At 42.6% G+C, this 72,089-nt stretch overlaps 2 protein-coding genes across 2 annotated transcripts; both read left to right on the top strand.

The window, feature by feature from the left end:
- Positions 1-1,692: 1,692 nt before the first annotated feature.
- Positions 1,693-19,379, top strand: LOC126359039 (tyrosine-protein phosphatase non-receptor type 23-like). The gene is made up of 4 exons (XM_050007599.1): positions 1,693-1,955; positions 14,668-14,879; positions 16,246-16,677; positions 18,327-19,379. Exons 2-4 carry the CDS (start codon positions 14,874-14,876, stop codon positions 18,618-18,620), a joined length of 732 nt encoding a protein of 243 aa, XP_049863556.1. The 5' UTR covers positions 1,693-1,955; positions 14,668-14,873; the 3' UTR covers positions 18,621-19,379.
- A 29,724-nt stretch (positions 19,380-49,103) lies between these two features.
- Positions 49,104-64,832, top strand: LOC126359023 (uncharacterized). Its single transcript, XM_050007598.1, has 3 exons — positions 49,104-49,139; positions 57,464-57,871; positions 63,899-64,832. The coding sequence occupies exons 1-3, from the start codon at positions 49,134-49,136 to the stop codon at positions 64,184-64,186; spliced, it is 702 nt and encodes a 233-aa protein (XP_049863555.1). The 5' UTR covers positions 49,104-49,133; the 3' UTR covers positions 64,187-64,832.
- The last annotated feature ends 7,257 nt before the right edge of the window (positions 64,833-72,089 follow it).

The raw sequence follows: 72,089 nt of genomic DNA, 5'->3' as shown, positions 1-72,089 counted from the left end.
CTGCGTTCGATGTCTCTATCTTTACTGCCTATGACGATTTCCAGTTTGTTGAGACTGGTGAAATATTTATCTAGTACATCCTCAACTGTATTGTCCAGAAGAGAGAAAATTAGTAAGAGTAACGGCTAACACCTAGTCGGTGGTGAGGTTGTTACAGATAAAGAATAAGCTGAAACAGAACGTAGATGAGACAGGAAATTGACCGAGAAGAGACGCGGAAGGGTAAGTTTTAATAAAAATGTTAGCGGCATCGATTTCTGTATTCTTTCATGAGTTTTTTCAACGTTTCGTATGTGTGCCCAATCATTAGAAGATGAACGACATGAGGTACGTGACCGTGTGCAATACGTGTAAGTAAATTAACTCCCAATACATTCTTATTGTATCAGGAGCTGTCGCATATAGCGTTCCCAGCGAAATAATAATAATAAAAGACTTAAAAGACTGTATTTATCAAGAAGAAACATTTAAAAATTGGGTAATACACATTTACTCATTTATCCGTATAGTAATAATTTCTCTGTGTAAGTTTCGAGGGCAAAGAAATATAACAAAATGATCCACAGAGACGGCAAGATACGCTCTTTTGTTAATTTTTTAGTCGTCTTCACTTCTTCTCTTGTCTTGGTTGTGTGTAGACTGACATCTTGCGAGTGTTGGGAAATATAAGCATATCTTGACTAATTAAGAAAATAATATATTGATTTAATATTATTGTTCACTTTTAATTTGTAAGAGGTGATCCCGACTTCATGTCCGCCTTCCTTTGAACTAACCTGCATTCGAGTTATTTACAGTTCAACAATCTCAGCGGCCGATGCAACCAACGACGCCATTACGTGGCGATATTAACTTATAAAATTTAGCGGAATCGAAAAACTCATCCGCTATTAACATAATATACATTTTTCCCCCACAGCTGCCCGACGTGGCAGAAAATACGTAGCTGTACGATTCTATTTTCAGTACAACAGCCGAGACCCAGAGGCAGGACTCCGACTGCAATACAATGGTTAACGGACGTAAGAAAAAATACTCTCGCTCGAGTGTGGGCTGCAATTGTAATTCAAGATTTTTTGCTTTAAAGTGAACTGACTAGCCCAGGAAATTAATATGAAAAGTTTATTCCAATGTTCAACTTATATGCTCACGTTTTAAGATTCAGCGAGTCTAACATTCATTAACGTAACAACTAATTTAAGATTAATATCGTTAAAAGGGAGAATTTCACAAAAGCATTTAATAGTAAATCAAAATTCAATGAAATATCATTTTTATTAAGGCCCACCACGTAAGTCGGTAACAAAACAATAATAATAATAATAATAATAATAATAGTAATATAATACATTACGACGGCCGACGGACGCGAGACGTATATTTATAGCGTGCACGTAATTGGGCGTTGTGGTTGGTATGCTTGTAACTTCACTCTTGAAAGCACGTACAAAGCGATGTCAGCATCCACGACCCACTTGTTAAGGCAATCGTGGTTTGTTATGGGCCCTTGCATACTCCGTTGTCAGTCTGGCCTGCAGAAGAGTCCAGAAATAGACGTCGACTGGTGCTGTGCTGAATCGTATGACCTGTTCGCATGACATAATGGCCGCTGTTTACAAACATATGGGCACCGTCTCGCCCCAAAGCTGTTATCTGAATCCGAATGCTGCTCCGTTACAGCACGGCGTCGCAGTGTGCCAAGGACAGCACGGAGTCACCGCTGCCACCGGCGGTATTCGCCACGAATAGGCAAGCGGCTACCCGCGTGCGTCCGTGTGTGAGGGGAGCAGTTGCGTGCCCGCCTGGCCCTCCGCCAGATTCCCGGTGACCGCTCACGCGTGCCCGCCCCTGGCACTGTCTGCGACTGCACGTGGCCCGCACGTGGTCCGACTACTCCATCGCACTGGCTGGCCACCTGTCAGGATGCAGACGGTATCGTTTGCTGCACGTGCCAGGTAAACCGAATTTAGCTTTGTTAGTGTACTGACTCGCAAGTGCCTCCTGAGTTCTGTTTCTGTGTGTGTGAGTTCTGTCGCATAGTTTTATATAGATTATCGAAGCAAAGTCGATCGTAGCATCAAACAATAAACTCATTTAACCTAAGCAATCATGCCGAATCCCATTTGTTACACTTAGCCCTCGCAATACGAAAGGGAGAGGAACCTTCTTTGTTCCTACCTTTTGAAAATATCTCAAGGTTTGGAAGCGTTCGACCCAAATGTATATTAATCACCAGTCATATTCAAAACTACTTAACAAGAATGAAATGCTATCTTCAGACGATATTTAAAACAATTTTAGTACTGATAACGATATTTCGATTAATACAGAACACAAGACTTTAGGTTTCGCTAGAGCTTTGAAATAAAAATTGTACAATTATTCTCAAGTGGGAAGGTAAATCATGGGGCAAAATGAATGCAATTTAACAGTTGTTACTACGCATTATTTAGACTTAACATGAATGATAATTAACTTTACTAATTAGAAACCCGAAAATGCTTCAAGAGCTGTTCCAAACTTAGAATATGATTTTACCAGCAATAGCAACTACATAATAACAGCGGTATCACAAATACTGCAAAATGAGAACAAATGAAAAACGTCATAGCCGCCCAGAACCGGCGCTGAATGGCAAAGCGAAACGCCGCACTGACGTTTTGGCTAAGCACGGGAGCAGAACACACAAATTACTTTCTTAGAAACCTCCGATCGCAAAATCGGGTGTAAGTTCCGCTTAAGACGGATCGATGAAACAAATTTTTCAGGTAAGCGAGCTAAGAACGCAATGAATAATTAGTTTTAAGATGTCATTGGCCTCTCCTTCCGCCAAAAGAGTATATGACTCACGAGAGGCTCCTGCAAGTGGTCAGGTTAGACTACTAACTAACGCTAAGACGGGAGAAGAGAGTGCACGAAAGTAGCTGAAAGTGTCAGAATATTTAAGCAGGCTCGGTCAAACTGCTTTTTAAACTGAACTAGCACATCCCAGGATGAATGCGTTACTATTCCACCTGCTAATTTACATTTTAAGGAAAAGGAAAGTAAGCGAAAAGGAAGTAAGTTATTCAACAGAGCGACCCCAAGCAAGTGGATCCACTTAGTTTCACAGTTTACAATGCACAAATACAACAGTAAAATCTATGTCCATAGCACCGAAAATAATCAGCAACGTTAATGCGGCTGGAACCCACAGATTCATGGCCAGGTAGCCACGGGAATTATTATATGACCTTCTTTTGCTACTGCCTGTGTCCCGCATCGTGTGCAAGGTCGACAGGGTTAAGTACGGATTTGGGATGGTTAATTTGAAGGGGTGGCCGTATGTCCTATCTGCCACCGTTCCATACTCCCCCACCCCCCTTCCCCGGTGACGGAATGAGTGTACCCGCCGGCCGAAGTGTCCGAGCGGTTCTAGGCGCTACAGTCCGCAACCACACGACCGCTAAGGCCGCAGGTTCGAATTCTGCCTCGGGCATGGATGTGTGTGATGTCCTTAGGTTTGTTAGGTTTAAGTAGTTCTAAGTTCTAGGGGACTGATGAGCTCAGAAGTTAAGTCCCATAGTGCTCAGAGCCTTTTTTTTTCTTTTTGAGTGTACCGCAGCTGTTTGCATCTAGTGTGAATTATGAAACAGAGTGAATGTTTTTCAAATGTCTGTAGTTGGGTAAGTGAGGCAGGAAGTGGGGACCAGCTCCATCTTCACATAGACGGATGTGGAAAACCACCGAAAAACCACATCCAGGCTGGCTGGCACACCGGGCGTATTAGATCCGGGGCCGGCGCGCCTACCGCAGTTCAGGAAGCAGCGCATTAGCGCTCTCGGCTAACCTGGCGGGTAAATATATGATCTATGATACATAAAATATCTCGGAGAGACACAACTAACGCTAAGACATGAAAACTTACAACACAGCGAGGCTGAGCAGAACGAAGATATAGAAGTTGGTCAAATATGAGCTACCGACAGTACAACTAGAGATAGTTTTGATTCTGGCAGGAACCGTTCTGCGAGTGCATAAATTAGCCGTTGAATTAACTTTCATTGGCCACCACTCAAACGCAGCGCAGAGACGGAACCGCAGTTCGAATAATTTCAAATCAAGTATGTGATCATCGGATTCCCAGTCGGCGTTGAAGACAGCTAATCTGTGTGGCGGCAGCAGGAAGGTCAACGGACGGTATTCCAACGGGTCTCAATTCCTACAGATGAACTTACTGCAGATAGACCTGACCTCTCTGACAGCCCTGCCGTGTTCCAATCAGACGTCCAAACCGGCGTTACAGTCACCCCATTCCGCGTCTCGTGTAACCACCAAGTTATCTGTTGGGCCTAGGAACGTTGGAAGCCAGAAGGCCACACGATAACATCGCACCACTTCAGTCAAGAACCAACAGTCAGCTCTCTCCGCCTCGCCTCGAAGAGTATCGTCGAATCTCCGTTTTACCGGCACACGTGCGCCGTCTTGCTAACGCTTTCCGAGCACCAAAATCTTAGCCTCGAAGGCGTGCTACGATTAATCGATAGGCCGTAGCACGGCTCACTTTTTATTAAGAAAAAAGATATTTATTGTTTTTAATGATTTCGTATATGAGATTCGGTAGCTATTTTAAATTTTTCAGCTAAAAATTAATTCTTAGTAGTGAATTGAACTCTTCGCAACAGATTTCATATTAATATTTAGGACCATTCTCACACATCTGCATAATTAAAAACATTATTTTGTGAATGATGGTCAACGGCATTTAACGAAGTTTACGTTTCTTTCATTTTTTTGTATTCATAAGGTGTCCCTCCGGTCAATGTAACATTACGGAAAATGCGTTTGTGTTGGTAAGAGTGTGCTAAAAGATATTTTCAGGTCCTGTACCCTACTTATACGTCACTACCTTCTTAAGAAAGTATGTTGATAATAAAACTTAAACACGTTTAACAAAATCTGTTTTTCTTTTTGTAGTTTTTTTGTTGTGGTCACAAAGAAGTACACGCCCCTCCCCCTCCTCAAGCCACCTCCGTATTACGCGTTATGGACAATGGCTTGGAATTGCTAGGGTTAAGGTATATTTCTGACAACAGCGCAGTACCTCTGTTTGCCTGACGAGTTTACCGGTCAAACAATCCTTACGAAATAATATATTAGTAATCCTGCAAGAAACCGAAATTTAGAATGTTTACCAGTTTAAGTAACTGCTCCATATGTTGCTACCATAAACTGCAAATCTATAGCAACTAAAGGCTGTAGCAGAATAATAATATTCGCTGGAGGCAAAAATCGTTTGGGCAATTCCTTAGTTGCATCACATACGAACAAAAGAAGCTGATGCTTAATATTTAGATTCAGTTAAATGACTGTTTTCAAAAGTGACATTTATTCAATAAACGGTGGAGTAAAAAGTTCATTATTTACATATAAAAACTGAATTCAAACGCAACAGGTAAATTATTATTACTAACATACGACGCAGAACATTAAATCATCCGTAACTTAGAAACTATTGCAGAGTCGCAAAATCTAAGAGCTATTTTGGAATCAGCAGAGAAATTACTTGAAGATGAAACTTTTTTACATCAGTGCCCAGTAGGCCTACTTTTGAATTTTCCAATTATTTCAAAAAAAAAATTTGAAATGGTTTAAATGGCTCTGAGCACTGTGGGACTTAACTTCTAAGGTCATCAGTCTCCTAGAACTTAGAACTAGCCGGCCGCGGTGGTCGTACGGTTCTAGGCACTGCAGTCCGGAACCACGGGACTGCTACGGTCGCAGGTTCGAATCCTGCCTAGGGCATGGATGTGTGTGATGTCCTTAGGTTAGTTAAATTTAAGTAGGTCTAAGTTCTAGGGGACTGATGACCTATGATGATAAGTCCCATAGTGCTCAGAGCAATTTGAACTTAGAACTACTTAAACCTAACTAACATAAGGACATCACCAACATCCATGCCCAGGGCAGGGTTCGAACCTGCGACCGTAGCGGTCGCGCGGTTCCAACCTGTAGCGCCTATATCCGCTCGACCAACCAGGCCCGCTCAAAAAATGGTTCAAATAGCTCTAAGCACTATGGGACTTAACATCTGAAATCATAAGTCCCCTAGACTTAGAACTACTTAAACCTAACTAACCTAAGGACATCACACACAGTCAAGCCCGAGGCAGGATTCGAACCTGCGACCATAGCAGCTGTGTGGTTCGGGAATGAAGCTCCTAGATCCGCTCGGCTTCAGCGGCCAACCCTAATCATTTAACTATGATAGTACGTAGGTCTGAGAGTACAATACTAGACTCAAGGATGGTCGCTAGCACATTAACAACCATTCAGGCAAATTTAGTATGAAACAGAAGTATCATTCAAATTAATACTGATAGAAATGAAAACAGAGCTGACATCTACGGAGCTTAATTAAAATTTTAAGAATACGTTTATACTTTGTTTTGTTATATTCCATCTCTTAAACCGGTGAAGAGGGGGATGTCTCTAAATAAATTTTAGGTAGGCGCGTAATCTCACCTAAAAGTGAGTTGATGCCTTGGTGGGTACAATACAAGTGCAAAACCTTAAACTTTTTTTAATGGCAAGAAAATGTTAGTCGATGGCAGTGTGTAAACACGCCCAATAGTAGTTAGCTTCCGGCTCTGTCAGTTGTTTGCGAAATAAATACTGAGCTCTGAAGACATGTTTTGTTTGGTAATATTTACTTTGTCAAAGATACAGAAACCAACTGTGACCAACATGCGGTGAATACGACAAGTTACGTTTGTACGCATACTGCAGGCAGTAAGGGATGGTGGCTCCGACCTTTCCTTTCCTGTTATTATGACAGTCGGTAGCTGGTGTTTACCTGGAAATATTATTACCACAGCTATATTCTTTCGTATTTTTTTTTATTTCCTTGCTTGTTACTCATCTCATTTCAGGGTGACAACTGCACTGAACTAGACCAGTCGGTTGAGAATGGGGCTGCGACCCCCAAAACTAGTAACTAATAAGGAGGGAAATAATTGTTAAAATTGAAACGTTTTTGCTGGACAATATACAGTTGGGAAGGAGCACCCTGTAAGGGTTTGTGCAGAATTTTGTGAACATTCCAGTACAAACACGTCTCTTCCGCAGCTCGTTTCATGTCTCATCTATAAAGACCTGCCTCCAAAGTTGGAGTCGTTGACTCCCGCCTGTGCTTCGCGAACATCTCGAAAGTAACCAGTTAAATCCAATTGGTGAGAGAAACTTTCACCATCATTATAAACTTAGACTTGTCAGAATCAATAAGTTTTTTTTGGGTTTGTAGTCGCATTGTCAATACGTAAGACTAACGACGTTTCGGTCACTGTTGGAAGTGACCTTCTTCAGGGTGTCACTGGCAATAGTGACCAAAACGTCGGTAGTTTTACATATTGACAACTCAGAAAAATTCTATTGATTTCTCCTCCATTGTTTGTGGGAGAAGGAGAGCATAGATGGTGGCGTAAAATACCTGACCTCCAGATATTGCAGGAACGTCTCCGCGGTGTCTGAAGGACTGGTGAAAGTGACATCTCGATGAAGATCTGTACGTCGTAAGGCGACATTAAGCTTGATCCTCGGTGCTATTAATAGTTAATATGCTGGCACCACGTTTCACCATCTGTACTTACTCATCATGCAGTTATACCATACATTACAATCGTCAACACTCAACAAGCCGGCCGCGGTGGTCTCGCGGTTCTAGGCGCGCAGTCCGGAACCCTGCCTCGGGCAGGGATATGTGTGATGTCCTTAGGTTAGTTAGGTTTAAGTACTTCTAAGTTCTAGGGGACTAATGACCACAGCAGTTGAGTCCTATAGTGCTCAGAGCCATTTGAACCATTTGAACACTCAACAAACACTTTTATCACACAAGTCTCGCAAAGCTCATGGGAAAGCGTCGTGCATGGACGAGAAAAGCCATTTCCGATTACATCGCTGGAAAAACATTCTCGTTTTCCAGGCCAACCATACTCGGTCTTTCTTTTTTGCACTAAAACATCTCAGGTCTTCCTACGTCTAAGCTTGTAGTAGTTTGGGGGCTTCAGTAGGACAATAGATGTAATTTATCCCCGATTGAGGCAAGAACAGTGCGACATCTACTGACGATACGTAGACCCACTATGTATCGTATCATGTGGGAAGAGGCTACGGTCGCAGTTTCGATCACTGCCTCGGGCATAGATGTGTGTGCTGTCCTTAGGTTAGTTAGGTTTAAGTAGTTCTAAGTTCTAGGGGACTGATGACCTCAGAAGTTAAGTCCTATAGTGCTCAGGGCAATTTTGTCTTGTGATACTTTCCGTCTAGTGCTCAGAGCCATTTTAACCATTTGATACTTTCCGTCAGCCGCTGTAACTCCATTTAAAACAAGACATTCTGAGTTACCTGTTTCTCTCTAGGACGCTTTCACTCCATCCTCAAGTTCATCGAATGCTGATTCGATGTTTCCACTGCTGTTATACGGAGATTGTTACATTTAATGCAGTTCACTCGCGACATCAGTGACAGAGTCACGGTAATTGCAGAGGTAGTACGAATCACTACACCGTCGTTCAAACTGCTACAAACTCTGTGTTGTGCATCACAGTCGAAGGAAGACTGACTTGCACGCTTTCGCTGATGTTCGCCATGATAAGACTCGTCCAACGGTAGTGAACCTCACAAACATATGCTAGTCGAACAACATACAATTCAGGTAGTGGGGAACTCAGGTTTCGAATTTATGGGTAGACTGAAAGTTTTCCTTCACCGTGAACGATATAACATCCCATTATCCAGTATTCAGGATTTGTAAGCGTTGATGATTAGGATTACTGACGCTGTTTTAGCTCTTAGCAGGGATATTCACACTATTTTCTTCAACCACTTTGACTCCGTTAAAAACTAGATGCTCTGGGTTTTCTGTTTGTCTACGTTTTCTGCGGTTAGAAACTCTACCACATCACGATCTTTCTCACGCACCGACGTAGTTACGTTACGCGTCGTCATGTCACAAGCTTCAGTTCGGTGCCCTCTACCGCAGAGGGTTGTACTTCGCGTCAGCGGCGCAGGAAGTCGACTGAGTCGTATGAATGACCTGTAACACCTCAACCGACGTTAAAATTAGAGTACGAGTTCGGAGGCATTACTTTTCAGCACATCCTCGCATTCTGATTGGCGTTCTTACCGCTCCAACTTTCGTGACGACTCTAGTTTTCATCACCTTTTCACCATCGTCATGTGGAAGTTGAAACATTTATCACTAACACGGATGGTGCCAGAGAATCGAAAAACCTTTATTCGTTTCTCTAAACAGTTACTGCAGGAATTTTTCGAGTCGACTCACGTAATATATACCACTGATATCTAAGGAGGTGACTTTAATTTATCCTCGATATATTGGCGAAAATACCGTCCGGAGGTACACATAAAACATCATTCAGATTTGTGCTCGTCCCATTCTCTGAAAATTATTCGAGCAGATAGTTCATGAGCCTACACGAATAGTAAATGGTTGCGGTAATAAACTTGACCTCTTAGCAACAAAGGCTAATACGGAACATCCAAACGGATACAGAAGTTAGTGAAGACATCGTTGTCGTAGCGAAACTGAATATTGTAACCCCCAAATCCTCCCAAAATTAACAAAAATTACTCCTATTCAGAAAAGCAGATAAAAATTCCCTTGAAGCCTTCCTGAAAGACAATCTCCACAATGCAAGTGTAGACCAGATGTGGTTTTAATTCAAGGAACTAGTACCGAAAGCAATTGAGAAATTCGTCCCAAATAAAGTAACAATCGGTGTAACTACTCCACCTTGTTACGCAAAACGGGCCAGACAGTTCTTCCAGAAGCAGCGAAAAATGCATGCCAAATTTAAACGAACGCAAAAGCTCCAAGATCAGCGATCTTTTACAGAAGCTAAAAATATAAGGTGGACTTTAATGCGACATGCTTTTAACAGTTTCCATAAGGAGACTTTATCTCGAAACGTGGCGAAAATACGAAGAGATTCTTGTTGTACGTAAAGTACTCCAGCGGCATGACACAGTCTATCCCTAATCTTCCCGATACCGATGGAAATATTGCAGACAACAGTGCTGCTAACACAGCCTGCCGTAATTCCTTCACTAAAGAAGACGAAGTAAATGTACCAGAATTCGAACAACAACAGCTGCGAAAATGTGTAACTTGCAAGTAGATATCCTTGAAGTACAGAAGCAAGTTAAATCACTTAATAAAAGCAAGTTTCCTGTTCTAGGATGTGAACCAACTAGGTTCCTTTCACAATATGCTGATGCAATAGCACCATACCTAACAATCATATACAACCTCTAGATCGACGAAAGATCCGTACCCAAAGACTGGAAAGTTGCACAAATGATATCAATATTCAAGAAAGGTACTAGGAGTAATCCACTAAATTACATGCCGATATCATTAACGTCGATACGAAGTAGGATTTCGGAACATAATTTGTGTTCCAACACTATGAATTACTTCGAAGAGAACCAACAGTCTATTGACACATGGTTAACACGGATTTGGAGAATATCGTTCTAGTAAAACACAACTAGCTCTTTACACACACGAAATGTTCAGTACTATTGATAAAGGATCTCAAACTGATTCCGTTTTTCTAGATTTCCAGAAGGCTTTTGTCACTCTATCACGCAAGCGACTTTTAGTGAAACTGCGAGATTATGGAATATCGTTTCATTTGCCTACTAGATTCGTGATCTCCTGACACAGAGGTCACAGTTCGTAGTAATTGGCGGAAAGTCAGCGAGTAAAACAGATGTGAGTTCTGCTGTTGTCCAAGGTAGTGTTCTAGGCCCTCTGCTGTTCCTTATCCATATAAACGAGAGACAATCTGAGCAGGCGTCTTGGTTTGTATGCAGATGATCTTGTCGTTTATCGACTTGTAATCAGAAGATCAAAACAAATTGGAAAACAATTTAGGGAAGGTATCTATATGGAGAGAAAATTGGCAATTGAACCTAAATAATGAAAAGTGGAGGTGTTGCGTATGAATGCTAAAAGAAATCTGTCAAACTTCGGTTATACGATAAATCAGTCAAATCCAAAGACCCTACATTCAACAAAATACCTAGGAATTACAATTACGAAGGACTTAAATTGGTAAGAACAGGCAGAAAACGTTGTGAGGAAGACATACAAATGACTGCGTTTTCTTGGGAGAACACACAGAAAATGCAACATATCTACTAAAGAGACTACCTATACACTGATGGTCCGTCCTCTTTTGGAGTGCTGCTGTGCGGTCTGGGATCCTTACTGAAGAGGATTAACAGAGTACATCGAGAAAGTCCAAGGAGGGCAGCACGTGTCGCATTATAGCGAAATAGAGAGTGTGGCTGACTTGATACACGATTTGGAGTGGCCATCACGAAAATAAAGGCACATTTCGTTGGGGCAGAATATTATCACTAAATTTCAATCTCCAACTTCGTCATCCGAATTAGAAAATATTTTGTTGACGCCGAACCACATAAGGATCAACGATCATCATAATAAAATAAGAGAAATCAGAGCTCGCATGGAGATACAAAGGTGCTCGTTTTTTCGGCGTGCTGTTCAAGATTGCAACAGTAGAGAATTATTGTGAAGGTGGTTCGATGAAACGTCTGCCAGGCACTTAATTGAGATCTGCAGAGTATCCGTGGAGATGTAAGAAAGAATATTTCATAGTATATTGTAGAACAGTCTTCGATGATTTCCTTTTCTCAAAATTAAATCTTCAGACATCATTGCGTTGTAGTGCCGATTGCACAAACCTGAGAACATCTAACGTTTTGTCAACTAGAAGTTGAGCTGTAAGAATTCTTTCTTACACTAATATTTTTCTAGAAAATACCAAATGAAAATAAGCGAAAAGAGAAGAAATAACTTCGCACAAAAAGCGGACCTAATCCATAGCGAGAAATGTGACATTCGTTTCATAATAATCTCAATGCATTGATTTATATTTCCCTTCCCCTCTGTCTTCTCTCCCTCCAGATTTTTGTCTACAGTTGTCCAACCACCTACCACGCTGCCACCTTTCTCCAGTCACAATCGCTCCCCCCCCCCCCCCCCCCCCCTCACCACCACCACCACCCCAAGAACTGACAAATATCTCTCCTTTAATTTCTCAGCGTACAAGTCACATTCGTAAATTACTATAGACTCACAAGGGAAATTAGTATTATATATTAAAACCTTCAGCTGCTAACGAGCGTTGATATCGACGGGGACAAGTAAAAATGTGTTCCCCGACGGTGGCTCGAACCCGGGATCTCCTGCTTTCACGGCAGACGCTCTAACCACCTGTGCCACCGAGCGCACAGAAGATAGTGTGACTGCAGAGACTATCTCGCATACGCCTCCAGTGAGACACACATTCTTATCTTATATGTCCACACACTACATTCGTAGTGTCCCTACCCAAAAGGGAAAAGTATTAGAATGCAACGTCGCGCTGGTGACGAGGTCATAAAAGTCTCGTCCTCTTTCCTACTATGTGTAATGAGCCTCATTAAACGATTTATTCCAGTTGTGCATTTAAAGGCTCTGTATGAAACAAATCTGGTAACGGAGAGTGTTTCGTGGTGTATTGAAAGCTAATTAATAAACGCGAAGTCTTGCAGCCCCGCCCAAACAACAACTGTTGCTCCGGTTTCTCTCATATTTTTTCGGAAGAATAAATTCCTCAGGCATCAAATTGTAGCCAGTACAGACCTCAAATAATGAAATTATTTTGCTCTTGATGCGTGTTCTGAAATACGTACTGTCGAGCTGCTGCCCCGTGGCAGACACGCAGCTACGCACCAGCCCCCCGGGATAACCGGGACAGCTGGAAGCTGACACAGCAATGACGTGACGCAGTTTCGGGCGAATTCCCTACTCGTATACTGCCGTGACAACAGGGGAAAATAACGAATCCTAAGCAAAGAGGAGGAAAATTATCGCAATTAAAAAATGTTACAATGAGGGGAGTGAAAAACAAAGGAGACAAATGAAACTTTCTGGCAGATTAAAACTGTGTGCCCGACCGAGACTCGAACTCGGGACAAATGATGGTGCCGATTAAGGTATTCGTTAGCTTTTTTATGTTACAATGTGACATGTCTGGAAGCACGCACGGGTTCGTCCTACATATTAAAATACATAAATTTATCTCAGACACGAGTATGTATTTTGGGACACACGCTGAGGAGCTAAATATCATCCCCAATTAATTAATGGGGTGCTGAAGTAATTTTGAGCGGAATACTTCTTTGTGGCGTGGATTCGGTAGGTCATTGGTATGTTTTCGGAGATATGTCGCACCGGACGTCTACACACCGAATATTTGATCAGTTGAAAATCCGTAACTGAGGAACATGTTTAAAGACTAAAAATCCACTTCGATTTCAAGTTATTTTCTTAATGTATTCCATGATCGGTATGGAAACTTAAAGCTTCATCTCCAGGTGCCATCAAATAATTAAGCGTCCACCTGTACAGTTGTGATCATGTGCGAACCGTAAGTAATACACTACTATCACCATCATACCGACTGAATTAACACAAAACACAACCCACAAACCTTCATGAACTTAGTATATCTCTGAGCTGACAAGAGGGACCGTCAAACATGTTAATCACTGATTTTCACGTCTCTCAGGTTCGTTGTAGAAAGTTATGTCCTGTCTAACTGGGTAGCGGCTTTTAATTCGACGGCCCCTAGATCCTGATATTTAATAGGTACGATCTATACCTTTAATGATCGTAATGTTGCGACCACGCTTGCGTAGCGAAGCGGTTAAAATTTGCGAATCCTCTGGTGTTTTCACTTAATCTATTCGGTAACAGAATACGCATTTGAAGAAAATTTGGTGTGATTTAACAATAGAGTAAAACGAAAGTGAGTATTATTGAATAGTTTTGCATGACATATACCATTTAATAATATTACGTATGATGAAATCGAGAAGGGAAAGAGAAGGTAAACACAGGGTTTGAACCTGTGCCATCAGGATTGTAGCCGTGTACCATACATGCTGCTCTAGCTCGCTTGCTTGGAACATTATTTGCGTTACACGTAGAGGAAGTACGCATAAAAATTCATTATTGATTTTTTTGGAAACTAGGGGCTGTCGCATGAAAAGCCGGTAGCCCAGGTACACAGGGCAGATTCCTACACTACACACCTGTCTCCTCAAAATCTAAGATTAACAGATCTGACGGTTCACTTGTGTCATGTGTTCTAATTTATTGCACGTATTTCGAATTTCGTTGATCTCTTAAAAGTTCAGAACAAACAGCTAGTCTCTACTCCCACACTTGTCCTAAGTAATGGAGTCATGGAATAGGAAGTAGATGTGTTTGTCAGCGGAACTGTTTTGGTAACGATTGAAAAGATGCTGGATGTTGACTAGTATGCGGCAAGAGTAGTAAACCTTGTTGTCACATCCTACATTACTGGCCTACCAATCTGCATACTCCAGCAGCTGACACCTCGGAAGACTTGAGAAATATTTGTTAGCTGACCTGTCTGCTCCTCTGATCTGTCAACCACTGTAAATGTCTGAAATGCTATAGAAAGACGTATAGTTTTATAGCAGTCTGAAGTTCAAAATTTGTTGAGAAGTGTTCAGAACGATACTTACAAATATACCTCTAAGTACTGGAACTGCCGCACACAGGACGAACGCTTTGCGTGTCGCTGAATGCGCCTTGACCCATGGTTGTCTCGCAACGCACGCGACACCTGCAGGACGCGTAATGTGCTGCTGTCTTGTGGCGTAACCTCAGCTTCGCCAGAGTTCAAAGCAGTATAAAAGGCACCCGATACAGCGGTCCGACATCACAGTCTTCCAGGCTTCCACGTACAGCAAGCCCAACGGCAGACATGAAGGTGAGTGCTTAGCTTTTCCTCCCATGCCTTTGTGTCAGCGACGCTATCCTGGTTTCATCGCATTTACATATTGGGCAGTCTATATACTGTTGTTCCATTCCGTGTACAAATTCCCACGTTACCCCTGAAGTTCTTTACAAGCGACGTTGAGCAGTAAGACAACTTCAAACTATTATTTTACGTTCTGAAATTATTGTTGAAATTATGTAGATAATTTCAGTTGTAAACCTGCCTCGTTACATGCCACCCTAAATATCAGCGAATTCAATGTTGCGTTTGGCGTCAGATTTTGCATTTCATGCGCATGATAGGATATACTTAACGAAAAAAACAACTGAAAGCGAGATGTAGGATGTACTAGGTGATGATGATGATCAATGGAAAAATTTTGCTTGGATAAGGAGTGAGCTAATGCCATATGTGTTGCTAGAAGTGGCCGATCGGGACCATCCGACTGCCGTGTCATCCTCAGATGAGGATGCGGATAGGGGGGAAGCGTGGTCAGCATACCGCTCTCCCAGTCGTTATGATGGTTTTCTGTGACCGGAGCCACTACTGTTCTGTCGAGTAGCTCCTCAATTGGCATCACGAGGCGAAATGCACCCCGAAAAATGACAACCGCGGATGACGGCCCAGATGGTCACCCATCCAAGTGCCGGCCATTTCCGACATTGCTTAACTTCAGTGATCTGACGGGAACCGGTTTATCCATTGCGGAAATGCCGTTGCCTACATAAATTATAATTGTACTTAAATGTAGAGGGTATGCTGTAATCACGTATCTGGCATAATAATGATGCACATGGAGACCGGAACCAAATCAGTCGAAATAATGAATAGAAATTAGATAAAACAAATATTCTTCCTAACAGTATTCACAGGAGCGAAAGGACAGAAAATGTCCTTCATAGGTGGAAAATGACGTATGATCTGATGACTGATATTTTACTGGCGCAAGAGTGTCGCAGATATTTATAACAATGGGAGACTCTACAGTCATGTGTTTGTGTGTTACGAAGAATCTTACTTTCTTAGGTCTAAGGTTGCAATGAGTATGAATTTCGAAAATTTTCTTCCAATGTTCTTATTTTATGAGCATGTAAAAATGGGAGATATATCGGCTTACACAAAGAGTACCTATGCTCTAGATTCGTGTATAGCATTCTTCAAAAAACAAACAAGGAGATGGGGAAATGGTCCAGTTCTGACCTGTAGTAGAGTAGTTTTTAGAATAAAAAGGAAGATCTATATATAGAAGTGGTGTCTGAAACATTATTCGGGGAGTATGAACGGGGTTTGAGGAATTAACCAAACCACCAAGAAACAGAAAGCTGGACATATGCTAATGCAGCTCCACCTGTTGCAGGTGCTCGCTTTCCTGGTGGCGGTGTCGTTGGCGGCGATGGCGGCAGGGGAGGCGCCCTCCAACAGCTACGGCGCTCCCTTCGGCCAGCCTCAACCTCAGGCCCAGTTCCAGCGCCAGCAGGCGCAGCCCAAACTCAAAGCTCAGCCTAAGGCTCAACCCAAACCTCAGCCACAGCCTCAACAGCAGCCTCAGGCGTTCGCCCAGTCGCAGGCGCAGCCTGCCTTCTCCGCACCCCTGTCTTTGTCGCCACTGTACGCAGCGGGCTCCCCCCAGTTCGGCAGACAGTTCTTCATCCCGGCACCAGAACCCTCTCGCCTGTCTGAGCTGTACCGCCTGCCCAACGAGTATGGTCCCCCACCAGCCACGTTCACCACCACCACTGAGGCCGCCACCACCACAACTGAGGTTCCCACCACTACGGAACAAGCTAACGTAAGTATCCTTTTCTTCTTTCACTTCTGTGCCTTGTAATATACACATAAAATGAAGGAGTGGTGAAGTACACTTTTAAGTCACAACATTCTAAAGGAGTCAGGTTTGACAGTGAAATACTAATGAAGATAGTAGACCAGTATTTTTATTTGGATTGCAGAATTTCAATAAAAAAGAAATATATTAACATCACAAAAGTACGAAGTATTACTGCAGCAAATAAGAGCAAGTGCAATGGCTACACAGAGTTGAAGATACTTCCACATGACAGACAAATGTGGAGAGCTGCATCTAATCAGTCTTTGGACCGAAAACCACAGCAACGAAACTACCTAGAAAACCACTCGCCTTTCTTTCCTTTGAACCTTTTAGATAATTTTTTCAGATGATGTTTGCCTTGTGGATTATTGTAAACTGTCAGACTAAAAGCTAATGGTTTCTTTTTATGGTTTGAAAATCTCTCTATTTATCAAAAATTTCTATGCTGAGCATCGACGGCAAGTCAGTGTTGATAAATTAGTCTCTCCGTAACTGACTGGGTAAGTCAGTTCGAAGTACTTCCAGTAGAATCTTGCCTAATAAAGAACCCTCGTTTCTGAAGCAACGTAAGTTACCTTTATCGTGTCTCAGTGTAAAAATATACTTTGTTTCGCAAACAGTACGTCAGATGATAAATTATGAGGCAGCTTCCCACGGATAGGCCTAAGCAGCCAGTTGGCGTGATCAAATTGTAAATTTTCACAATCAACATGTGTGGGCTGACGAGAATCCGCACGCAATTGTGCAATCACGTCATCAACACAGATTTTCTGTGAACATTTGGGCAGGCATTGTTGGTGATGTCTTGTTTCGGTCCCATGTTCTTCCACCACGCTAAAAGGAGCACGTTATCATGATTTCATACGGGATACTCTACCTGTGCTGCTAGAACATGTGCCTTTACAAGTTCGACACAAAATGTAGTTCATACACTATGGAGCTCCTGCACATCTCAGTCGATGTGTTTGACCGCTTCTCAACAACTGACTCGGTGACCGATGGATTGGTAGAGGCACACCAATTCCATGGCCTCCACGCTCTCCTGACCTCAATCCTCTAGACTTTCATTTATGGAGGCATTTGAAAGCGCTTGTCTACGCAACCCCAGTACCAAATGTAGAGACTCTTCGTGCTCGTATACGCCATTCTCCAGGGCTGTATCAGCGCATCAGGGATTCCATGCGACAGAGGGTGGATGTATGTATGTTCGCTAACGGAGGACATTTTGAACATTTCCTGTAACAAAAGTGTTTGAAGTCACGCTGGTACGTTCTGTTGCTCCGTGTTTCCATTCCATGATTAATGTGATTTGAAGAGAAGTAATAAAATGAGCTCTAACATGGAAAGGAAACGTTTCCGGACACATGTCCACATAACATATTTTCTTTCTTTGTGTGTGACAAGTGTTTCCTGAAAGTTTGGCCTCACCTTTTTGTAACACCCTGTATGTATCTGACCGCATACACGTTTTAACACATACATGAGGCACCTAGATTTCAAATGCTGCCAGGTTCTTTATGGTCACAGCTTGTCTTTCGATTCCATACCATACTGCACTGTTCGAGAAGGCTATCCTCGCTGCATACTAAAGACCACTGACCTACCCACAGTTCGGCTTCGCCGGCGGCCGCAACGCGCCGCTACGTGAGGCAGAGGAGAGCGGCGTGTACTACGTGCTGCAGCCGGACGGCCGCCTGCACCGCATAGCCTACAGCCACGGGCCCGCCCCTGCAGCAGCCGCCCCCACCTCCGAGAAGCAGCGCGCCGACTCCAGCGAGCTGTCTGCCCTGCAGCAGCCAGCGCTCGCTCCCGGCTACCTGGCGCGCTTCCAGTACCAGGAGGTGCAACCAGCTGGGGCACCAATCTACACCTACGGCCAACCCGAACTAGTACGTGTTAACTAAGCCCCCCGCGGATCCCTCCTACAGCTAATACTCAAAGCCATCAACAAGAGGCTATCTCCCAGTTCTTTTTATCTCAAACCGGTCTCCATGATAGATTTTTGTGCAGTGTCTATTCCAGGGAAGCGTTTCGGTGTCTGTTATCAGCACAGTTTGTATCCTAAATGTATAATAGGGCAATCCTAACCTATATATTCCACAAATTTATCCTTCCATTCAACACATATCCTTTCTGCATGGCTTCCAATATATTTTCCAATTGTCGTATTCAAGAAATGAATGCATAATGGTAAATCACTCATGTATGAAGACATATGTAACTAATCCTATCACCAAAAAGAGATATCACTTTTCTGTACCACATCGGTTGTGACAACTCTTACACATATAGAGAAACAGATTACCAACCATAAACTACACTTGTCGCATCTCAAATGAGACTAATGTGGCAAACTTTCTTGATATTTTTATCAGTTGACATGCTAGTGTCAAGTGAAGAGAACTGATCTTTTACAAGTCACTTTGCGTTTTTAATTTGTAACAGATGAGACTGAGTCCCAGCTTTTATGATATTACCACTGCTTTTATATTTTGCTCCTGTTCTTGTTGCTGAAGGTGTTTTGTGTTACAAATCTTGATAGACTGTGACAGTGTGTAGTACATGTAATTGAAACATTTGTTGTGAATATGTTGTACCTCCTTGTTAGTTACTGATGTTATGTTGTGTACATATCAATAAAAAATTTGATACAGTTGATGAAATGGTATCTCATTTATTCATCAGTCCCTCACGACCTCTAAGAGTTATGCCCCACTGTGAAAATTGGTTATTCGTGGACTCACAGCGAGACTGGAAAATATTCGAGGCGTTTGTTGTGTAATTCTTGAGCGTTGCTACAGCAGTGCTTAGCTCAGAATCACATAATAAAGAATGTATCGACAGCCTAATCACATTTTTAATCATTTAATAATCGATTACAAGTCAGTTGAGTGACTGTAAACATCTACGTTACTGTATCGAAAGACAAAAATATAAACCTTTCTCCTTGAAACATAGAATTGCACGAAGCTGTAGAAGTCACGTTCACATAAATGAATCCCAGCAAAAACATCTATGAAAAGAATATTATGAGAAATGTTTACATCAACGACATCTTCGACGACGGATAGGATGATCGAGAACAGACCCACAAACTGTACACCATGTCTGGAACTTTAAACAGAAAATGTATATTCTGACAAGAATGTGTATTATTATAGTCATGAGTCAAATAATATTGCTCTAACACAATTCTTTTCTTCTAAATAATAGAAAGGACTAATTGTATATAGAATATACCTCTTCACCAGGTTTTCGCGAAACATGAGGAAAACACTTAAGATATTAAACATTTACCAATGACAGAGCTTTGAATGGATGATTTACTTCTCTTTGCCTGATTTAGGGTTACTTGAAGATTGAGTCTGGCAATAAATATCTACGAAATAGTACATTGTCCATTCAACAAAACGGATGACTGGTTCAATTCTTCTTGTTGTCTTATCCTAAGTCATCTGTGGTGTTCGTTAGTAATCATGGCTTTATTGTTAAATGACCTACAGATCTCTAGGCATTCGAGGAAGCATTTTCTATTGCTTAACGGAATAACCTAATAAGGCAGCTCACAGGCTTCTTCTGGAGAAGCTGAAAGATTACTTTAACCGCGATCTTGCTGGTTTTCATCCGTAGAAGATACAGGCTGTTACATTAAGGAAAACTGGGAAAGTAGACAACGTGACATCTTTAGAACGGGGAGTATCATTTATGTGCACCACACGGTTCGATGTCGCGTTCACAATTGTTATAGATACCACTGAATGACGTGCTGTCTTATATGATAAACAAGAAAGATCTCTCGGCAAGGCATGAAAATATAATGGGGCAAATTCAGTATTTAAAAATATAAATAGCATTTTCTAAAACATTAATAAGATTTCCGTCTAAATGGACTGCCAGTGAAATCAGATAAAACACAATACACGCGATTCGTAAAACTCAAAGCGTTTCTTTAGTGTAGTCGATAGGGAAACTGTATATATGACATACTGGAATTATTACTGAATGCAGTTATAAACTGAGGTCTGTAGTAAGTTTCAGGATACACTGTAGCAAGTTGCCTCGTGCCCAGTGATAAGTACATGTAATGTTTTGATGCTGATTTGCGGTACCGAACTGGATTTGTCAGCTTAATACGTGACAAGCTTAGCTTGGAAAGTAAAAAACTTGATTCTAGAAAGACGCAGTCCAACACCACACCATCTGTCGAACACGCTTTCCTACCCAACCTCCTTCTACATAGCCCATTTTCTGAAAGCCACTGACATGAAATTAAACATGACAAATTTTCAAAAGTTAAATTTATATTATTTCAATAAATGTTGCTTTCATGTCCACGTTGCAAAAATAGACCGCTTATGAAAGAAACATATTCGACACTTGTAACAATATATTAAACAAGTATATAGATAGTTAAATATAAACTGTCACGGCCGTAAAGGTAGTAATTTGGGCTATTATGTCGTAATAGAATTAATTTCTTGTATAAGCCCAATATTTCGTCACTGTCTCTGGAGGACACTTTCAGTGCGGATTTTAGTGTCTATCATTGTCAGATAGACACCGTGGATCACTTTTGAGAACAGTAGAAGTTCGTTTCCATGTGTTCCCATGCAGAGTCAGACGTCATATGTTTCCGAAACTCACGTGGAACTGGCCATTGCCAGTCACTGGTTCCGGTTATGACAGCTGGAACACGAACTTATGAAATTCAGTCTGATGATCTCAAGGCTGTAAAGTGTCTTCCGTAACAGCTGATCGATGGCACTCTTGCACCTCTATAGTTGCTTTTATTTTTATCCAGCCGTTTTCTCTCGTTCTATCTTAGAACCATATATACGTCTCCACAACTACACAGTGTTGCGTCTTTGAACGAGGGGGAAGCTTTGGATTTCACATACTGCTGCTGGCAGTATGAACTTTACTTGGCGTTCTTAACACCCGTTTCATTGGAATAGGTAAGTACCCATTCTTTAGCAACTCACTGGTGAAAAATTCAAACTCCACTTCAAACAGCTGCAGTTAACTGATATTGTTTCTCCTATTCGCAGGCGTTTTTATTACACTATATTTTCGCTGAGTCTGGTGGCAGTGCACCATAGTGACCCTTGTGGCACAAGCGGACTTTACCTTACAGGTGTGGTAATGTGGCCAGGGTCAGAGAGCGCAATAGGAGGTGAATCTGGCTGTCTTATGTCAGTATGTATTGCAGTTCACATTCCAGAGCGTGGTTGCAGAGGAATGGTAGCAGGTGTCTGATGCTGGACTGTCACGAAAACAGTGCTGGTTGAATTAGTTCTTTATTGTATAACAATTACGGTTGTGTGGAAAGAACTGGAGAGAAGATCAATAGCGTCTGTTACATCGGCAGCCATGGCCGGTGTGGCATGTTGAAGTCAGCCGTAGCCCGCCAGAAGAACGGCACACGGTGTGTTCCGCCGCGGTGATGATGGCATCTGTCAAGGTGCAGCGGTCAGCATAGTAGCAGAGGTGGTGAATCAGAACAATGGTGGAGGCAGAAAGTAGTTTCTGCTGCTGCCTTCTTGTGGGTCCGGCGGAAGCACTCCAGAGCATGTGGGATTAAACCGCACTCTTCATCGTGGCTGACGATGGTGACGTGTTCCTGCACTGAGACAGTAAAGGTGCCTGCCCACGCAAGGCAACGACGACAGGGCAGATAAATGAACATTGGCGGAATGTATATTACACAGGTGAGCTCTCCTTTCTGCAATGGCAGCGGTTTTGCCCTCCAATTCAAAGCGTGAGGCTTAGCCTTTGAGGACAAACATGACACTATCTTCCAGTATTTCTGTCTTGTCAGTAATTTCATAGCCCTGGAGGCACTGTAAAGGTATCGGAGCTTCTCCTGTCAGAAGCGCATTCTGCAATGCCCGCCTCGTATCAGGGCCCCAGTTACAAAGGTGGACAGTGATGCCTTTTCTTAAAATTTTGTTTTGCTGTGAACTCATAAGACCCTTCATCAGACCTTGGTGCAATCTTCCTCTCCTCTTAATGGAATCCGGTACATCAGATTGTCGAACATTCATCTTTCTGAAAAACCTCAACAACATATTTCATGGTGGACAAACGTCCACATCATTCATCAGTTCTCCTTACTCTAGTTCGGCATCAACTACAAAGTTCTTCGGCTGCACGTTAAAGTAATTTCTGTTTTCCAATATCCACAAGCTATTGGCATACAGGAAACCCAGTAGTTAGTCGGATTTCCGCAGAAAGTTGGTATAAATAACACGACCACTGCAGCAACAGAAACAGAGATATAACCTACCGTTATGACTTTGGCAAATGACAATAACAGATAGCTTTTTAGTCATCTCATCTACTTATCATCTACACTCCTGGAAATGGAAAAAAGAACACATTGACCCACCATACTTGCTCCGGACACTGCGAGAGGCCTGTACAAGCAATGATCACACGCACGGCACAACGGACACACCAGGAACCGCGGTGTTGGCCGTCGAATGGCGCTAGCTGCGCAGCATTTGTGCTCCGCCGCCGTCAGTGTCAGCTAGTTTGCCGTGGTATACGGAGCTCCAACGCAGTCTTTAACACTGGTAGCATGCCGCGACAGCGTGGACGTGAACCGTATGTGCAGTTGACGGACTATGAGCGAGGGCGTATAGTGGGCATACGGGAGGCCGGATGGACGTACCGCCGAATTGCTCAACACGTGGGGCGTGAGGTCTCCACAGTACATCGATGTTGTCGCCAGTGGTCGGCGGAAGGTGCACGTGCCCGTCGACCTGGGACCGGACCGCAGCGACGCACGGATGCACGCCAAGACCGTAGGATCCTACGCAGTGCCGTAGGGGACCGCACCGCCACTTCCCAGCAAATTAGGGACACTGTTGCTCCTGGGATATCGGCGAGGACCATTCGCAACCGTCTCCATGAAGCTGGGCTACGGTCCCGCACACCGTTAGGCCGTCTTCCGCTCACGCCCCAACAACGTGCAGCCCGCCTCCAGTGGTGTCGCGACAGGCGTGAATGGAGGGACGAATGGAGACGTGTAGGCTTCAGCGATGAGAGTCGCTTCTGCCTTGGTGCCAATCATGGTCGTATGCGTGTTTGGCGCCGTGCAGGTGAGCGCCACAATCAGGACTGCATACGACCGAGGCACACAGGGCCAACACCCGGCATCATGGTGTGGGGAACGATCTCCTACACTGGCAATACACCTCTGGTGATCGTCGAGGGGACACTGAATAGTGCACGGTACATCCAAACTGTCATCGAACCCATCGTTCTACCATTCCTAGACGGCAAGGGAACTTGCTGTTCCAACAGGACAATGCACGTCCGCATGTATCCCGTGCCACCCAACGTGCTCTAGAAGGTGTAAGTCAACTATCCTGGCCAGCAAGATCTCCGGATCTGTCCCCCATTGAACATGTTTGGGACTGGATGAAGCGTCGGCTCACGCGGTCTGCACGTCCAGCACGAACGCTGGTTCAACTGAGGCGTCAGGTGGAAATGGCATGGCAAGCCGTTCCACAGGACTACATCCAGCATCTCTACGATCGTCTCCATGGGAGAATAGCAGCCTGCATTGCTGCGAAAGGTGGATATACACTGTAGTAGTGCCGACATTGTGCATGCTCTGTTGCCTGTGTCTATGTGCCTGTGGTTCTGTCAGTGTGATCATGTGATGTATCTGACCCCAGGAATGTGTCAATAAGTTTCCCCTTCCTGGGACAATGAATTCACGGTGTTCTTATTTCAATTTCCAGGAGTGTATTATTGCTCGGTACACTGTTTTGCTAAATGGCTACAGTTTGGCACTTATCACGACTTAACATGATCCCAAGTGGACCAACAGATTGCATGCGTCTCTCTGGTCCTATGCTATGATCCCTACAGATCCCTCTGGATTTAGAAAGGCTGGTACTTTCCTCAACCCTCAGAAATATCAGTTCATGTGACAGTTTCCTCAGCCGTCCCCGTGGATATGAAAAGAACAGGGAGGAAATAACAGATCCATTAACCGCACTCTGATGTCGACAGTGCAAGCTGGATGTGGTGATTATGTACATAACCTACCCATTGGCCTCTGTCAAAAGCTGCTGACACTACTTATAACGTGCCATGATGAGTGACGTCTGTGGTTGAAGGTGAATCTGGCAGTGAGAAGTCAGGTTGTATGGTAATTCACTTGTAGTTTAATAGTGGCAGGTCTCGAATGGTCGACTGTCATGGAAGCAATGTTACTTCAATAATTGCTTTATTCCCTGACAATTACAAAAATGGCGACAGGGCTGTAGAGGCGGTTAGTAGCCTTCATGACTTGACGAACTTGACGGCGCAGCATGTGGAAGGCAGCAATTGCCTGCCAGAAGAGAGAGATGGTGCGTGTTCTACTGGTCTATGGTGGTGGCTGGTCAGGTGTTGTGGTCAGCACAGCATCGTAGAAGCGACAAAGGACAGCAGTGGCTGCCAATGGTGGACTGCAGAAAGTAACTACGGCCACTGTCCAGTTTCTGCAACTCAATGTCTGCATACCAGGGGAAGCAGGGTCAAACTGTGGGGTCTAGCATGATCGATGACGATGGCGTGTGTACGTCCTGGGCTACGGACAGCAGGCTGGGTTGGTCTACGAGGCATATGTGAGAATTATAAGCAATGATGGTTGGTCGCTGATAACAGCCTACAGATGTCAGTTGCACGTCTTTAATATATTACGCATTTCAGCTGTAGCCCATCATCAGGTGATCTGTCAAAACAATATTTTACAAAACATTCATAGGCCCATGGTAATACAGATCAAGAAGTTGTACAAAAACAAGTGACACACATTATACTTTACGTAACACGAGTAATACATACCAAGTAACGCAGTTCATAAAATTCAGTGTGGCACGTACCAAGTCAAGCTTCTAGTGCCTAGTGAACTAGAACAACGATAATACAAATATGAGGAAATAGTGCCTCAGAAGTTTAATATGAACAACTGCACAGAGCCGATAGCTTGCTTATCTGTGGCGCATCGTAAGTCTGTGCAAGAAATTCTTATTTTATATCAATTAACGTTACATACTAATTTGCAGAATGCCATGATTAACTGCAGAGAACCTCAGGACACAATCGTATAAAGGTAAGGGTCACTTAACAAAAAGTAACTGAAGTAATAAAAACACTGTTGAATAACCCATCACCAGTTGGCATCAAAACATAATAATTAAATACTCGTAAAATGTAAAAATATTTACGAAAAAAACCTGTTACAAAGTGCTGCAAAATAATGAAACAGATACAACAATGTCAATAACCTGAAAAGTGAATGAACATAGTCAAATGTTACTCCCGTGTTTACACGAAGCTGCACTGAAGCTCTTACATTATACACATTCAGAATAACAGAAACAATAGCGTTTGATGCTATTGCGTGTCGAAAAAGAATATTAGTAACAACACATGTATTAAATGTTTTTTATTCCAGTCTTTGATCACAGTATCAATTCTTTTAACGATGGCCGGTTTCAGTCAGTAATGACCATCCTCAGTCATTACTGACTGAAACCAGTCATCGTCAATAGAATTGATATTGTGATGAAAGACCCGAATAAAAAACATTTCCCGTAGGACATCGGAAAGCTCTTCCATGCATGTCTCACCACGAGATATTTCACGTGGAATGGAGATTTCTACGAACAGCTGGAAGGCGTCGCCATGGGTAGTCCTCTCAGTCCAGTGGTGGCCAACTTCTTCATGGAAGAATTCGAAGCACAGGCATTGGATTCGGCGACTAGCAAACCTAAGGTGTGGTACAGGTATGTCGATGATACTTTCGTGGTGTGGAGCCATGGTAGAGAACAGCTCGGTTACTTCCTAAGACACTTGAACGTCCTCCATGGAAACATAAGATTTAGCATGGAAGTAGAAAAGGACAAGAAACTGCCATTTCTAGATGTGCTGGTCACAAGGGACGGCGAAAACTTGGGACACAGCGTGTATCGAAAACCGACACACACGGACCGATACCTGCACAAACTGTCAAACCACCACACAAGCCAGAGAAGAGGCATGATTAGTATGCTCGTAACGAGGGCAGGACGAATATGTGAGCCGAAACACATCAAACGAGAAATGCAACACCTGGAAACTGTCCTGAGGAGCAATGGGTACTCCAAAAATTATATTACAAGTGTAACAGAGCCAAACACTCGGCGAAGTAAGGAACCAGAAAAAGAAATGTAGGGTACGGCCTTTCTGCCATACATTCCCAGAGTGACGGACAGAATCGGCTGTATATTGCGCAAACATGGCGTAAAGACGATTTTGAAACCGACAAGGAAGATCAAAGAGTGTCTCAGGTCGGCGAAGGAGAAAAGAGACCCACTTGCAATGTCGGGAATATACCGTATACCATGCACATGCGGAAAAGTTTATGTCGGAATGACTGGACGATCCATCAACACCAGGATCAAAGATCATAAGCGCCATTGCAGGTTGGGGCAGGTGGAGAAATCGGCCGTGGCAGGGCACGCGCTGAATGAGACCGACCACGTAATATAATTCGCCGACTCGTAAGTTCTGGCTGTAGTGAAGCACTACCACACGCGCTTGTTCAGAGAAGCTGTAGAAATACAAAAACACGCGAACAGTTTGAACAAGAAAGAGGAAAGCCTTAAGGTCAACGGATCCTGGCTTCCCGTACTGCAGCGAACGACCGTCGCAGGTAGTAGGAGGAGAACCGCACCGGTAATGACCGCGGAGAAGCCCTCGGACGTTGGCGCGCCAGGTACATATAGTCTGCGGCCGCGAGCTCGGCTCCAGTTCACCACCGGCAATGGAGGGTGAAGCTTTGACAATGCCAGCCACTCGTGCTGGCGAAACGTCAGAAAAATCATTAGATGAACGTCGGCCGAAGAACCCGAGACAGAAGCCAATAGGCAGCTTGTCAACAAGTGGCCACGAAAGCCTTAACAATTTTGTATTTGACAATATTCGATCACTGTTCATATACACTATTATGTCTCAGCTGGTGAAACACATGTATTATGTTACAAAACAAAACAGAAAAATGGGGGTGGACATTTCTTTAAGACTTGTACAATTGCACCAATTTGTTGTTTTATTTCTCATAGGAGGGAAACATGGACAAGAATAAAAAAAAAGATTATTTGCTGATAAATAGAAAATAAATAAAAGTGAAAGGAGAAAAATTAATGAACCAGCACGTCGCAAAGATATCACGAAAATAGTGCCTGTTCTTACCCCTTGGTCACTGATGATGGTCCGCAGCTCGTGGTCGTGCGGTAGCGTTCTCGCTTCCCACGCCCGTGTTCCCGGGTTCGATTCCCCGCGGGGTCAGGGATTTTCTCTGCCTCGTGATGACTGGGTGTTGTGTGATGTCCTTAGGTTAGTTAGGTTTGACTAGTTCTAAGTTCTAGGGGACTAATGACCATAGATGTTAAGTCCCATAGTGCTCAGAGCCATTTGATCCACTGATGATGATATGACAGAGGCTGGTATCCCAGTCCATCAAGAAGGCGACGTGGAGATGAGTTCACCTGTTGAATGCACAGTATTAGTACCTGAGTGCAACCTGTCCCATCAGTTGTGATACAGCTCCCAGACGTATTTCTAGGATAGTTTCCCGTTAGCAGAACAATATTGTGAATGGTTCTTTGACCAAAACGTCTGTTAAACGGTAAAATTTCCATAGTAATACGAAATTTCAAAGAAAATATAGGAAACGGAATCAGTGAGCAAAATTAGGATACGTTAAAAATACCCACTGGTCCTTAAGGAATGAATAAAGGAAAAATCTAATAATAGCCGTCCATCTGGAAGGTAGACATACCATGAATTAATACATGGCAGAAGTTTGCTATTTGTTAAACGTTTCTGAGAAACATGTTTTCGTGCGAATATCTACAACTAGGTGATACACGAAATGTAGCTGTAACGAATCCGAATACCTGCAGAAAACGTTTGTATTCGATGTCAAGAAATTTCTCTTTTCCAGAACCGGTTTGTTGCTATTGTCAACACATATTTTACATCGTCTCTGCTTCAGCTATAGCCAGCGACCTTGCCGCAGTGATAACGTCGGTTATCGTCAGTTCACCGAAGTTAAGCGCTGTCGGTATTAGCTACCATTTGTCTGGGTGACAATCCGAGTCTGCCGAGCGCTGCCGGCAAGCGGGATTGATTCAGCCATTCTGAGGCCAGTTGAGGTATTTGATTGCAAAGTAGCTGCCGGGTATCGTCCGACGATGACACGACGGGTGGTGTGTACCATTGGGCCTTTCGAGTCCTGTTCGGACGGAGTCTACCCTACCTATCGTTAGTGATTTTGCTTTGCATGTAGCAAATCACACCTTCCATGTTTAGTATCTCATGTCCTAATCTATCAGCATAATTTGAGAAATTCGACTACACTCTGTATAGAACTTTACAACTTTAATCCGACAACGATGTTAGCTCCCTAATTGACTCAGAAACGTGAACCTAGGATATTCATCCCTTTTCAGACATTACTAGCAAATGTCACTAAAACGTTTTATGTAACCTTCCATACAGAGTGACAATTATTGAACTACATGAAAAAACGTAAATTAATTACAAACTACTGCTTGCACACACTTTATTCAACATGTGAAGGTCACTACAGATATTCGGATTTAGGTCATGACATGTTCGATATGCCTGCCATCATTGGCGATGTTGTGGCGCAGACGAATAGCGAAGTTCTGCATGACCCGCCGCAGTGTCGGAACGTCGATGCTGTCGATGACCTCCTGAATGGCTGTTTCCAGCTGACCTCACCATTGGCTTTGGGATTATTACTGTACTCTGGTGTTTAATATAGCTCCACTGAAAGGAGTCGCATGAGTTCACATCCGGAGAATATGGCGGCCCATCGAGGCCCATGCCAGTGGCCTCCGGGTACCCCGGAGCCAGAATACGGTCCCCGAAGTGCTCTTCTAGGACATCACTCTCCTGCTTCGATGGGCTCGAGTTCTGTCTTGCATCAACCACATCTTGTCGAAATCAGGGTCTCTATGTATAATGGGGATAAAAACGTTTTCCAAAACCTTTACGTACCTTTCGGTACTCACCGTGTCATCAAGGAATTTCACACCAGTCACCCGCTGGAGGTGAAGAGACTTTTCGATCGCGAAATTAGGATTCTTTGTCCCCAAAATGAACCAATTTTGCTTACTGAGGAACCCGTCCAAATGAAAGTGGGTTTAGTCGCTAAACCAAACCACGCAAGTGTGTTCTACTTCCCATCACGCCCTGCAGCTAGCAGTGCAGTTTGAACGTCCTAACACAAACCGTTCAGAAGTTACGACTATTTTATATCATATACCTAAATAATTGTCATCCTGTATCTCTAATGGTTCCTTCAGCTGGAAACTCGTTCATTAGTAGTTTCGAAGTGTGGCTCTCTGATAAGCAATCAGAGGTTAGTCTTACCACTGAGGTTTTGGTATCGGAAACTATTACTCCATTAGACTTCAAATTTTATCAGTAATTGCCATCATGTACCTCTAATTGTTACTGCACATCTATTATTTCGTTACATGATCTGCAGATACTTCACTTTTTGAATAAATGCGTAATACACTCTAACACAAGAGAAACTACAGAGCACGAAGGAATTTTCAGAATGGGACGGAAAAGGTCGATGTCACGTACATGTATAAACAAATGACTGTAGTTTCATAAAAAATTCAATTATTTATTCAAGAGAAAGAGCTTGACAAACAGAGCAAATGAAAAACGTGTAGATCCACCTCTGGTCCTTACGCCAGCAGTTACTAGGCTTGGCATCAATTGATACAGTTGGTTGACGCCCTGAGGAATATCATGCCAATTTCTGTACAAATGCCACGTTAGATAGTTAAAATCCCGAACTAGTGGGAGAGCACTGCACAAGGTAAGGTTTGGCAAATAAGGAGGAGGAGGAGGAGGAAATTATTGTTTAACGTCCCGTCGACAACGAGGTCATTAGAGACGGAGAAGAAGCTCGGGTTAGGGAAGGAGGGGGAAGGAAATCGGCCGTGCTCTTTCAAAGTAACCATCCCGGCATTTTCCGGAAGTGATGTAGGGAAATCAAGGAAGACCTAAATCAGGATTTCAGGACGTGGGATTGATCCGCCGTCCTCCCGAATGCGAGTCCAGTGTGCTAACCACTGCGCCACCTCGCTCGGTGGCAAATAAGAAGGCAAACAATAAAAACTCTCGCTATGTGCGATCATTACCTTGCCGAATTATAAGTCCTCGGTGGCTTGCAATGAAGGGGAACCTTCCAGGGCGTAAAATATCATCGACGTATATCTGTGCTGTGAGTGTGCCGCGGATTTCAACCGAAGGAATCCTCTTATGAAAAGACCCCTCCGGACCTTCATTCCCAGTGGTCGGAAAGCAAGGCAGGTTGGTATCGCACCGCTGTCTGGGGCGTCCCCCGACACTTATTGGCTTGTCATCAGGGTTGAGTTCGAAGCGAGACATCACTGAATGCAATTATACTCCAGTCAATGACATTCCAGATCAAAGACAGTGGTAGGATGCCAACCTGACTTACATCTGCCATACTACTCGACAACTAAGAGTGATGATATGGAGTGCCATTTCTTTTCATAATAGAACCCATTTGGTTATCATCCGCGCCACCCTACTAGCAAAGAGGTACGTCGATGATAATCTGCGTCACATTTTGTTGCCTATCATGGCCAGCGATAGTCGACAAATTTCGGCAAGGTAATGCCCGCCCTCACACAGTGAGGCTGTCTACTGCTTGTCTTCGTGCTGGCCAAACACAGAGTTGGCCAACAAAATCACCTGATCTGTCCCCAACTGAAAACGTTTGGAGTATATTCAGCAGGGCACTCCAACCATACTGGACCGAGCGAGGTGGCGCAGTTGTTAGACACTGGACTCACATTCGGAGGACGACGGTTCAATCCCGCGTCCGGCCATCCTGATTTAGGTTTTCCGTGATTTCCGTAAATCGCTCCAGGCAAATGCCGGGATGGTTCCTTTCAAAGGGCACGGCCGACTTCCTTCCCCGTCCTTCCCTAATCCGATGAGACCGATGACCTCACTGTCTGCTCTCCTTCCCCAAACAACCCAACCAGAACCATCCTTGGATTCTGATTTTCTAATGCAAAAATTGGATAAAATTCAGAACCATATCTATCAGGAGAATATCCAACAAATACATCAATCAACGCTAAGCCGTATATGTGCTGAAGTAGGGTGAATTTGTGAAGCTCCTTCTCTTGAACAAATCGTCTAATTTGTGGAATCCAGCCCACTCGTGTAGTACAGTGTGCCTAAGAAGCTGCTTTCACGGATAGCTAGACAACATACAAGCAAGTCATATCAACAGGGTTTATTACAGTAACGGAATTGACAATCCTTAGCTTTGAATTACAATGACATGTCGCAAGCAATTAGCCACATGCACATAATCAATGTCCTTGAAAGCATACAACTTCCAAGTAAACAATTAAAAACAAATCAAACAAGTTCATAACTCACTGCTCGCCTTCTAGTGCGGCTCTTCTAGTTCCTCTCCTCTACTGCGGCCGCTCCTAGGAGACGCGTCGCTTTTATTCTCATCGTGTACATGCCGCTCCTGCTGTGGTGCCGTCCTTGCCAGCTTGCTATTGACTGACGTAGTCTCACAGCCTTCTCTACTCTGTCGTTCTTGATCTTCGTTCCACCCCCCCCCCCCTCCCATCAAAGCAATGGACCATCGACACGTAGGGAGCGCAGAACGGAGGGGGAGGCAGGAGCGTGGGCGCAGTGCTGGACCGGAAGCTGTGGCTGCAGGGGACGTCAAACTTCCAGTCGTACCTCGCCATCCGGCCTTCGCTCTGGCGGAAACGTCCCCCGGAAAACGACCAGAAGAGTACGCGTCCACCTCCTGATGCCATGAACCAGATGAAGGAGGCGGCGTCTGCCGTGGTGTGGACAGGTCCAGCTCCATCGGTAGGACGAGAGGAGGCGCAGGAGACGAAGGTTTCGTCTCCATGGGGTTGTCCCACGGTGTCGTGACGACACCTTCTGGCGGCTGCTGTTTCCGCGCTCTCCTCGGGATCTGTGAATCTGGGGGAAGATACATTGAAAGATCGTCGTGCACATGACAGACCCGAAGTTGTTTTTGACGACGGTGCTGCAAGCCATCTGGACCTGAAATAAGATACATGCAAGCGCCATATCGACGGACGATCTCGCCCGCAGTCTCCGTCTGCTGCCGCTAAAAACCCTGTGAAAGGAGGAAGTACAGACATGTTCCGGGAAAATCGGGAACACAGAAACACAAGTCGCTGAGGAATGAAGTAAATACGAAGTGCAGGAAAGCTAAGACGAAATGGCTGTAGGAAAAATGTGAAGACATCGAAAAAGATATGATTGTCGGAAGGACAGCATACAGGAAAGTCAAAACAACCTTTGGTGCCATTAAAAGCAAAGATGATAACATTAAGAGTGCAACGGGAATTCCACTGTTAAATGCAGAGGAGAGAGCAGATAGGTGCAAAGAATACATTGAAAGACTCTATGAGGGTGAAGATTTGTCTGATGTGATAGAAGAAGAAACAGGAGTCGATTTAGAAGAGATAGGGGATCCAGTATTAGAATCGGAATTTAAAAGAGCTTTGGAGGACTTACGGTCAAATAAGGCAGAAGGGATAGATAACATCCCATCAGAATTTCTAAAATCATTAGGGGAAGTGGCAACAAAACGACTATTCACGTTGGTGTGTAGAATATATGAGTCTGGCGACATACCAGCTGACTTTCGGAAAAGCATCATCCACACAATTCCGAAGACGGCAAGAGCTGACAAGTGCAAGAATTATCGCACAATCAGGTTAACAGCTCATGCATCGAAGCTGCTTACAAGAATAATATACAGAAGAATGGAAAAGAAAACTGAGAATGCGCTAGGTGACGATCAGTTTGGCTTTAGGAAAAGTAAAGGCACGAGAGAGGCAATTCTGACGTTACGGCTAATAATGGAAGCAAGGCTAAGGAGAAATCAAGACACGTTCATAGGATTTGTAGACCTGGAAAAAGCGTTCTACAATATAAAATGGTGCAAGCTGTTCAAGATTCTGAAAAATGTAGGGGTAAGCTATAGGGAGAGACGGGTCATATACAATATGTACAACAACCAAGAGGGAAAATAAGAGTGGACGATCAAGAACGAAGTGTTCGTATTAAAAAGGGAGTAAGAGAAGGCTGTAGACTTTCGCCCCTACTCTTCAATCTGTACATCGAGGAAGCAATGATGGAAATAAAAGAAAGGTTCAGGAGTGGAATTAAAATACAAGGTGAAAGAATATCAATGATACGATTAGCTGATGACATTGCTATCCTGAGTGAAAGTGAAGAAGAATTCAATGATCTGCTGAACGGAATGAACAGTCTGATGAGTACACAGTATGGTTTGAGAGTAAATCGGAGAAAGGCGTAGGTAATGAGAAGTAGTAGAAATGAGAACAGCGAGAAACTTAACATCAGGATTGATGGTCACGAAGTCGATGAAGTTAAGGAATTCTGCTACCTAGGCAGTAATATAACCAATGACGGACGGAGCAAGGAGGACATCAAAAGCAGACTCGCTATGGCAAAAAAGGCATTTCTGGCCAAGAGAGGTCTACTAATATCAAATATTGACCTTAATTTGAGGAATAAATTTCTGAGGGTGTACGTCTGGAATACAGCATTGTATGGTAGTGAAACATGGACTGTGGGAAAACCGGAACGGAAGAGAATTGAAGCATTTGACATGTGGTGCTATAGACGAATGTTGAAAATTAGGTGGACTGATAAGGTAAGGAACGAGGGGGTTCTACGCAGAATCGGAGAGGAAAGGAATATGTGGAAAACACTGATAAGGAGAAGGGACAGGATAATAGGACATCTGCTAAGACGTGAGGGAATGACTTCCATGATACTAGAGGGAGCTGTAGAGGAAGACAGAGATTGGAATACGTCAGGCAAATAATTGAGGACGTAGGTTGCAAGTGCTACGCTGAGATGAAGAGGTTAGCACAGGAAAGGAATTCGTGGCGGGCTGCATCAAACCAGTCAGTAGACTGAGATCCTTCGGCGCCGGATGCTGAGGAGGATAGAGCAGGTGGAGCAGCGTCCGATGGCGGTGGTCGTGAAGCAATTCCACCGGCGACGGTACATCTCATGGCTGTGAACGACAGGAGGCGAGAAACACTTGCTATGCTTGATCCCTGGTGAGTGTGGAGCGACGTTTGGCCATCTGTTGCTTCAAGGTTCTGACAAAACATTTCCCTTCGCTGTTTGATTGCGGATTGGAACGGTGCACTAGTTAAATGCTGATTACCATGGCAATTCACAGAATGTTTCGAATTCATTTGACTTGAAGTCTGTCGTCTGACACCATTACTTCAAGTAAGGCTTCGAGGACAACGTCTGAATTGTACTACGTGACGTTGTCGAGTTCATTGGCACAGTGTCCATACCCTGACAAGTAAAGTGTCGACACGCTAAGTGGACAGGCCTGGGGAGCCGAACAGTTTATATGTGTGACGATTTAGCATCTTGACAGAGGCACCCGTCTCCAACTGAAATTTCAGTATGTTTCCCATAAAGAGGTAAATGAATAAAATGTATGTTTGACTGGCGTATCACTGAAGATACTGCCCGTGAACTAGTTTTGTGAATACCTGTTGGAGACTTTAAATATACTTCTTTAATGACATGGGCCTTGTGACTATATTTTTCTTAGTGGGCCGAATTCTGATGCTCATTACGTGATGCAGTCATGTAAAATGTCCCTCATGTCAGACTCAGAAACATTTTGAAACATACCAATCCATCATTTCAGCAGGTAGTGCAAATCCTAGATCAATACGATCCAGGTGTCCTGTCAGCCGATATATTTCAGCAGCCAGCAATCTGTCAGGTTGAGTCCCTTGTTTGCGATCGGCCCATTCGTCAGCCAGCACTCGTTACGCCTAGTAAACAACACTACACGCAACGTAAGCAGTTCACTAAATGGGCGGCTACTAAGGATAACAGAGGTAAGTCTTACCCTGAGTGTCATTGACGGCATGGGCGTGCAGTAGTGTTCTCGCTCCCAGCGCCCGGCTTCTATTCCCGGCGGGGACAGGGATTTTTATCTGCCTCGTGATGACTGGGTGTTGTCTGATGTCCTTAGGATAGTTAGGTTTAAGTAGTTCTAAGTTCTAGGGGACTGATGACCATTGATGTTAAGTCCCTTAGTACTCAGAGCCATTTGAACTAATTTTTTATTCACGGCACAAACGCCAAGACAGTCCCTGAAAATGGCTCTGAGCGCTATGGGACTTAACTGTTGCGGTCATCAGCCCCCTAGAACTTAGAACTACTTAAACCTAACTAACCTAAGGACATCACACACATCTATGCCCGAGGCAGGATTCGAACCTGCGACCGCAGCAGTCGCGCGGTTTCGGACTGAAGCGCCTAGAACCGCTCGGCCACCGAGGCCGACAGACTGGCCCTCCAGACAAACTCAGTGTTATGCTTGTAGGAGGAAAGGCCATGTGCAGTCCTTATGTTTACAACGAAACACAATTTTTGAGAAATTCTAATCATTTCTTATTTTTCTGTACATGTTTAACATATCTGCCGATTTTTCTCCCATTTGGATAGTTCCTTCGTGATGTGTCTTTTCTTTCTTAGAGTGTGTTTCAGTTAAATTAAATGTTGGAGTTACACATTGAAACTGAAACCATCGTGTAAGACCTACATATATAAGATAACTGGGAAAGGAGATAATATGTAGGCCTAAGGAAAGCCTCTACTCGTCTTCTTTCGTTTTTTTTTTTTTTTTTTTTTTTTTTTTTTTTTTTTTTTTTTTTTTTTTTTTTTTTTTTGCAGTGATCTGACAGAGTGTACATATAGCAGTTTGTTCCCGAGGAAGACAGCAATTTCCGGCCGGTGTGGTCGAGCGGTTCTAGGCGCTACAGTCTGGAACCGCGTGACGGCTACGGTCGCAGTTTCAAATCCTGCCTCGGGCATGGATGTGTGTGATGCTCTTAGTTACGTTTAAGTAGTTCTGGGTTCTAGGGGACTGATGACCTCAGATGTTTAGTCCCGTAGTGCTCAGAGCCATTTGAACCATTTGAACCAAAGACAGAAATTCTGTCAACTGTAATATATTGAGTGGGAGAGGTTGTCAAGTTTTGCATTCATTCCAAGTAGGCTTTTGATACTGACTGGGATAAAAGAATAGTTTGCGGCGTACTCGTCACGAGAAAAAAGTACTCCTTAAACACAAATCGTTGTTGTCGTATTAGCAGCCACGTCTATGTATTATTAACATGTACAGGACGTTTAGAATCCTTAGAAGCATTATCGCCTGTAATTCAGAGGGTAATCTAGAGATTAAACATGGTACATAATGGGACACTTTTTGTGTTATACCTCATATTTGTCAGTTTTAGTACTCAGAATGTTATGGGAAACTCTGCTAAAAAGCACCCGTCTTTGCATGATCTTGTGTAACCTACAAAAACCGTTCGTAAAAGTACGGAGATGCAATTTATATAAAACCTTCAGAAAAAAGGTACGCTCTATAGGGGAAATGGTTACTATAAATAAAATCAAAAGGAAACGAGAGGAACTGAAGACATAGAGACGCTAATTAGAATGGCCCAAGAAATGGAACAGTCTTTCAAAAATCCCAGTTATAATATCCGTTGATGACATTGTTGTCTCTAGTGAGGGTGACGAATATTCACGAGATCTGAGAAATGGGTTGAGTGAGCGAAAGTAGTTATTCTCAGTCAATCCGTCAGCTGGTTAAGTAATTATAACTGAACAGTGCCAAATATTACTGGACACTGTGAATTCAAAACCGTATACCAAGTGCTTCATTGGAAGACTTGACTGCAATCAGGTCTTCGAACGCAGCATTTGGGATACTGTTTTGAATTGATGACATCCAGGAATACCTGGCACTGAACGCCAACATAGAACGTTTTTGAGAGATGAATAATGGAACGCTGAAACTTGTAGTCAAAATAAAATAAACTGACATCTCCATTCCATTGATAATTAATGAAAATAAGGTGTTAGAGTTGCCTGCACTGAATTTACGGACGCCAGACCAAGACGACACCGTGAATCACAGAAAGACGAAAGTCTTGAGGAGAAGCAGAAGTGACACTGCCAGATGTACCTCCACTAGTGGAGTAAAGATTTTCTGTTATGTTGGAGTCAAAGAAACGCACGATAGACGAGGTAGGGAGGACATCAGACGCGAACTAACGTAAGTGAAACGAAGTCCACTAGTATCATTGGTATTACTTTCTGAGAATGTATGTCTGGAACATAATGCTAAATGGAAGTGAGTAATGAACTGTGTGATAGCAGGATAACAGGAGATATTTATTGAGACTCGGAATGTATGTCGAAAAGACAGGCTGAATGCCATAGGAGAGCGAGTGTTCATTGCTGTTGACAAAATTATTGTGTCTATGGCATTCAAATTTCAGTCTGGCTGTGAAGTTATCGGGTCACGAATAGCCGGGTGTAGATGAACCAAATTTCATTGCTGTATGTTTCTATAGGCCACCTGATTCGGCCGTAACAGGTGTAGGACCATTCAAGAAAAGTCTACGCTCAGTAGCGCGGAAATACACAGATCATGCAGAATTTAATCTAACAAGTCTAGTCTGGGACGTGTATAAATTCACCGAGGTTGATAAAGATGGACAGTCTTGTAAACTACTTTTGAACGCGTTTTCCGAAAACTCCCTTGAACTACGATCCAAAAACAACTTAGTTATTTTAGACGTTTTACCTGCAGACAGGCCTGACATTATCGACAGTGTAAGTATAGAGGCAGGGATTAGTGATCATGATGCCATTTTGGCGATGATGGATGACAAAGTTAATAAATCCGCCAAGAAGGCTAGAACAGTGTTTATGCTGGATAAGGCGCATACGCAGTTGGTAGCGTGGTTAGCATTCTACTTAGACAATGAAGGGATTTCATTTACCTTCAATATGACGTGCGTAAAGGAATTATGGGGAACGTTTAAACCGATCGAAAATCGTGCTTCGGAGACGTATGTGCCAAGTAAGTGGGTTCAGGACCAAATGTAATAATCAAATTCGAAAATTTCTGACTAAACAGAAATCGTTGCACTTGCGATTAAAAAAAAGGCCGCCCAAATGTTTGCATTCAAAAGTGAGAAGAACTTTTATCGTCCACAAGAAAGTCAATGGGCGAAGCATACAACTTACATCGTCATACCTTAGAGTCTCGCTCAGAGCCCGAAAAAATTGTGGTAATACATAAAATTACTAAGCGGGTAGAAAGATTCTACCCAGACACTTGTCGACCAGTTTGAGGTGGCCTAGAAGACAGAAGAAGGAATGCTGAAGTTGTAAATTTCACTTGTAAGAAATCATTCATGTAGGAAGATCGTACAAACTCCCTCACTGAAGGCACAGAAATAGGTATCCGGGGCGTAGAGAAGCAACTGGAAGGCATGAAAAAATAAGTCGGTAGATCTCGATAGTTTTACAGAGAGGACTCTGCGACGAATCTCTTGCCCAGCGGAAAGTGCCAAGCGTTTGGAAGAAAGTGCTGTGTGTGATAAAGGTAATAGGACGGATCAATATCATTATCATTACTTTGATACAGAATTCTTGAACATATTCTTGACTTCGAATATAGTACATTTTCTTGAGAAAGAAAAGAGTCTGCCAACAAATCAGCACGGATTTAGAAATCATGCTGGTTTGCGGAGCTATGGGGTATCGTCTCAGTTGTGCGACTGGATTCGTGATTTCCTGTCAGGAAGGTAGCAGTTCGTAGTAATAGACGGCAAATCATCGAGTAAAACTGAAGTGATATCAGGTGTTCCCCAGGGAAGCGTCCTAGCACCTCTACTGTTCCTGATCTATATAAATGACCTGGGTGACAATCTGAGCAGTTCTCTTAGACTGATCGCAGATGATGCTGTAATTTACCGTCTAGTAAGGTCATCCGAAGACCAGTATCAGTTGCAAAGCGATTTAGAAAAGATTGCTGTATGGTGTGTCAGGTGGCAGTTGACGCTAAATAACGAAAAGTGTGAGATGATCCACATGAGTTCCAAAGGAAATCCGTTGGAATTCGATTACTCGATAAATAGTACAATTCTCAAGGCTGTCAATTCAACTAAGTACCTGGGTGTTAAAATTACGAACAACTTCAGTTGGAAGGACCACATAGATAATATTGTCGGGAAGGCGAGCCAAAGGTTGCGTTTCATTGGCAGGACACTTAGAAGATGCAACAAGTCCACTAAAGAGACAGCTTACACTACACTCGTTCGTCCTCTGTTAGAATATTGCTGCGCGGTGTGGGATCCTTACCAGGTGGGATTGACGGAGGACATCGAAAGGGTGCAAAAAAGGGCAGCTCGTTTTGTATTATCACGTTATAGGGGAGAGAGTGTGGCAGATATGATACACGAGTTGGGATGGAAGTCATTACAGCATAGACGTTTTTCGTCGCGGCGAGACCTTTTTACGAAATTTCAGTCACCAACTTTCTCTTCCGAATGCGAAAATATTTTGTTGAGCCCAACCTACATAGGTAGGAATGATCATCAAAATAAAATAAGAGAAATCAGAGCTCGAACAGAAAGGTGTAGGTGTTCGTTTTTCCCGCTCGTTGTTCGGGAGTTGGAATAGTAGAGAGATAGTATGATTGTGGTTCGATGAACCCTCTGCCAAGCACTTAAATGTGAATTGCAGAGTAGTCATGTAGATGTAGATGTAGAACTCAGCGTGCCCTTTTCTCAAATGATATCCTGCAGCCATGGATGAAGGGCAACACTGCAAACTGTTACGAAAGTCCGAGCATACAGTTTTGGTTCCCAGGTGCTCGAAGCATTTTTAAGTAACATAATCTATTACGTAGCCCTCGATGGGGAGTGTTCGTCAGAGACTAGGGTATCGTCAGGTGAGATCAAGGCAAGTGTTATAGTACCACTGTTGTTCTCTGTATACATAAATGATGTGACGGACAGGGTGAGCAGCATAACGATGCGATGTGCGGAAATATGTCATCGTTCAGTGACTGTAGAAGTGTGCCAGCTTACTTAAATTTGTAGTTGGTGTGACGGATGGCAGCTTGCTATAAATGTAGAAAAATGTAAGTTAATCTGGATGAATAGTAAACACGATTCTGTAACGTTTGAACAGAGCGTCAAGGGGGTGCTACTTGGCACAGTCAGTTCTATTAAATACCTAGACGTAAGGATGCAGAGCGACATGAAATGGAATGAGCACGTTGGGTTGGTAGTAGGGAAGGTGAATGCTCGACTTCACTTTATTGGAACCGCTACGGTCGCAGATTCGAATCCTGTCTTGGGCATGGATGGTGTGTGATGCCCTTAGGTTAGTTAGGTTTAAGTAGTTCTAAGTTCTAGGGGACTGATGACCTCAGAAGTTAGGTCGCATAGTGCTCAGAGCCCTTTGAACAATTTAACCAAAAAAGGAAACGACTAACAGCGGTGCATAGTACCCTCTGCCATGCAGCTTACGATGGCTTCCGGAATATGTATATAGATGTAAAATAGAGACTTACAGGAGGTATTTTTTCGGACAGGTAAGGAATATTAAGTGCAATGGTAACAACAAAAATTAGTTTATCCGCAAAATCGATGAGAAGTGCTATATAAGACAGAAGTAGAAGATGGGACATGGTAATAGGAGGAGGTTTTGTATAAATGTTACTCTGAGGTGAGGAAACTGGCACAGGAGGAAACGTCATGGTGGTGACTTGCATGTACAGCGGTAAAGAAAGTATATCGGCCAGGCTTGACAGCAGCTTGCACTGGAGCCAGAAAAGAGCCCTGCCTCCACCTTTTGGTCAGAAAACTCATACCGACAGCTACTTAACCAACTTGTGCCTACCCAACGCCTTATCGGATCCGTACTGTTTTGGCACCCCACAACATGCTGTCATCCAGTCACAGCGGGCCTTTCTCGTTGCTTCCGGATGTCGCTGGCCCCGCGCCGCACCGGATACCAGAGCCCACCGTTATAGGACAAGAGAACTGCCACAAATTTGGCAGCAACAGCCGAAAGAGGCAGAAATCGGTAAGCATCCACAATTTTTGGGCCATAGTCATGTAACAATTTTTGAATGATTTTTCATCCATTTGACTGTACAAATTTCTTTATCTTATTTTACTATCATGATTTCGCTCTTAAACCACTATCAAGTACAATACTGAAAATTTTTTTGAACAGAAGCATAGAAAGTGAGAAGGACCAAAATCTGAGATTATTATGCACAATACCTATTGAATTTGGAATTCCAGCATACAGACAACAACAAAATCACAGAAATGTGTAGCTTACAGGTAGCAAATATATTTTCCAAAAAAAGAACAGCTGAGCCACAGTATAGACGGCAGTGGCAGTCGTTACATATCAGTGAACATACTCAGGAAGTATACTGCGGAAGTTGTGGGTTGACTGGTGATCGATGGTTTACGTCGTAGGTTGTCAGTCTATGTTGCATATTTCCGGCCCCTCTCTCCATGACCACCATTCCACTACCACCCGTTGCCCACCATATTTATAAATATCCGGACATTATATGAATGTTCATTTAATACCTTATATTTTATGCATTATATTTCTTCTACTGAATAATGGTTAGAACACAATGATTAACTTTCGTAATTTTCTCTACCGTGTTTAGGTATGACACACAGACCTACTTTGTAATAAGTTTCGGCAGATGGTTGCATTCTGTCAGTGTTGTAACTGTTTTGCAATTCACTGATGAATGAGTGCTTCTCATTTAAACTAATATATGACGTACAGTCCTCTTCCCAGAATGATATTTTCGCACTATCAGCATATAGTTTTCTCCTTGGATTAACAGATGACACTGATACTTCACAGATGTATTTACATATGTATTCTCATAGGACACTGTTCTTCCGAAAATGTACGAAAGTTTTCCAACTTTATGTACCTACAACCTTTGCGTAATCACGAAATATGCAACGTGGGCTTAGAACCTACGCTGTTCATGTTCGACTATCAATCAAGCCAATACTTTTCACATTGCATTTTCACATCATTTACCCAGCAGATATAACGTCTCTATTAACATTCGTTCTCAGGCTGAGTTTTGTTGTTGGAAAACATATCTGATAAAAGTCCGCCATATAATTCTATAATTTTGTATTTGTCTATTCGCTGGGATACCCAGTTCACAAGATCTTAGCGATGACTTCATTCATCAAAGTTTAATTATACACAACATGAAAGTAGCACTTCTTTGATAACTTTTAATATGACAGTGGAATGACACAAACGATGCTAAATTTTCGTCCTCCCTTTCTAACTATTTGCATGTCCGAAATCACGATAGTAGCATAAAATAATTATGCATACTCTAATGGCGGAAATATTGTTCTAACGTGGCAGAATTGTTTTGATGTATTTTCGAGTCATTTTAAATCCTAGCATCGAATCGTTTTGAACAACAATCACAAAAGAAAGACAAATGACTTATTACAGTTTTAACAGTGATTGTCTCCTAAGAAAACACGTAGAGCTAGGAAGGCAAAATGAATCATGTATCCAGGGCCTTTCGTTCCTGGTTGGGGCCGGCGGTCCGAGCACGTGACCTACCGTCGAAGAAAAATAGATTCGATCTTTAAATATGGCTAAAGGTTTATCTTTTTCCATCACTCATGCACATAAATTCTGATGAGAGCAATTTGAGTGTCTCGTACATCGTAAGTCGAATGTTTTGTTATGGCACCAAATGGGTCTAAGCACTATGGGACTTAATATCTGAGGTCATCAGTCCCCTAGACTTAGAACTTCTTAAAACTAGGAGATCACACACAGCCACTCCCGAGGCAGGATTCGAACCTGCGACCGTAGCAGCCGTGTGGTTCCGAGCTGAAGCGTCTAGAACCGCTCGGCCACATCGGCCGGCGGTAGTTATTCAGGCTTCCGACAGAGGATTACATTACTGTGACTGGACCTTGGATATGTATGTGTATCTCCATGTCTGTGAGCGAGACGGCACTTAAAATTAATTCAGTCCTGCAGAACATTATGTCAGAACTCATGCGCGAGTCAGGACGCGCTGTCAGCACAGGGACAATGCATAGGGACGCTACCTGCGTACTGCAGGATGGGAATTTAGGTCGGAGAGGAAGCGTGTCACGACAGCGCCGACGCGGAAAAGGAGACCGCTCACTTTAACAGAGAAATCCGGGTTCATATCCCGGTTCGGCGCAAATTTCCACCTACCCTCTTTGGATTTATTTGAAAGCCCGAATGCGGCTGATGTCATTAGTATCTCTTAATTCAGATATCATAATGGGTTCGACATGAGACGTCGTATCACTGACGCACTTGCAAGCTGTGGTATAAACGGAATGCTGCGATACTAGACGCGGTCCTATTAAAGGTGGTACTCCTTTTCTGTCCTGCGTCCTTTTAACAGACTGGTAGGGGGACTGTCAGGGGGATTTACAGTTTAAATAGATTCCAAACCATTATAAAAGTCGGCATTTTTCATATTAACATACATTCCCAGAGGTACAAGTAGTGGTAAGTGACACCATGGATCGATCCCAAGACCTTTGTATCTGTAACCTGTTATATCATCAATGTTTTTATTTCATAAATTGTTTAGTCCTTTATGCTTTATAATCTGGAAATAAAAACGAATTATTTCTCTAAAATAAAATGTTAAAGAAGGGAAATTATTCGTCAGAGAGAAAGACAAATGGTTCAAATAGCTGTGGACATTATGGTACTTAACTTGTGAGGTCATCAGTCCCCTAGAACTTAGAACTACTTAAACCTAACTAACCTAAGGACATCACGCACATCCATGCCCGAGGAAATATTCGAACCTGCGACCGTAGCGGTCCAAGGTTCCAGACTGTAGCGCCTAGAACCGCTCGGCCACAGCGGCCGGTAGAGAAAGACAACCAAAGCAACTCATCTAGGAGAAAACAATTAACACGCTTTGAAAAAATCACCAACCAAATAAACTTCACGAATGCGAGAAAATCATTCTTCATAAGAAAGAGAAACAGTAATTCTTCTGGAACAATTCTGAATGTGTCTGGGAATCTCAGTTTACTTGCTGAGATTTCAAGAAAAGTGCAGAAAAAATTTTCAAACTTTTAACAGCTGGTGTAGCTTAATTAAATAGCCTTTAATGCCCGTTGCTTCTGGCGTCGAAGTAAGGGCCTAAGGAAGAAAGCGAACCACGTTCATAACATAGCTGTTCAGGTTTGCCCGCTACGGAAATGTCAATCTGGTTGTACCATACCTTCCAATTCCGTTGATGAAAGTGCGGTGCGGGTGACAGGGACCCACATTTTGCGAAAACTTAACCGCGATTTGTTTTGATCGATGCATATGAAACCGTGTTTTAGGCTGTCCTGCAGAACGCACGTTACGCAAAATGGCCCCTATGCCCCTCCGATTTGAAGTAGTTTATCTTGCGCCATCACTTTTTCAGTGATAACATCATACCATTGTGCCGTGATGGGCAGAGACGTTTGATGTTTCTTAAGCCACACACGTGCCCATTCGTTATAGGATGGACGATTTTTCTTCGCTCTACAGGAGGTAATTACAAAAATCTAGCCGGCCAGTGTGGCTGTTCCGTTCTAGGCGTTTCAGTCTGGAGCCGCGTGACCGCTACGGTCGCAGGTTCGAATCATGCCTCGGGTATGGATGTGTGTGTTGTTCTTGGGTTGGTTAGGTTTAAGTAGTCGTAAGTTCTAGGTGACTGATGACCACAGATGTTGAGTCCCATAGTGCTAAGAGCCATTTGAACCATTTTTTTAGAAAAATATCCTTGTGTGAGGTGTCCGTAGGTAGGTGTAAACTGCCCTTATCAATACGTATAGCATTTGTACAGTATTTTCTGGCGTAATGAAAGGTGGTCTATGAGCTTAAAATACGTATCCTCGGGGCGACATGTCTGTAAGTTTCTGGTGGATCCTCAAAGCTCGTGAGCGATTTGTTATAGCTTTAAGGATGCAGTAAGTAGTCTGTACGAACATGATTAAAAAACATTCATCCATCAACTTCTGTGAAAGGCTACGTTTTAAATAAGGGGGAATATTTTGCTGTGAAGCGCATCATGTGAAAAGAGGTTTTATTATTTTCTTATTCCTGTTACGAAAATGTCATAAACTTGTGGAACTACTTATATCACAAAACGTATGTGCAGTATCGAAGACGGAAAAACAGCTAACAATGGTACTCATAACCAGTATGTATAAGGGATAATAAGTAACCCTGTTTATTACATTAATTTTTTTGAGGAACAAACGAATCATAACAAAGCTGAGACTTCCTATTCTGTCTATTCACTAATGTTTCAGTCCGCGAGTGTTGTCAGCTTTGCGTCTATTTGATTTACCTAAGATAAGATTTTATCCATAATTGCTAGTCTCCAATTATTTTAGAAAACTTAGTGATTACCACGATAATTTTATTTAATCGTCCGAAATGCTTGAGTTAGATGTATTAGGTAATTGTTCGCACACTGTTGAAGGCAGAACCACCGATGGCTTAGCCCATTGCATCGTTTAAGCACTGTATTCTCGACAAGTCCAGCCTGTAGATCTCTTCTTATGAAGTCCGAATTAATATGAATTACCACTTTATACGTGGCTATCAGTATAGAATTTTCACTGTGAACGAGCCTTCGAAAAATAGTAACCAGAGCTTCAAACATCCAACGATCATGCTGGACGATGGCACAGGTATTTGATTGACGATGATTCAGTACAATAGAAATTTAGAAATTTGACTGTATCCAGATGTGTGTCATATCATAGTGTACCACATCGTGCCACCGAATTTTTGGTGTGACTTTTCCGATGCAAACTTTTATTCGAACAGTACACATTTTTATCAAAACTTAAGCTGTGACCCAAAAGTCAGTAACACCTGAAAATCCAATACTTTGCGGGATAATGTAGGCAGAGAGGTACAAAATGAGACACACACGGAAATGACGTGGGGTTTTACTGAAACAAGGAAAGTGCACGCAATGACCAACAGATGGCGTTCACATGATACGAAAGCAATAAACAGCATAATAATGGTTTCTTAGCAAAGACCGTGTTCTTAATACCAAACGCTCATCATTTCGGCGGTTATTAATCAACAATACATGTAGTTGAGAGAAGAGACAGTGTTGTGAACAGCACTGTATAGCATATCAGTAGGTATGGTGGGAAATTGCCACCGTATGTTGTATTTTAGTATCACTAATCAGGTTGGACGATCGCTATAGATCTGCAATCAATAATGGCACGGTTTGGTGCCTGGGGACCTGGTAGGCAAAGTATGACGAAAGTGGCGGCTAAGCAGACGATCCTTACCAAACTATGTGTGCAAGAAATCTTTCACGCGTGTAGCAATATGGGTTGGAACGCCATCTTTAAAGTAGTACCTTCCAGCAGGCGTTTATCAGGCAGGCTAGAGGTGATAAGATTCTGGGACACATCGGGGTATCTCGCACCCGCACGCTGATAGTTTGTAAAGCAGTTCAACGATTTTTGGTCGTCTATATTCTGCAGTTGTGGGTGTTCTAATGTTGACGTTCAGCGTTATCTGCTGGCTTGTTTTGGTTTCAACAAAACCTCACCTCATTTCAGGCATGTGTGTCAATATTTGCCTCTGTGCCTATATCATTTCGTGAATTGAGAGATTTTCAAATGTTAATGGAGTTCAGGGTCACCCTATATACGTCTCACTTTTACCGGCAAGAAAGCAAAGATAATTTACACTTTTCAGACTTTTGCCTCCATATAAACCTGAAACAGAGGTTTTATAACTTCTTTTGTTCCATTTTTAAACGATGGTATTAAATTTTTGTGTGCTGCAGTTTTTTTCTCAAATGTTTAACAAAACGTGGAAAAATATTCCGTGGTACTACCTGGTCATGTACCCAGGAACAAACATTTTATGGAAATTTCTAAGTGCTTCAGTCGAGAATTCCTTGTCAGTGTCTCCCTCTTGAGTTATTACACACTATACACCAATAATCAGTAAGTAGAATCAATACATTTTGGAAAAAAAGTTACTGAAAACTAACAGAAATGTTCAGTTAAATACAGGTAATAAGATTAGGACACTAATGTTACTCCGTTAATTTTCAAATCCCGGATGTTCTTTCGTGCACAATCGACGAACAATGGCTTCAAGATACTCATTTTTATAGAAGGTGATCGGAAAAATTGTGAATGACTTCTAAGGCTGTCGAAATGTAGTTTGTGAATAGGAATAAGGGCAAGAAAAAAAGTCGATACGTTGTGTCGATTCCGAGATAATTAACACTGAATCTAGTCAATCATGACGTTGTGGATGCAAATTCAAGCGGCTTGTCAAATACGGTACCACGAAACGTGTTTTCGTTTGGTTTCCTAAAACGTAAGCAGACAGTGTTACAAAAACTGGACGTGGGACGGTATTAAGGATTGAACCTGAGCCAGAGACTGAGAAGTCTCGTGCCCTGTCATCTACGCTACGAGAACAACTAACTGTAGTCGTATCTGGCGTGCCGCTTGAATCTTCGGGCACAACGGCGTGATTTCCTACCTTCAGTGCTAATTAACTTGGAAACGGCGTAACGTATAGATTCTTTTCATAATGGTTATTTCTCAGCATAATCCTTACAAGCGTTTCAGACTGTTTCTGAACATCCTGTGCAACCAGTTTTAAAAATATGTAGAGTTTTTGTCATAGTAAATATCTGAAACTGAAGTATTAACAATAAATGCCAAATACCTTAAATATATTATACATCCGTTAAACGTATGGATCTCAAAATAGTTGCAAATGTACCACAAAACACAGCCTCATGTCTCACAAGTACAAAAATAGTAGAAAACGCCGGAAACCGCTTTTGACGGTCTCTATTCCACAGACTTCGTGTAATTTTAAGATTGCAACAAAGACCAGAAAGCATCACTTGTTACTGAGGGCAGTATCCTCAAGGAACAGCACTTTAACCTACAACTGCCTAATAGAAATATAGCCGTCCAGAAGCAACTGGGAACACATCGTGCAGAAATAAATAAACACCTGTTGGTCCTTCTGCGCGACATGTAGTTTAGAGGAGGCTGGAATACGACTCAAAAACGATCTTGCAGTGGCTGGAATCGTCGCAGGGCAAGGGCTCGCCGCGTGACGTAACACGAGGCTGCAGACACCTTGACCCACCGTCGTCTCGCAACTCGCGTGGCACCTGCTGGGCGTGCGATGGGGAGATCGCCCGTGGCGTAACCCCGCCTGTGTCGGAGCTCCGATCGGTATAAAAGGCGCCCGATATGGCCAAACGGCATCACACTCGTCAAACTTTCCGTGGTGCAGCAAGTACAACGACAGATATGAAGGTAAGTACTGAGCTGGTCTGTTGTTAATCTGAACTGCGAGAGAAGTCTTCCTCGCACTTGCCTGGTAGGCAACTAGTGTCGTTGCATGACAGTTTAGTCCTTTTCGTGTAGTTCTCTTCAAGTACTAGATCTCTCGCTCCTATCTTAAGTTCTAGACGTAAGAGAAGCATTTTTCAGTGTTTCTTCTTGCCCAACATTCGAGTTTAAACGATCTATAACACTCCAAAAAATTATATGATAAAAAGAAACAATGATAACAGAATCCGTGACTAGTGCAGATGAAAATGCTGGCTGTGCAACATTAACATTAGCATTTGACGTAGCACTGTAAGGAGTGTGTCTTTGAACAACTGTTGGTGTAAGTAGAGGTGAGCCTGAAAGGAAACCTGGTAGCGTCAGTCATCGATTGAAAAACACATGTACCGATAAGACGAGCTACACCGAATCTTCAAAAAAAAAAAAAAAAAATGTACTGATAGGAAGTGATACATTGAAACTTCTTAGGGGTGAATGTATTGTCTAACAAATAGATCATCTTCTTGACGCCGTAAATTTCTCTCAATGCTCTGGACTGATGATAATTGTTCCTAAAGAATATTACTTCCGGTGATACCTGAATAAGGCTGAAATTATTTAGGTTTACTTATAAGATTAACCAATACAAAATACAATTACTGTAATGACGAAAATGGAAATATTTTGGAGATGAGAATAGACTATAACAATAGTTACATGAGTTCCGTGAGAGTCTTTAAGATGAAATGTGAAGTGCTTTATACAAAACAGAGCATCATTAGTTCCATAAGAATATTCTGATCACCTATTCTCTCTATGAGTAATTCTAATTACTTATTCATAACGACAATATGATGAATCAATGTAGAAAACTGAGATTTAACCTTATTTCAAGTAAAGCAATAACACCTTAGAAGATAAATGTGTGAAAAGGTTTTTCTGAGAATACCTTATTGTCAAGACCTCTTACTTGGTTCGAATCATAAATAAAGTATTGACGATTAGCTAATGGAGAGTCTCAGAGAGGAAAAGAAAGCAACGACATTAGAATATGTCTGAAAAAGTTCACTTTACTGATTGTTTGTATTTCAAATACAAAAAAAAAAAAACATTTCAAGGAGCCATGTCGGCTTCAGCTAAGTCAGACGTACACTCTCATCCAGTAAGGCTCACTATCGCTGTCAGAATTATAGAGAGCACCTACACATTTACAATAAGGTGTAATATGACTTAAAAGTATTTTCGGAGCTTTTATATTGTGAAAGGGGTAATGGAAAGATAAACAGAGATTACTACATCTTATGTACACAGATTATACAATTGCTTAGCTATATTAAAAATGCTGTGGAAGGACTACACCGTCAGTTTGATGCCATTATAGGCGAAAAGGAACGGTGAGATAAAATGTCTTACGATGAATCTGAAATATTTTTTCCTTCTGGGGTACTGCCTCTTTATTTAGAATTATTTCGAGAAGTGTAAATAGCTTCCCATATCATCATCGCTCTTTCTACAAGGTAACAGCTGCACGTAGCTCTCTTCATCCTTTCAGGCTTAAAAATTATTTTTCGTACATTAGAAAAGTAAAAGATCAAAAGCTATCTTCCTTTGTGATAAATAATAGGGTTCCACTACGAAAAATTTGTGAACTGAGCAATTTCGAAAATCGGTGAAGTAATTATGTCCATGTTTTTATGTGAACCTGGGATTTCCAGACATAAATTTCTAATCTTAGAATGATTTCATTAGGATGTATTGAAGTATAAGAAATAAGTACCAAAACACATTTATTCTCCTAAGAAAGAAAAACATGAAGTATCATAGGAAAATTTGCAATATAACCTTTTCAAGATTGCATTGATATACTACACACCAGTATCCTCTAAATCCTATGAAGTTTTATGGGGCATATTCGTTCCACTACATATAAATTACGTACAAACCAGCAAAATTACCGTAGTATGTAGTAACATTTCAAGGTAGTGCCTATGATGTATAAAAAACCACAATTAGTTACTTCAGACATCGGTGGAATGGAGAAGTTGGTGATTTTATATGATTTCCGTAGAAGGGACTCGCTATGCCACCTACGGACACACGCTGTCGCATTTGATCCCTCAATGTCTTCTACATATCCACACCATAGCCCGTAGTATGTTTTCTTCCAAGTCTTGAAATCATCTCGCTGCATGGGGACTTATTACATTAGCGGGACATATATACCCCATCCACCACGCCATTGACTGTTGAACGACACAAATCAAAAACCCTCGAATTATCGGGTATCTGTATACAGACTTAGATTTGGATTTTAAACTGTTCCACAGAACCTGTCTTCACGTCTATGCCGGAGTGTTTCCCGAGAACCAGTATTATTTTATTTGTTGTACATCCCTTTGCGGATGATGCACAGAAGAGATCACTTTTGACAACACTCGGCATGCCCCCAAATTTTTCAGACTTTCTGTTCATGACCATTGCGTAGTATATGTACAGGGGCAAATAATATCATACTTTAAGAGAATTACTCTGTGATGCACAAAACGTCTCTTGTAGCGAAAATAAGACATGGAAGCAATTCAGAGACACCCTGATAGTTTTGTTACTGGTAGGTTCCACCAAGACTGGTTCCACCAACACTCAAGTATTATGGAGACGCTTCGTGAATCCAAATGAGAATCCTTGGAGGGATGACGACGTTCTTTCCAAGAAGTCTTGGCAACAGACTGCATAACGTTCTTACTTCCACCAATATAAATCGCACGTAAGGTTTGTTAAGAGAAGATAAGAGACTTGAGGTCCTGTAGAGAAGCATATAGATTGTCATTTTCCAGTCAATCTGTTTCCAAGTGGAGCAAGAGATAACGCTACCCTCCGTCATGCATCAGTAATGGCTTGCGGAAGATGAATCTGTAGGGGAAGTGGTCTAAATCTGGGCTATCAATTACTGTTTAATACATAGCTCAAATTCTGTTGGGAATAAATAAAGAATACTGAGGTGAACAACAATTTTAAGAACCATCCTTTAAACCATTACGGTGACATGTAACATACTCCCACTATTTTCTTGTCATTTTGGGACTCAAAGAAACATTGGCAACTTTAATGAAACTTAGAGGTGTGGTCTCAATTACGGGTAGTCCTAAAAATATGGAGATACTATTCGAAAAAAAACTCAATAAAATAAATGAGGAACATATTTATACTGTAGAATAAAATTTTATAAAAATTTGGTAAAGTGGTCGTACAAAATCTCATTTTTTGAACAGAAAATGTGGCCACATAAAGTAAAACGTTCTATTCAGTTGGCAAAAGTCACAAATATAAATGTTTCTATCAGCTTCTGCACATTCGTTGTGTGCCCACATGTTACACGTGATGAACGTAACACATTTCATTATAAAAGCTTTACTCACAAAAAATGCAATTTGCGTCATCGTCAATGAGGCAATGACGTAGCTGGTTATCTGTCTGTCGCTCATTTGAATTATTTTCTCGCTTTTTTTGCCCATATCCTATTGTATTTTTTTCTTTTGATTTTTCTCAAAAAAGAAATGGTTCAAATGGCTCTGAGCACTATGGGACTCAACATCTTAGGTCATAAGTCCCCTAGAACGCAGAACTAATTAAACCTAACTAACCTAAGGACATCATACACACCCCCATGCCCGAGGCAGGATTCGAACCTGCGACCGTAGCACCCCCGCGGTTCCGGACTGCAGTGCCAGAACCGCACGCCCACCGCGGCCGGCTTATTTTTCTCAACCTTTAGTTTTTTGGATGAGATTTCGCAATCTTTTCCAAACCTCAGTTTATTTTTCACAGTGTTTCATCTGGCGGGATTTCTGGATCAGCATCCTTTTACAACTTTGTTTTCTAAGGTGTTCCAGCGACCGGAACCGATCCTACTGCTCCATGTCTGTTGTTGTATTTTCCTTTGCAGTAGCAGCAGGAGCAATGTCGTATCTCGTAAGGACTAAAAGCCGATGGAAATCTGTTCAGGCGAGGTCAATAATTGAAGGGGCTGACATGTCAAATGTTTCCAGCATAGGACTATCCGAATACGATGAGTACCATTAAGAAATTTGTCCCACCAGTTTTACCTCTGAGTACACGAATAGCTTTCGTTTTATTTGTTTCGTTCTATGGTTCTTCTTTCCTGCGGGGGTATATATAGACTTTGTTCTCCATATTTTAAAAAGAAAGCAGCGTAGCTATACTAAGAAACTGGTCCAAAATTTAGATATGATGCGTGTTTAGGTCACATATAAGAGCCCTTATATACAGCATTACCACTTTGTAAATTGCAGTTTAATTACAAACAACTAAAAATAATATTTATTAAAAGTTAAAACATTCTAAAGGCTAAGATTTCCTTTTGTACGAGACATTAGAGAGAAGACAAATTCTAAGCACAGAAAATATCAAAAAATAATCAGTTTGTACCTGAGAAAGTTTTAAGATGTTCGGAATGGAGTATAAATTGACTACAATCGCATACTACAATGAAATCTCGTAGTGGTTTTCAAGAACAGTGGACGTAGCCTTAAACCCTCTATTACACAGTTTGCACTACGCTGCGCATCTCCCAGTACCAGATACACTCCTGGAAATTGAAATAAGAACACCGTGAATTCATTGTCCCAGGAAGGGGAAACTTTATTGACACATTCCTTGGGTCAGATACATCACATGATCACACTGACAGAACCACAGGCACATAGACACAGGCAACAGAGCATGCACAATGTCGGCACTAGTACAGTGTATATCCACCTTTCGCAGCAATGCAGGCTGCTATTCTCCCATGGAGACGATCGTAGAGATGCTGGATGTAGTCCTGTGGAACGGCTTGCCATGCCATTTCCACCTGGCGCCTCAGTTGGACCAGCGTTCGTGCTGGACGTGCAGACCGCGTGAGACGACGCTTCATCCAGTCCCAAACATGCTCAATGGTGGACAGATCCGGAGATCTTGCTGGCCAGGGTAGTTGACTTACACCTTCTAGAGCACGTTGGGTGGCACGGGATACATGCGGACGTGCATTGTCCTGTTGGAACAGCAAGTTCCCTTGCCGGTCTAGGAATGGTAGAACGATGGGTTCGATGACGGTTTGGATGTACCGTGCACTATTCAGTGTCCCCTCGACGATCACCAGAGGTGTATGGCCAATGTAGGAGATCGCTTCCCACACCATGATGCCGGGTGTTGGCCCTGTGTGCCTCGGTGTGTCCTGATTGTGGCGCTCACCTGCACGGCGCCAAACACGCATACGACCATCATTGGCACCAAGGCAGAAGCGACTCTCATCGCTGAAGACGACACGTCTCCATTCGTCCCTCCATTCACGCCTGTCGCGACACCACTGGAGGCGGGCTGCACGATGTTGGGGCGTGAGCGGAAGACGGCCTAACGGTGTGCGGGACCGTAGCCCAGCTTCATGGAGACGGTTGCGAATGGTCCTCGCCGATACTCCAGCAGCAACAGTGTCCCTAATTTGCTGTGAAGTGGCGGTGCGGTCCCCTACCGCACTGCGTAGGATCCTACGGTCTTGGCGTGCATCCGTGCGTCGCTGCGGTCCGGTCCCAGGTCGACGGGCACGTGCACCTTCCGCCGACCACTGGCGACAACATCGATGTACTGTGGAGACCTCACGCCCCACGTGTTGAGCAATTCGGCGGTACGTCCACCCGGCCTCCCGCATGCCCACTATACGCCCTCGCTCAAAGTCCGTCAACTGCACATACGGTTCACGTCCACGCTGTCGCGGCATGCTACCAGTGTTAAAGACTGCGATGGAGCTCCGTATGCCACGGCAAACTGGCTGACACTGACGGCGGCGGTGCACAAATGCTGCGCAGCTAGCGCCATTCGAAGGCCAACACCGCGGTTCCTGGTGTGTCCGCTGTGCCGTGTATGTGATCATTGCTTGTACAGCCCTCTCGCAGTGTCCGGAGCAAGTATGGTGGGTCTGACACACGGGTGTCAATGTGTTCTTTTTTCCATTTGCAGGAGTGTATGTAGCTGGAGCAGACTTAGACCCTGGCTGAAATTTGGACAACAAAACATATGTGCAAGACGTCTGTAATAGTGAAATACACATAGACTATACGAACTGCCATATGACTTTATATACAAAGACTAAGCAGTGGCAGAGCTTTAGGATGGATCGCAGTGGTAAATATTAAACCCGTCAACAACTGAAAATAAAGTCATACTATAGGCCGGGAGAAACCGCTTTACCCGCGTTTTTTTTTTCTTCTCGACACGTTTCGGCAGCTTACTGTCATCGTAACGCTAATTTACAGTTACTTTTAATTGTAATTAATTAGATGTGAGGTTAGTTCCCTTGCGTTGTGTGCCAGCTAGGTAATGTTCAAGATAAATAAGTTATAGTATGTACATAATGAGGTAAGCATGATTAGTCAGTTTGTTAGGGCATTTACTTTTATTTTTGTTTGAAATTTTGTTATCTGGCACACAGAGCACAGTCAAAGGTACATCACAATTTAATACCTCCACAGTCATTTGCTTGCATCTACGCAAAGAGTCCTAAAAGCTAAGATAATCAAGTTTCTGTCTTTAAGATAATAGTACACAGTGAAGATGAAGCATTTATATCTAGATGTGTTTATGTAATGGCAAATGTTTGATGATTATTTGGTAAAGATAAATTTTTTTCAATGAAATAGACATTCAACGCTGGAGAAGTTTTTAAAGATGTTAATATTATTACTTCATCACTTACTAATATGTCTTCACATGCTCTGTCATGTATAAATATTCCAGATTCTTCGTATAATTCCGTTTGGTGACCCTTGGCTGGCTACTGGCAATTAAAATTGCTGCACAAAGAAGAATTGCAGATGATAAACGGGTATTCATTGGATAAATATATTATACTAGAACCGACATTTGATTACATTTTCACGCAATTTGGGTGCATAGATAATGAGAAAACAGTACGCAGAACAACCACCTCTGGCTGTAATAACGGCCTTGATACGCCTGGGCATTGAGTCAAACAGAGCTTGGATGGCGTGTACAGGTACAGCTGCACATGCAGCTTCAACACGATACCATAGTTACTAAAGACTAGTGACTGGCGTATTGTGACGAGCCAGTTGCTCGGTCACTATTGACCAGACGTTTTCAGTGGATGAGAGATCTGGAGAATGTGCTGGCCAGGGTAGCAGTCGAATACTTTCTGTATCTAGAAAGGCCCGTACAGGACCTGCATCATGCGGTCGTGCATTATCCTGCTGAACTGTAGGGTTTCGCAGGGATCGAATGAAGGGTAGAGCCACGGGTCGTAAAACATATGAAATGTAACGTCCACTGTTCAAAGTGCCGTCAATGTGAACAAGGGGTGACCGAGAAGTGTAATCAATGGCATCCTATACCATCAGGCCGGGTGATACGCCAGTAATGGGATGACGAATACACGCTTCCAATCTGCGTTCACCGCGATATCGCCAAATACGGATACGACCATCATGATGCTGTAAACAGAATCGGGATTCATCTGAAAAAGAAAATGACTTTTGGCCATTCCTGCACTCATGTTTATCGTTGAGTACACCAACGCAGGCAGTCCTGTCTGTGATGCAGCGTCAAGAGTAACCGCAGCCATGGTCTCCGAGCTGATAGTACATGCTGCTGCAAATGTCGTCGAACTGTTCGTGCAGATGGTTGTTGTCTTGTAAACGTCCCCATTTGTTGACTCAAGGATCGAGACGTGGCTGCATGATCCGTTACAGCCTTGCGGATAAGATGCTTGTCGTCTTGACTACTAGTGATACAGGGCCGTTGGGATCCAGCACGGCGTTGTGTATTACCCTCCAGAACCCCCCTTTCCATATTCTGCTAACAGTCATTGGATCACGACCAACGCGAGCAGCAATGTCTCGATTCGATGAACCACACTGCGATAGGCTACAATCCGACATTTATCAAAGTCGGAAACGTGATGGTAAGCATTTCTTCTCCTTACACGAGGCATCACAACAACGTTTCACCAGGCAACGCCGGCCAACTGCTGTTTGTGTATGAGAAATCGGTTGGAAACTTTCCTCATGTCAGCCTGTTGTAGGTGTTGCCACCGGCACCAACCTTGTGTGAATGTTCTGAAAGCTAATCATTTGCATATCACAGCATCTTCTTCGTGTCTGTAGCAAGTCATCTTCGTGGGGTAGCAAGTTTAATGGCCAGAGTGTATATGGAGGTCATGGACAATACTCTGGAATGGGTAGCATTTACTTCTTGTATGGGTGGCTGCTGGTGTGAAAGAGCATAAACACCTGCTACAGGTCCTCGCGTTTGTGGTGGCGGTGTCGCTGGCTGCGACGGCAGCAGCGGAGGCGCCCTCTTCCAGCTACGGGGCGCCCTTCCGCCAGGCGCAGCGCCAACAGGCGTCGCCAAAGCCCAGGGATCAGCCCAGGCAGCAGCCGCAGCCCCAGACGCAGCAGCAGCCGCAGGCGTTCGCCCAGACGCAGTCGCTCCCGACTTTCTCAGCACCTGCGTCCTTCTCGCCGATCTCGAGCGCTAGCCCGCGCCTGTTCGGCAGGCAGTTCTTCATCCCGGCACCAGAACCGTCACGCCTGTCGGACTTGTACCGCCTGCCCAACGAGTACGGCCCGCCACCGGCCACTTTCACCACTACTACTGAGGCCGCCACCACCACGACCGAGGTCCCGGCCACTGTCGCTCCTGCTGATGTAAGTACAGTGTGAAGTGTTTTCGGAGATGCAGGAAGACAACCTGCTGTCGACTATGCTGATTAGAGATGGTACATAAATCCGAACTGGGGAAAGACAGTGACGGAATTTGTCTATGCTTCCGAAGGGACCTTCGACATAGTTGCAGTAACCTCAAAAAGTTAAATTTGGGTGGCTGAAGCAGATTTAAAACACCACCTTCCAAAATGTGGAGCCACTGTCCAATTATATCTTTGCCTGGCTGAGCTTTCACGATGGGCGGTCAGGAAGTAATGCAACGAATTTTCTGTGTGCTGAAAGCCGGCTGGTCTTATTCAGGTTCCCAATACATCACGTTATTACCTGCTCTTTTGGCTACAAAACCTATTTTTTAGCATAATCTCCATTCAATGCGACGGCCTTTTGCCACCTTACTGGGAACGCCAGTTGCACGCACAGTTCCAATCTACTGGTCGATGTTGGAGCCAACCTCCCCATCGTCCACTTACTGCTTCCCACGCCGTGCATTCTTTGTTAAGCCTGACAGATGGAAATCAGAAGCTGCGAGATCTGCGGGGTAGGATCGATGAGAAAGAACAGTCCAATAAATTTTCGTGAGATCCTCTGTGGTTTGCAGACTTGTACGAAGCCTTGCTTGTCAGGAACAAGGAGAAGTTTGTTTACATGTTTATCGCGACGAACACGCTGAAGCCGTTTCCTCAGAGTACCACAATACACCTCCCAATTGATTGTTGCACCTTGAGGGACAACATCAAAGAGAGTAACATATTTGGAATCCCAGAAGACATCAACATTACTTCACCTGCTAAAAGTGCAGCTTTGAATATTTTATTCGGCGGAGGGGTAGTGCGCCGGAACTCCATGCATTTCCGTTGTGTTTCCGCTTGGAATGGATGAATACATGATTGATGGCCTGTGACGATCCTCTACGAAAAAAACTGCCACTGTCAGCCTCACAGATTGTCCTTCGTTGCTCTTTATGCTCTCCTTGTAGGCGAAGCCAGCTGACACACACCTCTCAGTACTCCAACTGGATGTCCAGTTGTCCAGTTGTGCAGCGGAGTGTTTGATTGTGATCCGTCCATCACAGTAAATGAGAGTGCACTTTCCAACATTGTAACCGTGTGCGGCCGGCTGGCACGCGTGAGAACTCACAGCTTTACGAGAACTGATTGCAAAGGCGACAGAAGTCTCGTCCAACGACTCACCGTACTTTTGTTTACTGCCAGATAAACATTCTACAAGCGTCTACATATTTATGTGATGCTCTGGCTTCCTCCCGAAAGAAAGTCAGTGACATGTCTCTGCTTAGAGCACACCTTCGTTACAGACTCTAAACTGGAGGTTACTTGTAGCACCGAAACCCATGGGAACTTCACGAAGCTATTGTGTCTTAAGCGGGAAATTTCTCGATATACCACAACAAATTCCTCATTTTCCCAACCGAAATTGGCAGAGAATAGAAATGTATTGCATTATTTAACGAATGCCCCTGTATACTCTAGTTACCACCTAGAGACCGAAGGGATTCCTGCTCTTAGCAACTTCCAAAAATTAAACGGACTATGAAGGTAAGAAACGAGAAATTAAGGGTTCGAATGGCCCTTAGGGACTTCAGAATTCTCTTATGTTAAATGTAATGATAGAGAGGAAGACTCAATGATAGAGAGGGAGTAATTACGACATAAATAGGAAGCAAGAGTTAAGGATATGTCAGTAGATGAAAGGGTCATGTCTGAGAAGAGGAAATTATGTGTGTGTGTTGGTGCTTACGGGTGCTCAACATCAAGGTTATCAGAGCCCTTACACACATTAAAAGAAACGAGTGTGGACCACATTAGTAAAATTGGGTCACACACACAAAGTCAGCGGAAAAGATTAATGATGCTACACAGGAGATTAAAATATAAGTAAAACGAGAAAGGACCTAAAAAGACGCCACAGAAAATTCCTACTGGCTGGTCACTTACGTAAAATTTGTGCGAGCCAGTCACCCCGTGACCGAAATAAAACCCTCTCCCAAAAATATTAGTAAAAAATAAAGGAAAATTCACAAAACTGCAAAACTATAACCACATTCGTTTTATCATTACCTAAAAGAGATTGCAGATACGCCGGCAAAATACAATGCACTAAAACGTGCTGTTCGCCACAAGCACCACACATCGGAAGGTCCTCTCGCCGGCGCAAGAAACCATGGGTCATAGGACTGGGGCCTGTACGAAGACGAGTGACCACCTACGGAAGACTCTTGAGCTCATCAGCGAGGTGATAGCATGCAGGGCGATGTCACACTGAAATACCTGCGGATCTAAACACGCCTCCTTAGCTGCTAGATCTGCCCTTTCGTTCCCAGCAATGCCGATATGCTCTGGTACTCAGCAGCAAACCACCACCTTCCCCAGTTGCTGTAGACAGAGAAGGGTATTGTGGATGGTGTGGACTACTTTATCTACTGGATGCAAATGTTTCTATGAGTGAAGCGTATTTATAGAATCGGAACAGACAAGAAATTCAGCACTGCAACAACGTTTCATCGGTTCCAATTACCGCAAGATCGCAGACAATTCTGCACCAAAGACAATAAACGCTTGAGGCAGTCGATCCTTGAGGACAAGATCCGGGAAACTACAGAGCAAAGAACAGAATCCCTGTGTTTCGACACACCCATAAAAATAGCTTCATAGTCCTGATGGTCGTGGTGCTCAGATAAAATGGGAGAAAATGAAGCATTGAAAACGGTAGCAGGAGTGCAATCTCTCTTGTACCCTACAAAAGCTAATATCACTCTGGGCCTCTCCAGTAACCAGGGCGGCAGGCGGGTAAAACCCAGGATTTGGGACCGTATTGGCTCCATAACGAGAGACTCCAGCACACGTGACACAAGGATCCAAAACGACATCGTGGCTCGCGGACGATTGGAAAAAAGACGTTCCAGAGGCGGATGATCGTAGAGGAAATGATGCGCTAGATTTCAAGACATAAGAAAACGTCAGGACGATATAATGGAAGGTGGTTGCAGATTGAGTACTACTGTGGACTGCCAGAAGCCATGGAAAAGTACGGTAGAGTTCTTGATGTTGGACTGAATTTCAAGCCACTAAAGATGATTATTTGATAAAATCGAAATGTCTTCGAATGGGAAAAATCAAGTAGATAATTTATTCGCTCGTAATTGGTGGGAAATATATCTACAGTAAAAACTCTATCTTCAGTTAATATGTCTGTGTTAAAGTAGGATCTCCATGTTACTTGTTACCACACTTCTAAACTCCAATCATTGACACGAGACCTCGTATATCTCTAGTTCTTTGACATATAAAAATAATTATGGTGCTAGTACGTCGTTTGCACTCTTTAGTTTTGTTAACTAAGAATTGCGATATATTTTCGTCTTGGATACTACTACTTCTACCACCAGTCACTCCTCTATTAAATCATTAAGTAGCGGTTTTTTTATTTTTATTTTATCTTGAAGTGTCCTGTATATAGTCTACCACATTGAATTGCTTTGGATCTCTATGGCCAATATTAAGTAATGCATTTGTGCATATAAATTGTAAATATACATGTAAAATTAAAATTACATCAGTAATTCTATAGAAGTGTGAGAAGAACGTTGGTACGAAATGTCAGAAGAATGGAAGTCCCTCAGGTTTCTTGCTGGAATAATTTTCAGTATCCCCTTTATGTTTCGGCAGGTTTAAGTCTCCTCCCATATTTGCTCAACAATTGAGTGGCGGAAGACATCACTGCAGATTTTACTGTGCAGACATCTACTGTGCAGCCTACATAGCTAAACTATAAGTTTTCTGCCTTGTAGAAGAAACGAACTCAGTTGGCACTGCATTCTGATGGTTTTTTATGGGGGATTGAATTCACCATTTCCCTAAATGAGGTTAATTTAGGCACTACTTCAATGAGTTGTAGTGACGCCAAGTTCTGAAATGCTATCAATTGTAGGAGAGAGATGTGTTGATCCCAATCCCGCTCCTCCTCATATAACATCCGAATAATGTCGAATGACAGCTGATGACACGGTAGCCGTTAAGAACCACGTGAGTGTCCAGAAAATGTACCAGTTGTCCAAATGTTATTCTCCAGCCCTTACATATACAGTGTGTTAGGGGTATAAGTGCAAATACCTTTATTGGTCACTGAGGACAGTGTACTAAACAATCTTACACCAGTATTTACCTCATTCATAGGCTAATAATTATAGGTATTAGGAGTAATTGATTTTTAGGTTGATTGGTACCTCCAAGAACATGTGGAAAGAGCAAGTTATTATTCAGAATGAGATTTTCACTCTGCAGCGGAGTGTGCGCTGATATGAAACTTCCTGGCAGATTAAAACTGTGTGCCCGACCGAGACTCGAACTCGGGACCTTTGCCTTTCACACTTGCCCGCGAAAGGCAAAGGTCCCGAGTTCGAGTCTCGGTCGGGCACACAGTTTTAATCTGCCAGGAAGTTTCAAGTTATTATTGCTTATTTTCCCTAGAAAGCAGATTAGGTTTTGAAGTGTGTATACACAGACGCAAAATGGTCAGTCTGTGTTGACAGGTGTACTTCACTTAGTGATGATGTTATGACTGTGAAGTAACGATCAGGTGGTAAATTATGTTACGTGTTTGTGAGAGGGGGGGGGGGGGGGGTGGGTCTGTTAGATGCAGAGGAAAAACAACTAACGCACTGACGAGGGTGCCTATTAAGTATTAAGGTACCAAAAATCACAGTATTTGAACTTAAACCATGTATGTCGGTAAGGAAAGTATTGGAGTGACAATCTTAATTGTATCACTAAGGCTATGGACGAAACCTTTTTGATAGTGACCTACTGACAGAAAGTCCTGACAAGAGCAAGTACGTGATTGAGCTCCATGTCAGAAAAATGGTTCAAATGGCTCTGAGCACTATGGGACTTCACTGCTGAGGTCATCAGTCCCCTAGAACTTAGAACTACTTAAACCTAACTAACCTAAGGACATCGCAGACATCCATGCCAGAGGCAGGATTCGAACCTGCGACCGTGGCTGTCGCGCGGTTCCAGACTGTAGCGCCTAGAACCACTCGGTCAGACTGGCCAGCCCTCCATGTCAAACTAAACTATTTTTTGAATGAAGATATCAACGAAAATGGTCACGATTCTGGGTGAAATTGTTACTTGCAATACTGACTCATACACATTTTACCTCATTTTTTTATATATAGATACTTCAGAATAGTCATTCTCCCAGTGATTATAGCTAAGCTAAATTATGTACTCGTTGGACACTAACATAAATGTAAGTATTGAAGAATCGTCTTCATACACCTGGGGTATATGGAAAAAATGACATACCATTTATGGAAATGGTGACTGACTTATTGTGAGCTATTAGTTTTTATTTTTGACACAGTCTCTTCTTTGTGATACAATCGTAACCGGTTTCGACCACCAAAGACCATCTTCAGATGATAGGGGCGGCTATTGATGAACAAGTGACAAAGCATGAATACTTGTTTATCAAATGCCGCTAGTTGCATCTGAAGATCTTTTATTGCCAGGACCGGTAATGTTTGTATGATAGCTGAAATTTGCACGAAAATGCTGTGAGACGAGAATAGCTATTCTTGTGTTGACCGTACCAGTTTTTTTCCAACAACACCTTAGGCGTTTCGACTGTCCGTCATGTTCAAATGCAATGTTATGTTAGTCGTACAAAATTGTTCATTAGATACATTGTATCACCTCAACATTCTCAGTCACAAGTGCTAACTGCACTTGATACCATTGTATCTAATGAACAATTTATGACTGACGTAGCACTACCTGAAAATGATGGAAAGTCGAAATACGTAAGGTGTTGTTGGAAAAATAGAAGTGTGATCAAGATATAAGAAAAGTTTTTAAAAGACTGTATTATAATAAGTGATTGTGTCAAGAATGAAAAAATATATCTTACGGAGTCCAACTGTTAGAAATAGATCGAAGCACGCTGGTGTTTCTGAACCCCAGCACATAACAAACTCTAATTTGCCCTCAGTTTGGGTTCGCCGGTGGCCGCAACGGGGCAGTGCGTGAGGCAGAGGAGAGCGGCGTGTACTACGTGCTGCAGCCAGACGGCCGCCTGCAGCGCATCGCCTACGCCCACGGACCCGCCCCCGCAGCTGCCGCCCTCCAGCAGCAGCGCGCCGCCTCCAGTGAACTGTCTGCCCTGCAGCAGCCAGCGCTCACCCCTGGATACCTGGCGCGCTTCCATTACCAGGACCTGCATCCTGCCGGTGCACCGATCTACACGTATGGAAAACCCGAACTCGTGCGCGTCAATTAGGTTGATTGTACCTACCTCTCTATTTCTACCTTCAAAAATAATGTGGAAAACTTCAAGTCATTAATCCTTCAAAGATCTGAATGCAACCCAATCTTGTGCAATTACTCAAAGTGCGTAGCATGTGTGAAATGAACAACCTCTTTCGTTCTAACATGCACAGTGATAAACCGTCATACATAATTTTATATGGCCAAACAACGTATCTTCACAATGTTAAATAACTACTTTGTGATACCACGTTGCATCTAGGAATCTGCAGTTACCTCATAATTAAAATATATCCGCAGAGCCCTATGTTCAATCTCAGTAGCTCATGAAGGCACAGAAAAATGCCAATATAACAACACAGTACATTCCTCTGATCTCACATATGACTTGACGGACGAAATTACACCTCAGCTGTAACTGTTAGCCAATGAATGACAAATAAGTCACCTTTTGCAATATAGACTATCTTAGTTTTAGACTTACTGACTTCCGGTTACTCTCAAGCTCACATTATCTACAACGTTTTTAACTGAAAACATTATTGTTAATAGAATGCCGTGATGTATGGAAACGTCTGAGAGATTAATGTTTCATTTTGTTGTTAACTACTGATGTAAGGCTGGACACACATCAATAAATTTTTTATAGAAACAATGAAATGCAGTTTAATTTACTGACCTGCAATGTTATTCTGTAGCACTTTGTCATTTTCATTGCACTAGTATTATTCGTTTCAGTACCATAACCAGTGGGCTGAAATTAAACAATGCATTACAATAGAAACCATGTGAGTTAATTTTATATACAAGAATTTTTCTGGCAGAACATTAGCACAGTTGTTCTCTCTGACATAGAGGGTGAGTCAGAAGAAAAGGTGTATGCCTTGAGGAGTATTAGTCCTGGTGATTCTCAACAGACAATTCATATGGACATGTGTCCCATTCCGAATGGTTCCCAAGACAGAAAGTAAGTTTCATACGATTTCTTGATAACTCGAAAAGCGTGGCCTCTAGCGAAAACCTCTCACAGCACAAAATTAAATTACATTAAATATCCTAAACTAAACGTCCGATTCATTTTTTCTGTTGGGCAGACAGTTTGTGCGAGGAGACGGAGAGACTATTGAAAATCTCGAGGAATGTGCATACGCTGTAGCTTAAGTAATTCTTGTAGGCCAATATGAGGTAATTTCCTGACTTGCTAGACCACAAGTGTCCCATATGAAATAGTTCGTCTTGAGTACACAGCTGCAGTACATTGTTAACAACGGCACTGTACTGAATAATGCAAACTACTAACAATGTACGTTAAATGTGTTTTATCTTGGGACCCCTTCGGAAACAAGCGCATGTACGTAGTTAGCTTTTGGTTCAAAATCGCCAATAGTACCATCCCTCAAACAACGCACCTTCATTCCTGACTCACTCTCTGTACAGGAAGAGTTCCAATTTCTTATACAAGCCGGTATGACCTGCATTGGTTATATTTGACGCGTCACAACAGTTTGGCGTCTCGAGGTTCGTTCCTCGTATGATTATCTTGTTATGGGAAGAAAAATATTTGATTCAACGATTAATGTGAAGTAGTATTTTTGGACTTAAAAGGGGTTATTTGAATTTTGAGAATTGGTTGAATATTGACTTTCAAACTAGCTGCTTTATTACATACATACATTCATACATACATAGATACTACACATACATATCCATCGACCACTGGTTCTGCCGACCACTCGCTAATTCTAAAAACTGCCTGTATTCCTTTCTGTTTCGTGCTCGGTTATTCCAAGTGTCTTCAGTCCTAAAGGTTGCCAGGTCGTCCATCCAGTGTTGTCGTGGTCGTCCTTTGGGACGTCAGAAATTTGATTTCTTCTCAAGTGCTTTCTTCACCTTTCTTCTGGCATGCAAGCTACATGGCCCACCTACTGCGTTGTTTTTCTCTTCAGCTTCTGTAAGGTTGTTGGTTGTTGCATCAAGAGGTGGATATCCTGTTTCTTCCTTCTCGTCTGTTCTCCCTTATCTAAGATCGGTCTGCATATTTTCCTCATTACAATTATTATATTATCCTTTTTTCTTTTAGTCTCGTTACAGGGATCTGGGTCACCTATACTGCTGGGCATATCACTGTATTATATATTCACTTCCTAGTATTCAATTATATTCATTTTAGGCTGAACATCTCCTTGAGAGGACACATGCATGCTATTCCTTTTTTGAGGTCGATTTCTATGACGTTGTTGCTGTTTAAGCAACGTCCCAAGTATATGAAGTGCTGAAACCTCTTGGACTACATGCTGCTTGACTAAAATGTTCTGGCTGTTCGTGTCTTCTTCGTAATCACATGAACTCCGTTTTGTCTTTATCCATCTTTAGTTCATCCTGTGCACGATTATCTATCTCCTTTCAATGCATGATTTGATTCACATAACAGTACTATATCATCTTAATAGCCGAGATAATTGAAATTACCATCCGTCTGTATTCCAGTCCGCTCCTGTTGCTCTCCCATATTATTTTCTTTTAAATGGTGTTGAACGGCACAGATGAAAGAGCATTGCCTTCATTGAGACCCATGTCAAACTTGAACGTTTCTTATGTGACACCGCGGAACGCACTGAGGCCGTTGATCCATCGGTACAAGTTCTTACCATTCTCAGTAGCTCCTCTGTGAAGTCATGCAGTGTGTTGTTTAGGGTATCCCTCTAGATGCTGTTGTATGCACATTGGAAATCAACGAACAGATTATAGACATCTTTATCAGATTCTCAGAATTTTTGAAACAATTGTCTTAGGATGGAAATATGATTTATTGTCGATTGGTTTGGTCGAAGCCAGCTTGGTATTTCTGTATGTTGTTCTCAATGAATGTTGCCCTTGATCAGTCCGCCTGTTATTCTGTTTATAGGACCTTGTTATTTCTGAGTGATTGGAATCTGCAGTCACTTCTATTCTTCATCTTTCCTTATCTAAGTGGTATATGCAAGTAGCATTTTACCTGCGTCTGGACGACTCAAGGGTTCAGAGACGAATTCTGTCCATTTTCGACAATCTTTCCTTCTCATTTATTAAGTAGCCATACGTATCTCTAATGAAAAACGTTGGGCTCTAAAATCCACTGAGACGCCCTGCTAAACCTGCGGGACAGAACAGACTCTTTAAATTGTGGAAAGGGGCCAAAATAAGCGGCTGTCATTTACACCAGTACATGCGACTTTATTTGTCTGACTAAACATTACAAGCGCCAAGAAAATACATATAAAAAACCACAGCATTAATTTTTGAAACTTAATTACCGGCTGAATGCGCCATACAATCTCATACCTTAAGGGCAAGACCACTATAATTTAAAATCGGCTGAAAGCGAATAACTTAAGACTCAAACCAAAACCAGAAATTTAAAAGACAGAAGGCCTCGCGTTGAATCATTTCCTTCAAATAGGCCGAGGGATCAAACAATCTTAGACCTTAAGGACAAAACAACCTTAATTGCAAAAATTCGCTGTAAGCCATACAAATACAACAAGAACAAATAAAAAATCTGGTCCCTTCAATCTCCCAAACCAACCTACCAACAAATAAGAAAAGGCAGTACACCGAACGGCGCTAATAAGTTTCCGAGGAATTCAAACACGAACGCTCGCTTACTTGAGACAGGCAGTCGGCCCCTCCATTCTCGATCCGACGAAAACCCAACCGACAGACGGTCAACGGACCCACCGACAAGGTAACGTCCTCTCCACCCGATCAGCACACAACATGGAGTTCAATGGAACAAAGTAGAAGGTATTGGCGCCCACAACCAATTATACATTGAGCTGTCAAACGTACACACCACGCTGGACAGCGACAACGTGGTGAGAAAAATACACTGCCTGAATTTACGTCAACGGAGCAGGTAATCGGAACGTTAACGGCCGCAAGGCAGAAGATTCCACTCTTGCACTTCAATTCAGAATAACGAAGTACAGTTAAACTCCACCGGAGGGTGGCAAAAATTTGCCATCTTGAACACACACGTTGTTGCTCGCAGGAACAACCGATAACGAAATCCAAACGACGAAATGTGAACAGTCGTGACTTGCTCTTCAGTCAAAACGCTACAGCATCACACACTCCGCCTGCTTATGAACGCCATTCTGTGAGTAACGGTAATTAAAAGCAATATGTACTTGTAAACTCTTATATTGTATTTTATACCTTTTTGGTCAAACGTTTGTGTGGAACAAAAACAAGACAGCCTGGAATTAAGCAACGGATTTTTGTATCATCTTTCATAGTCAAACGAAGAATGGCAAATGGACAAAAGGGGCATGAAACTAACCAGGAAAAAGGAAGAGGTTTAACTTTTTATCTTTGAAGAAAAAAAGGTAGCTGATTTAAAGTATTCAGTGAAATTAAGAAAAATAATTAGTGATTTGAGAGAGAACTGAAATATTTCAACAGCTGGCGCTAGCTATGTAAATGAAGGGTGGAAAAACATCAAATTGCAACATAAATTAAAAACACTTTGCTTTCTACTGATCTATATACTCTTAACAATAATAGCATACGGTAGTTATTTAAAAATATTATACCAAAAGTTTTATGGACAAAATTGGATAATAAAACACAAAATTTAAAAATAGCAGTCGACTAATTTGCGAAATTAATAGGAAAAAATAAGACATAAAACAAATTAGGAAATATTTGACGAACCGTTGAATGATCCTCCAGATCATATATAACAAATGTGGCGGGGCAGTGTTAGAGGATATTTGTCTGGTGGAATTTCTCTTAGTGATCTCCTTACATCAGTAATGTATGAGAATCTTATCTGTTTCACATGATTTCCAGCATCATCCAATGGCGCTTCAAACGCTTCTCTATCAATTTTATTTATTATTATTAAACAAAACCGTTCACATAACATTTGACCGTTGTTTTTCACATACATATATTTGCGTAAAATTCGCTACACATATATTGTAGTCTTTGTTTCGTAGTTATGCTCTTTATACGGATGTTTGTGACCTGGTTCATTTGCTACCATGATAAACGTCTATCGCTTCAGAGCTCACAGAAGCAAATAGATTTTGAAGAGTTCATCAGCACATTCAGACACACCGAACTTAAGATCTCCGTGTTCTGCTCTTGAATGGTGGACATAGTGTACTATGCACTCCTGTTTCATCTCAACGAGGAGTTGAACCAAATTAATGTCAATAGTACCATATTGCAAATATCGCTCATCGTACTTCTGAATTCACTATTTGTCGATACGCTGCGCATGTAGATGTTCCAGGAGAACATTAAAACATTAATCAAGAAGATTTCATAGAAATTCTTTTTCTGCTTTACCTACTGTTTGTTCTACGATTTTATGTTCAGACAGTAATACACAACTTCATTTTTCTCACTTAATAAGCATTATTTGCCAAGTGTTCCGCTACTAATGGTTACTGATGTAGCTAGGCTATGTGGTCCTAGACCTATGTGGCACAGAGTCAAGATCATACATAATAAACATCAGTATTCAGAAGGCCACCTAGCTGCTAGAGTTATAGTTTTTTCTCTATCAGCGTATTCTGTGGCATCGTCAGTCATATGTTCCTATGGCCCTTTATTATGTAGAACACAATTTCCTGCATTTATTAATTGTATTTCTTCTCAATAAATGATTGATCATTTAATCGCACGGAATGCATAGCATTTTCAGCATGCTGCGATATTCACTACATGTAAGGCAACATTCCAGCTGCATGTCACGTAAGTAGTAGACAGAAACTGGAAACGCTATTTTCTGACTGCGAAGATATGAAGATCTAAAAAACGAAAGCGTTGTTTTTCATGTAGGACGAAATTAAATGTCTTGCAGGAAACAGATATTCTACAGTCGTAAATTTATAGGATAATTTTATTACGCTACCAATTTCGATAAATCAGTGGCACCATCTTAAAGTCCCTGGGCACGAAACTAGCCGTTCTGTCGTTTGTGCCTACTAAAGAAACCTCTATATCAAACTCGTCTCCGTATATATGTTAGCCAGAGAACTTCCATGTCTGTTGTGAAGATATATGGTAATTGTTTGATATAGTGGTTCCTTTATCAAGCACAAAATACTGGATGGCATACCTCTCTTAATGTTTAGGGGCTTAAGAGATGTCAATGAGATGCCGAAACTAGTAGCGTAATAAATTCATAAATGAAGTGATATAGGGTATCTGATTTCTGCAAGTCATTGACTACTCGCAGTCCCCTTATTCCATTTATATAAGAAAGAATTACAGATTAGAAGTGTATAGAAGAATCGTGACTGCTTCACACCAACTATAAGATTACTTACAGGGTGCGGCGCATAGATCGGGACAAATAAATCCTTTTATTTTATTAAAAAAAAGCGAATGTATTAAAACAAAATACAAATGAAAGTGAAAATCCTTTTACATATAGGTAGTGATATCTTACAAGAGTAAGATTATCTTCGGAAGCTATCCTTTAGATTTCCGTAATTCAGGGAGGTCAGTATGGAATACTGTCTACAAAAGTAAACAAGCTACGATGGAAATGCTTTAATGAACCTTGTCTGACCTCTGCGTGTAGAGCTCACAGGAGCAGTCACCACAAACGCGCCTCCTCCCTTTTGTCTGTAGCAACGTAAATAAAACTTTAATTATCTGGTTTCACTGAACCAACAAATCCGCTGTGCTTTGCGTTGCTCGTAGTTTCTCAGATACTTCTGTCTCCGCAATAGCCAAATATATTCCAGGAAGTATATCCAGCATGTCCTGCTACAAATCCGTTGTGAATCAATGGCTTTATACGCTTTGAACCTCCATCCGACACATTATTATTCCACAAGTAGGATTTTTCACACCTGCTACTCGTTCCGCAATATGAACTTCCATTTTTTTCCTTGTCTTTTGAGCTTTGCGTATTTCAGCTCGTAGGAATTTTCAGACATCCTATTTTCAATTATTCCAGATAAAGGCTTTACCTATTGCGTATATCCAAATGCATCGAAATAAATTTGAGCAACAAAAATAGTAGAGCTTAATCCTAATCTACATTGCGCAGGTCACCTTTCTGTGTTTTGTTGAGGATTTGACAGTGTCAATTATGGCGACCGAAGACATTCTAGTTACATCCTCAACGGACAGATGGTTACTCACTACCATGAAGGAGCACACTGGTCACTTTTGACTTCTGTAGGTGGTGTGGAACAGACAACAGGCGGTTATTTCACTCTTCGCCACTGAGGTATAGTCTGGAAGTCAGAGGTGTTTACTCGAAAACGCTGTAAGGTGGGTCGACGTGATGACATGATAGAACGTTGTTTTTGGTTGTGACCACGACCACGCCATGACTAGGGAATTCCAGTTTGTTAGTGAATCAGTGCTAACTATCTGACACGTCTACTATAAACGCGACATTATACTGCCTGTGTTGCTATGATGTACGTAAGCACGTCCAAATGAATGGGCACTGCGGCGAGTACAACCGTCAAGTAACACAAAAAAACCTACGAGTGGTTGCGAATATGAGCCCCCATCGACTGTATATTGGAATGGCGACAGTGAAAATTGGTGCCTGACCGGGACTGGAAACCCATTTCCCGCTTTGGCTACCCGTCAACCACGCACACTCAGACCAAGTCGTTGTTCATGCGGCACAAAATGAACTCGTACACATTATTGAAATCCTGTACGGAGAGGGATGCACTTTAATTGAAAGTCGCTGCCAGGTATCGATGAATAAATACGATATTACAGTGCATTTGTTGTTAAGAAGTGAGGTGCCATACTCCTTCGGACATGTACTCATGTCCAGGTTCGAGTCCTTGTCCGGCAGATAGTTTCAGTGTCTTCATTCCTATATATACAGCCAATGGTGCTCCATATTCAAAATTACGAATGCTAGGAATGCTATACCACTCGAT

Source organism: Schistocerca gregaria, chromosome 1 (genome assembly GCF_023897955.1).
Source record: "Schistocerca gregaria isolate iqSchGreg1 chromosome 1, iqSchGreg1.2, whole genome shotgun sequence".
Taxonomy (NCBI): Eukaryota; Metazoa; Arthropoda; class Insecta; order Orthoptera; family Acrididae; genus Schistocerca; species Schistocerca gregaria.
This window is presented reverse-complemented; position numbering and strand designations above follow the sequence as displayed.

Bases quoted from the DNA above. Each gene is read 5' to 3' on its own strand.
- LOC126359039 (XM_050007599.1), top strand. The intron at 16,678-18,326 runs GTAAGTATCCTT...ACCTACCCACAG, and splicing joins CCACTACGGAACAAGCTAAC to TTCGGCTTCGCCGGCGGCCG.
- LOC126359023 (XM_050007598.1), top strand. The intron at 57,872-63,898 runs GTAAGTACAGTG...ATTTGCCCTCAG, and splicing joins CCACTGTCGCTCCTGCTGAT to TTTGGGTTCGCCGGTGGCCG.